A 72,089-nucleotide genomic window follows, 5' to 3' on the forward strand; every position below is an offset into this window, starting at 1 on the left:
ACTACTCGAGGCAAGATCTTATTGAGATATGATGTTTGTCAGCTAAAATCTGAAGAACAAGCAATAAACACATAAATAGTATACATTTGATTATTCATAAAGTGTTTTATGAAAATACTTGGTGGCATTGGGTCTTATGATGACCATGTTGTAGTCTATAGAGTAGCAGTCTCGCGGTAATATATTCCCCAGACGGGAAAGAAACACTGTTCATTTAAATTATGCCCGTTGCTAAATACTCAGAGAAAGAAACAAAAATCGTTTTCATTGTGACAGGAAAACGAGTTCCTGCAGTGAGTGATTCTCAAAGAAGAACCAGATATTTGACCAGTACTGAAAACGGATAGAGAAGCATCAAAATGATAAAGTATAGAAATCGTTTAGAATAATGTTTATTTTGAAGGAAATGAGGCTGTAGAAAATAGGCAATATATTCTTTTATGAAATTTATAAAAAAATGTTGGTTTTATTTTTTTTCTAATTAGTTTTTTTTTTCTATTAAATGTTCACGAATTCAGAAATAATGTTGTAAAACAAAAGACTAATTAAAAGCAGACATTTTATGGAACTATCGAACAAAATACTCTACAGAATTTTATATTCATTGTGATGTCTTATTAATAATTAATGCTTTTGTGAAGGTCAATTAAAAAATCTATTAAAAGATAAGATGTTCAAGGCGAGAAGCATTGTTCATTGAAGCTTCTGTATTTTGAGAGAGAGAAAAAGAAATTCAAGGAGTTCTCTGCGTAGTGATGAGATCAGATCTTGCCGTGAATCTATATAATACTAAAAGTCTATGGGTCTTGTATGTTTGCAATCAGATTTCCGGTTTTCAACATCCGGTTGCGCATGCGTTAATAGCAACGTCTGCAATCCGTTATTCCAATTCCGGAATTTTTATATCGTTTTTAATACAAACAATTTAATTTAATTTGTTCAAATAGTTATTTATATATACAAATAATACATAGATTCATAGATAATTATAATATATATTATAAAATCTATTTATCTATGAATCTATTGATAATATGAAATATTACCCTATACAATTTATGGAAAGAAAACACCTCTCACTTTCCCTCTAATAGATTTCAACACTCCTACTCCCTCTGTTTTCGTTACGTACGCGAGAAATAGTTACGTGTATGTGTGAGAGAGAGAAAAAGGCAGTGATGTAAAACTGGATAGAGTTATCCCCCTTAACTAATGCAGACCTTTTTACTAGAGGGCGTTATTACAGAAAAATTTCTTTTTCTTCTTCCCATGTTTTTTAAAGTCGTCTGCTTACATTTCCAAACGGAAAGCTGAATCGGTAAATGCACACATTTCTATTACATTAAATAGTGTTTTCCTTTACACAATGGGTACTGAATGTTTGCTTAAATTAAATGAAAAAGTTACATTTTATTTTCATTTTCTATTTAAAAAGCCATTATTAACATGTGGAGAGTGTTTTTTTTATTATTCTGTACTTTCAACTAACAATTTCATTTAAAAGATGATATATCAAAATTTGAATTTAACTATAATAAGGATTATGATACCTGTTCAGTGCATATTTACCTATAAGTATGACCAACCACTTATAATTCAGTAACTGTAATTTAAAAAAAATAACAATTATAATAAACAGAACGACTCATAGAAATCTATCTATATTCTTTTTTCATTTTAATATACTTTCATAGAAATGCTTCTGTTATGTAAAAAAAAACTATTTTCTTTATGCCACAAGTGTCACGCTCATACATGAATTCCATAGCTAATATAACGTACTGACCCAACGGGTCACGGGTGGTCTAGTGTCTTATAAATGGGACGCAGGGATTAGAGGTCAGTCGAGCAGATTCCGTGGAAATAGCGATAGTGTATGAACAGCTTAGCATCGTCTTTTCTGTTCGAATGATGCGGTAAAAAGATATCATCTACGCACTAAGTTTCAAAGTCGATTTTGTGCACTGACAAAAAGGACAGATTCAGCTCTCTCTGCAATATTCCATCTTCGTGCGTATGATATCTCTACAATTATATCAATGCAACTTTGTCTGGGTGCGTGTGAGTTCCTTCCTTATAGATTCCGAAACTGCTAAACAAATTTTCTTTAAAATTTACAGAACTTCAGTGTATAAGTCTGGGAATGATCTTTGTAAAATTTTGTCTCAGAATATCCCCGATAATTTCCAATAACAATAATAGAACAACGGGCGGTGAAAATTCTACTGAGGGTAAGTTGATACCGTGTTGTTTTTTTTTTGTTTTTGTTTTTTTTGCATGGCCTGGTCTGTAGGTTCAAACTCAGCACGTAAATATCTTCATTCTTTTTTTCATTAGCTGCCAAAAATTTTATAAGACTACATTTTTTTTCTTTTGCATGGCGTGGTCTGTAGGTTCAAACCCCGCACATACATTTCTTTGTGTTCTTTTTTATTAACTAGAAATGAGCTATATAAAAATAATTTTATGAAAGAGTGTAAGGTGGATTAACTTACTGCATGGATTCATGTGATACTTCCCCCGGGTGATTCCACGGATTTCACGTGCGCCGTTGTCTTAAAAAATGTACACTTAATTTTATACGTGAGACTCTTTTCTGCTTTTGCCGTGAAGAAACTTCTCAAATGCATTTGTGATGTTATTTTTTTTATGAAAGTATTTATTTTGATGAAAATCGGACTTTTTTCTTTAGTCGGATTTATTTCGCTTATCGATTTTAGATAGTTAAACGAGGCATTTCGATACAAAAAATGACATAAGAACACGCTCAAACATATCAGATACCTTCGTGTGAAATTTCCAAAAAATCGGCTTAGCCGTTCAGGAGTCCAACAAAGTCACGCATAGACAAACTCCGTTCTCTATAATAGTTGATAGATAGATTTAACAAAGGTAAAAGAGATTTTTCTCCCTTTTTAGCTTCTTCTCGCTATATTAGAATTTGAAAAGGTGACAATGGGTAGTAAAACTCAAATTACATTATATTATTTATAATATTTATAATCTTTGTTATTAGGATAATGAAAATGGTCATAGTAAAGATTCTTATGCAATCTTGAGCAACGTCATCTTATCCTGCTAGTTCTATATAAATGGCTTTATTTATATGAATCTGCCTAGCTGATCTAATCTATTGGCATAGGCCTGTTCTTCTTCTTCTTTTTCTTCTTCTTCTTCTTCTTCTTCTTCTTCTTCTTGTCACGTGGCGTTGCTTACCCAGTAGATGAAATCCTGGTTAGTGTTCTCCACAGGCTTCGGTCCATAGTTAGTCCGATTCCTTTGAAGACTTCACATGATTTGAACCTGGCAGAATCACATGGGGTGGGTTGTCATTACCTTTCCCCAGCCCAGTGGCATCTGAATCGCCTGTTTCTACCTATCCGTTGATCATCCGCACATCTGCAATCGAATAACGTAACTCTTAATACCGTAGAACCGTACCATAGACTTGTATATTATTATGTCTTACTATTTTCGGTAGGACAAGATTGCGCACTGACATGAATGTTTTTTATGACAGTTTCGGAGCTTTACAAATTTTTAGTGACATTGTCAGTAGAAGATTGACCTACAGTGTCAGCTTACTCCCTCTATCCTGTTTTTTTTTTACGATAGACCCCCCTTACTTCCCATGATGTATTCCCTCACCACGGCTTAGAAACCCCATCTACGCATTGTGTCTGAGCTTTCTTCCAACTACCACTCAGGCCATCATCACCGAATGTAATTGTGTAAGAATCTCTAGTGCCATCTCTGCTCGCAAAGAGTAGACTGTATTGAGTATAAGTGAATACAGGAACAGCGAAACGTGCAACGCGATGTGCTCGCCAGGACATCTCTGCTCCATCCGACACCTCTTTCAAATACCTGATTTGTGATCGTACCTATGAGTTCAGGATCAGATTATTTAAACAGAGGCAGACTCACAAGATGATTACCATGGATAACCTAAAAGAAGAAGAATAAAAAGAGGAAGAAGAATAAGAAGAAAAAAGGAGGAGGAATAAGAAGACCTCCTGTCTCGAAAACCTTCAGAATATCAGAGGGAAAGTAACAGGTGTCACATCTTGTCCAAGGATAACTTAGAACTGTACAAGGCAAAGCTGTTTATTTCCCTGTAATATTATACATATCCGCTCAGCTGAATTAATAGAGTGGCTCTTGTCTTTTAATAGTTACCCATCTGATAGTGGACAGACACAGCGTCGCTTAACTTTGATGTGTCAGTGATTATGCCACATGTATTGTTATTTATTTGTTTTTCTTTTTACTCATGTTTTTCGTCCATATTTCGTTCTTTTTATCATTCGTCCTACCTTCCGTCCATCGTTTTTCTTTTATTTTCACTTACGCGTTCTTTCATTTTCATTGTAATCTCATTTTATTTTCACTTTCTTTTATACGTTTATCTCCTATTTCCTTCATCTCATATTTCCTTCATCTCATATTTCCTTCATCTCATATTTTCTTTCATCTCATATTTCCTTCATTTCCTATTTCCTTCATCTCCTATTTCCTTCATCTCCTATTTCCTTCATTTCCTATTTCCTTCATCTCCTATTTCCTTCATTTCCCGTTTCCTTTTCTTTATTATGTGCTTCCACTTTCTTTTCCTCACTGATTTTTATACCCTTCGTTTGTTTTTCATTCATTTTTATTCATTATGTCGTTGTCTTTATCTTTCTTTCATTTCATGTTTTACACCTCTATTTCATTCAATGACTTATTTCCTTCCCCCCCTCGTCCTTTTTCGTTCTTTCCTGTTCTCTCATTCGTTATTACGTATACGCTCTCTTTTTCCTATTCATTATACTACGGTCTTTCTTTTTTTTTTGGGTGGGGTCGTTTATTCTTTCTTTTTGTGTTCCTCGTTCGCTTTCTATCTTTCGTGCACCTTCCCCTTCTCTTACTTTGTGTGTGCCGACCTTTTCTTTTTTCTACTCCCTGTTCTCATTCCCTCAACGTATATTCATCTGCATCTACTCTTCGCCCTATTAACCTGTATCACTCCGCCTACTCCTCTTGAGAACGTCGCCTTTTCTTTAGACTATATCCATCCGCCATCTTTTCAATACGACATTCCTCAGTCTATTGTTGGCTTAGTGGCGATATACAATCATTGACAAATTACTTATCTTGTACGATGACTTTTCCCACCATATTTTTTGCTCAGTTTTTTTTTTCAAATGTTTCTATTACTTGGGATATTCTCTCAAGATAACTGCAATAGATGCCAACGCTTGGGGCACTATTTCCCGAATTGAAGGACCTTTTTTTTTAATGGGATGCCATTCAACATGTAGCCATTGTCATTACCTGCTTCGGGACGTAGGAAGAATATAGTTTGACACTTTATTCCAAAGATATCTTCGTATCGATTTCCTACAGTTTCTGTTTTTCTGTTATATTTTATCTTCAATATCATTTTTCATTTTTTTTTATTAACATTTTCTTCATTTTTCTTTTATTTCTACATATCCTCTCTCTTTATTTACCGAAGACTTATTATTCCCTTTGTTCATAAACAATGTGTATATTTACTGTTGCAGTTTTCACTATCTATCTGTCTGTTGATCTCAGTGTGTTTATTTCTATCTGCCCGTTGAGATATCATTTTTTTTTTTTTTTTTAACTTGTATATCCTTTTCATATCGCAACAGTCTATATTTATATATATGTAAGTAAGTAGGTATTTGTGTATTACTATTATTATATACGGCATAATCAAGGTGACGCACTGGTTCTCGTCGGATCACCGAAGTTAAGCAACATTGAGCCTGGCTAGTACCAGATGGGTGACCATTCATGAATTCCGGGCGCTGTATGTGCTTTTTGCTCATCTCGCCATTGTTTCCAGTCATCCTGAACCTCCACTCGCCATTGGTATTCAATGATGTCGATTTAGAAGAGGTGTCGTTGGAGATTGCGCTACTCTTGCCACAAAAATTTCACGCACATGCACCCTTACAGTGGCTATCTTTAGTCTGTCTAGATTGAAGGAAGCCTTTTTTCATGTGTATATTTATGACTGTCTTTGAATCTATCACGTAACGGCACAATCACATTGACACACTGGTTCTCGTCAGATCACCGAAGTTAAGCAATGATGAGCCAGGCCAGAATCTTGCCGGTAATTATATTGGGAAGGCTAGGCGCTGTATGTACCGCGCCGAGTCGTAAAAATGTCCGAGTTGGTATCTGGGGTCGCATTCAATTCACTGACTAATATGCACCCTTTAATCCAGACGGAACGCAACGGGAAACTACCGTCTTACAGTTGTCTTCTCGAGATTAACATGAATCTACAATTTGGAGAGTCGTAGTCGCCGACGCTGTTACAAACAGCATGGCAGCCGATGCCGCTGGTGGTGCTGCTGCTGCTGATGATGATGATAGTATGATGATGAATTCATCCATCAATCTATCTATCTATCTATCTATCTATCTATCTACCTGCACCTATATATAGATCTTATTGAGCTCATCTCACTTTCTCTCTCTCTTTCTCCTTTTCTCTTTCTTTCTTTCTTCCCCCTCTCTCTCTCTCTCTCTCTCTCTATATATATATATATATATATATGTATATATATATATATATATATATATATATATATATATGTATATATATGAACAAATGATTAATAAAATATGTTAAAAGACATCTTGAAAAAGAGTTAAAAACATATTTAATGTTAAAAAAGGAAGCACAAGATAAGTGGATAGTCCTTAATCCGCGGAGTTTCGAAGAAATACTCTCCTTCTAATCAGAGGGCAGGAATTAGCAAAATGTAGGATCGGATTTTGCATATAAAAGTATTTAATGAAACTAATTTGATTACCTTAGTAAACTTATTGTAACTTTTATTTTATATATATATATATATATATATATATATATATATATATATATATATATTATGTAGTCGAGAATTCGATCCATTGCCAGAAAGTGTAACTACTGATGACGATTGATACGAAGAAACATGGGTCCATGGAAAACTTTTATGCACGTAAAAATATTTTTATATAATATTTTACTAAAATCAATATTTGAATGTGAAATAAATAAAATTAATATAACAAAAGTAATTAAAAAATGTGCCGCGTCAAGAACATGGCAACGGGGAGGTAAGTCTATGTACAGCTTTTTAATGAAAATTAAATACAAATAGTATTTTCAAACAATTTATATTGCTAATAATGTTAATATCTCCCTTGGTTTGTGTAACGTAAAACATTCCCCTGTAAAATTATTTTTTTTCATCAATAGGAGAGAAAAGCTATTTTCAAGACCGGATTTTTATTTTATTTTCGATACTTATCGGATGAGTTTCTATAGAAAACATACTTAAATACACTGCCAGACATATAATTTAGCTTTGTGTGAAATTTGTAAAATATAATCTCATCCGTTTCGGAAACTCTGAGGAAAGAACTCAGAGAAACACCCACAAAATGGCGTTTATATAATAGTAGATGATATATGTACTTATCTATCTATCTATCTATCTATCTATATGTCTACATATTTAAATATCAGATACGTGCAAATGTTTTTTCGGTTTGTAGAAAGCGCATTTTAAACAGATACAATTTAATCTGCGCTGACCAAAGATCTTCTAAAAAGTTTTGTTGGGAAATCTCGCAATATTCCGCCTACTTTTCTTGGCCAAGCTCATCGGATTATCAGTTTTTTCGTGGATTACAAAACCATTTAGATGACCTGAGATTACCATAATATTATGGCTAGGATAGTGGACTCCCGGCTTGCTTTGAGTTACCCCATGAGGAGGCCATTATTGTGATAAAGATGTAAATATTTTGAATGTGAAATATTCATTAGAAAAATGGTATTAAAACTTAATTTTTCAAGAGTCGGAATGAATGGAAGGTTAGCTATATATATATGTATATATATATATATATTAATATATATATATATATATATATATATATATATTTAAATAAGGGAGAAGTCACCAACAATGTGTATTTTTTAACATTATTTTATTATTCCGTGTCTTGGTTTTTCATTGAGAATTATGTTTGGATCATTGTAATAATGTTTTTAAGCCATTGAAATCGTTTTTATATATATATATATATATATATATACATGGTGTTTTTACTTAGAAAAACAAAAAATCTTTCATCAATAACAAAATAATTGATTACCTGAAAAGTACTTATGCTACGTTGATATAATTACATAGTTACGTAGCCGAGATGGGTTCTCGAGAGGAGTTGACTTTTGATATGGGTAGCGACAAGTTAGCACGGAAGAAGATTGTTTCCGCGTTCATTAAGCTTTGAATGAATGCGAATTAAGCAAGATGTACGACTCAAAAGAAGCCGTTGCAACCCCTGAACCGTAAATAAAGTTATATCAAATATATAACCTATTGTTGTTGGTTTTCTTCGTATTTTTGCCCGTGCAAACAGACTGGTGTAAAATAAACTGTTTTATAATATTAGTTGCACCCCCCCGAGGCATTGGACAAGACATATGCTCTTGTTGATGTTTTGGTAGAAATGCACATACGTTATATATGTAGTAATACAAAATATTGCGTTTTGCCGTTCGCAATATCACGACAGGAAATAGAATGTGAGTTATATTTATAGTTAACATCAAAACCTGAAGAATTTTCAAAATATGTATGAGATCGTTGACAGATGTAATCACGTAATAGAGAAAAAAGTTTTTATTGTTATAAATAAAGATTTTTTAAAAGATGTTCTTTTAAGATGATATTTTAAATTGGTTAAATGTTTTGCACGAACCTAATATCTATTCTCCTATCCATCTGCCTGTTTTATGTGCACTTGTAATTTTTTTTCGAAAAACGTTAAAGTTTAGCAAAATTGAATGTAACTGTTTTTACAACCTATACCTCATTTGATTTGCCTTTTATTCCTCTATAATTTTACCTATTCATATGTGATTTTAATTAAAGTATCTTGTGTGCACGTCAATTTTGAAAAATAACTACATATCGACATGGTTAAAAGAAACTCCGCATCAACAAACGAGCTTAACACCAGCTTAATATATCCATTTTTTAGATAACAAACCAGCTATAATTGCTGTTGTTCCATTTAGTCACATTTAGTTCATATACCTCCACTTTCTCGTAGTGATCGTCAAAAGTTCATTAATCTCCACCTTTCTGGTTTGGCTTCTGATATAACACTTCTATTCTGCTTTCGGTTAGGGAAGGAGAATAATTTTTAGGCTGATGCATTTTTTCTTATCTTTCTCTCAATATAGAATGCTTGTTTTATGAAGAGATTGATTTTTCCTACAATAAAACAACTGCACTTTTTGTACCCCTGCTCTCTTGGTGAAGCTAGTGATCAGGGATAACATTAACACCGAACACACAGAAACATACAGTTCTATATAAACATCTACCTACCAGGTCTTTGTTTGTTTGGTTGGGATTTTTTTTTTGTTTGTTTGGTTGGGGTTTCTTTTGATGTCTTATGGCATATCAAATCTATTCCAGTTATTTAAAGTTGATACTAGTCATTTTGGCAAAAGTTTTATCGTTTGACTTCAGATATTTATACATTGTGTTAGGTTTGTGTCTTGTGTTTTACGGCATATCATATTTTCTGTCTACTTATTGAAGAATCCAATAATCTTGGTAATTTTTTATTGTTAAAATTCTTTATATCTTCAAATATTTATTCATGATGTTTGGTTTTGTTGTTTTCTTTTAGCGTCTTTCAACGTTTTTCGGTCTATATAATACTGAATTAGATTATTTACATCTTCAAATATGTTGTCATGTTTGGCCTGCAGGGGCAAATTGTCCTTTTTGCTTAAACTTTATAGACAATGATTGAATTTTAGGAAGAAAAATAGAGAAGAAAACAGAAAGGCACGTGCTGAATGAATGAGTACGCAGAATTGCTGCATAATACCAGGAAAAATATGCACATAGTAACTCCACCAAGTTCACAACATTCAGCAGTAACATATGATATAACACTCCAAACAAGTAATCAACATCCCACAACAGCGTATAATATAACCTACAAAAAAGTACGTAACATTCTACATCAACACATAATATAACACGAAAACAAGTAAACAAATTTCCACATCAACATATAATATAACTTTTGAAAGAAATATACAACATTCCACATCAACATATAATATAACATTACAAAAAGCACGTAACAGTCTACATCAACACATACTATAGCACTACTAACAAGTAAACAACTGTCCCCAACAATACGTAGTATATCACTACAAACAAGTATACAATATTTCACATCAACATATAATATAACACTAAAAAAGTAAGCATTCTATATCCACGCATAATATAACACTACAAATAGACCAAAATCCCAAGTAAAGCACATTTTTGTAAATATTTACCATTTTAGCATCGTCATGTTGAAAAATGCATATGGGGATATCAAAATTGTATAATTATTGGACTCTTCCTCTTCATGCGTTAAACGTATAGTAGAAATTGAACAGGTTGAGTCAACATTCAAATCCTATTTCATTTTCCACCACCCGTTTATAATACCAGACATGTGAAGTAATAATACGCTTTACACATGACGTTCTGGTGATAAGTATATCCAGACATGCTGGTCAGAAACTATGTTTGCATTGCAGTTGCATGGTGTTTCGACGAAAAGAATGGAGCCTAATTGAATAGGAAATGTCCATTGTTTAAATTACCGCCATTCTTCTGTGTCTGTTAAGCACGACATATTTTCTTAGAAGGTCATTTACTTTTAACATAAAGATGATGAAACAAAAGTATAAATATGGTCCAGTAAAGCGTTAGCTAATAAACTGGGAAGCGGTTTCGATACTAGTTCGAGTCATATTACTAAAATTATGTTCCTACTTTCTTTCAAACGATTACCCCCAGCGCAACGGATAAAGTAGTCGTAAAAATTAAATTGCAAGTGACACGTTTATGTAAATTGAAGGCTTAATCTTCATTGCGTGCGATAAAAAGAATAGAATTACGGATTTCTTAAAAGATATCTATCCGGCCATGGCTGACGGGACGGAAGCATGCTATCTTTGTCAATTAGATAAAGGATTCCGTTGTAATCCAGTGCGTAATCTTGAGTTCAACAGAAATATTCTAGATTTCCACAGACAGATTTTTGAGTTCAAAAATATGCACGTGAGTATGATCGGCGGGTTCATCGGCCGAAACTTTATACGCATAACACTCAAAATGAGAACACAGGCAGATCAATCCAAATAATAATCATATCTGCATTTGATTCTTCATTCATAAATACAACGTATTATCAGATTAATGTACAATGATAACTGTAATAAATTAGAGTGTCGTTCTCTCGAATATCTTGGTGAATTAAGCAGTGCAATCTACGTTTGTATAGATCTTGATTGCGATCCGTTTTATTTATTTTTATGTTACTAATAATGACTGAAAAATAATGTTATATAGATTAGACTCCATTTGTTCCCTCGGAGTTTTCGGCGCGAAACGCTGTGCCTACATATTACAATGTATTACAATGACCATGGGAAAAACATAAGAAATGAATAAATTAAATTATAAAGGAGTAAACAAAATGCTGTCTAAAGAAATGAGTTAATAATTAAAAACAAATTACAAGAATACAAAGTAGAAAGGAAAAATATATCTGTTTCTGATTTAACAGATATGATGGAGGAATATAAAATGAAATAAACTAGAGAATTGAAGGGATATCTATTTCTTTATTACAATGCGTTTCCCTCTTTCTCTTTCTCTTTCTGTCTCTCTCTCTCTCTCTCTCTATATATATATATATATATATATATATATATATATATATATATATATATAGATAGATAGATAGATAGATAGATAGTTAGATATATTTCTGTCACGGTTACGTGGTGGCTAATTAAGAATTAGTTGGGCGGATGATTTTTAACAGGGGGGGGGGGAATTTTAAGAAATAATATGCTCGAGGATGATCGAAGTATTTCGATCGAAAGCGCTCACCAAACAAACATATGGATCCGATCTAAATAATTTTGAAAAAAAACCCACAAGAATATATATATATATATATATATATATATATATATATATATATATATATATACTTGACTACCCGGACCCGTTGGGTCACTATGTTATATTCGCTATGGAATTCATGTATGAGCGTGACACTTGTGACGTAAAGAAGATAGGGTTTTTTTTTAACATAACAGAAAAATTTCTATGAAAGTATATTAAAATGAAAAAGAATATAGATTTATATGAGTCGTTCTGTTTATTGATATTGATTATTTTGGAAAAAAAAAAATTAGAGTTACTGAATTATAAATGGTTGGCCATGTAAGTGTGCATTGAACAGATACAATAATACTTATAGTTAAATTCAAATTTTGATTTATCTGCTTTTTTTACATCATTCATTTCTGTATTACGTTTAAGTTATTTTAAACCTCACTATTGCCACGTTAAATAATAATTTCGAAATAATAACCTTAATATTTCAGTGCATAGGTCATGCGCGCATGCGCACCCGGATATCGTAAACCAGAAGATGGGTTACATACATTGTTACAAGGTCATCTGAGTTTAATAATTATATATATTAAAGAATATAGACATATAACGAAATTATAAAATGCTTCAACACCTAGGAAATTTAACAGTGAATAGCTCAGTTTTATCTATTTAGTTGTTTTTTTTTTGTTCGTTCATCCTGCTGATGCTAAAGTGCTTGTTCCTGTGAGATGCCGGAACATAATTATGACCAATTATTATCATGATTGTTTCTAAGAGCTAGATCTTTTGACAGATAATTATGTATCGGAAATCTAAACTTTTGAGTTTTAATACACGAAACAGTTAGGAATTTAAGCTAACAATAATAATAACAATAATAATAACAATAATAATAATAACAATAATTATAATAACAATAATAATAATAATGCGTGACAAAGATAAGGTGATTTGATTATTTAGTTCTACTCTGCAGTTACGACGTTGTTACCAAAAATAATTTTGTACCAATCGATGTGTTTCCCCAACTCTGTTTTACAGAACCAACTAGTATAATTAGGCCGTTTCCAGTCCCTAAAGTTAGGGGTCAACACTAAGTTCACGTGGTTACACTCTTATCTTCGTCTAGTGATGAACCTTGTAAAATATAACCAGGCACTTGTTACTGGAACAATGCTATGATGCCCAGAGCGCACAGAACGCTCACAAACCCAAGTCTGAGTGGCGACAGTTTTTACTCTGGCTGGTTGTACGTAAGTTTGATGTACTAAGTTCCTCTCGTAGATGTTCTGGTGCTGTTTGTATATGTCTTCTCTTCATGCAATCTGAGCAAGTTTTCGGTCCTTTTAAAGTAAAGCAATTAAATTATCAATGATAACTTATAGATCGTTTTCTTATAAACGAGAGCAACTATACATGAGATATTTTAGATACACTTGAGGTTTTTAATAGTTTAAAGATGCAGTATTTTTCTAACTTGGATTCTTTAAGATGGTTTCTCAGTCAAAGGAAGAGAAGATTTCCACTTAACTCTTTTAGGGGATCATCTTTTGGGCTAAATCTAAAAGCGATGCGTAGTCTCCGACGACCAACAAGCAAGTTCTTCTTTTGGTCAATAAAAAAAAGGTTTTACGCAATTTGAAATTTCTCCCTACTCTATGCAGTATTAACATTTCTTCCTCTATTCTCTTTCTCTTGATCAATATCTCTCGTTAATTCTCCTTTCTTATTTACTTTCTTTCCTCCAAATTCCTTTTCTCGTTCTCTTTTTTTCTCTCTACCTCTCTTTTTCGTTTGTTCTAAGGAAATCTATTTACCAAGCATTATAAGAAATCTGCCATTCGGACAAACAAGCATGTAAATCTTTCACTGCGTTTTATCAAAACTTAATTAACAAATAGAAAACAAAGACTGTGCAAAAACCCTTTTAATATAACAGATGACTACTCGGCGATAACTTGGTACTTCGTAAATAACCCTGACCTTTGAAAGCTAACAACCTGCCCCCCTCTAGCTGCCACTAAAACCATACGTCATACATACGCCTTAGCAGTGAAATCCTTAACCTCAAGTTCCTAACTTTCACAAACTAACCGCCTAACGGTCTTCACTAAACATCTATACATTTCTACCCCTGACATACATTAGAGGTCATTCCTATCCATTTAGGTACTTACCAGCCTAAGTATGCACTCGGATGCAAAGCGATCTTCATTACATAGCAAGTTCCTCTTCCTAGATGGTTCTACAAACAAACAATACTAAACCAAGCCGATACTCCCTGCCATGCAAAACTCTCTATTATTCTTAAATGAAAACTGAAACTATCTCCCCCTGAATAGTGGAAACACTGACAACTCCTATTTGCATCTACTGAAAACTCGCCCAAATATATATTACTTAATTATACATACGAAATACACCATAACCTAAAATGCACCTCCAGTTACACCCTGAGTGTACTGCACCTACACCCTAACCTTTGTAAACCTAAATATACTAAATATTCTTAGCTAAATTCCTAATACCTACTCAAACTATAACGTTATCCTGAACCCAAACTAACATAAAGTTATAAAAAAAAATGAAAAAACCTAAGGTAAAAGTCCTAATCCGCACTAACGCTTTTCTAACAAGTCTCCCCTCAAAACTTCTCCCACTGCATGCCCCTAAATAACTTTGAAGAGTGTAACTATTCATTAAATATATAACCTCTTCAAACTAACCCTGTAACATTAACAAAGAAGCCTCCCAACAAAACCGCTTCCACTGCATGCCCCTAAATCACTTTGAGGAGTGTAACTATTCATTAGATATATAACCTTTACAAGCTAACCCTGTAACATTAACTAACCACGTGGGGTAGCAGAAATACCTAAAGTAGGACCTAGGCGCGGAGCAAACCCACTCAGGGCTGATGGACCGAGTAGATCTTTCCAGATCACCGTCTAGGTGAAGGAAAACTCTGAAACTAAACCAAAGGGGAGGGAGGCCTCTCCAGTCCTGGACGACAACCTTCCGAGAGCTAGTGACTCAAACAAATTACCGATCTGCAAACCTAAATTGCTTAAGGGGTAGATAGGCTCTGTCTATCGCCGGCTTCCATACTCCTTCTTTGCCATTAGTAAGGCGCAGAGACACTATCACAGGTGAATCGACAAAACACTTAGTGGTAGATCTTGTTTCTTGTCTACGGCATTGAATGTCGTTCCCCCACTCCCGACACATCCCGCCCATCATAACTGGGCACTTGGGAGTGCTTGACTACCAGGCATGCCTGTGCAATTAGATTGGGTGATCTTCTTCTGATGGGCTGAGGGTAACGGATTGACAGTTCCTGGCTGCTGTTTCCGACTGGTAGTACAGGACCCTAACTCTTTGGTAGCGCTTAGAGCGGCTGCTTCATCAACAGTTGTATAATATCGGGTTGTTTGTAGTGCCATGTCGCGCATGGAAAGAGACCCTGCACTCATCCCCGATGCGCTTTCCCCGGGCCACAGTCCTAGTTGAAGAAAGGTCAGCCAATTAGTCTACTTGTGTTGCATGTCTGATATCCTGCATAACCTCTTGTTCAGCTCCCCCTCACCTAACTGAAACTCTTTAAAAACATGATGACACTAAAATCAAAAAATAAGCTTAAACCAGGCCTAGGGACAAACAAATTCAACTTGCCTCCTCCCTTGAGGCTTGCATTCACTAACATCCGTAGGCTTAGAACTAATTTAGCTGATGTTGAAGCATTTCTCCTAACAAATACCCCGGATATCTTAGCACTAATCGAGACTAACCTACACTCCTCCATCCCCTCTAACTACTTTAACATGCCTGGTTATCTCCCACTCTGCCGTAAGGACTCTGACAGACATATGTACAGACTTGGAGTCTACATTCGTAATACCCTCCCCCTGACTAGAGAAACAAACCTAGAAACGGACGATCAAGCCTGTATGTGCTTTAGACTAAACATACAACACAACATTAGCTACTTTTATTTTCTCTACAGCTCTCCCTCGACCCATGACTGCACTAAACAAAGTCTCTGACAGTATAGACACAGCACTCTCCCTCGACACTAGTGTCCAAGTCCATGTATTTGGTGACTTTAATGTTCACCACAAAAACTGGCTTGGATTCTCTACTCACACAGATGCCGCGGGCAGCACAACACATAATTTTGCTATATCTAACTCCCTATCACAAATGGTTACGTTTCCAACCCGTTTCCCTGACCAGCAAGAACAACGAGCATCACTTCTAGATCTGTTTCTGACTACAGTTCCCGAGGATTGTACAACACATGCTCACAGCTCACTCGGGAACGCTGACCATGCAGTGATAATGGTAGAAATCGCCCTAAATTCTAGACCCAAAACTGAAGAGCCAGTGCTCAAAACAACGAGATATTATAAAAAGGCTGACTGGGAAGCCATCAGAGATCTTATCAGAGATGCCCCATGGGGAAATATGTTTTCTCTTTCCGCCGAACTGTGCGCAAATGAGACCACTGAATGGTTTAAAACAGCAATGGAAGCACATGTTCCCATGCGGAAATTTTATAGCAAGCCCCACTCTCCCCAATGGTTTACTTCGACTTGCGCAACTTCCATTGCTCAAAGGCAGCATGCATACCGCAGATTTAACCGACATATGTCCAGTTCAAACAGACAGAAGTACATAGAAGCTAGAAATAACGGTAAGAAAGAAATAGCGACAGCTAAGAGTGAATTTACTGAAACAACTAAAAAACGCATCGAAGCACAAAACTTAGGAAATCGTGACTTCTGGAAAATCTACAACAGTGTAGTAAATAATGGGCAATCAACAATTCCCCCACTAACCACAATAACGTGGTTGTTTGCTCAGCAACCGACAAAGTTAATATGCTTGCCAGCCGGTTTGCTTCGAACTCCACACTGGACCCTTCCAACCACCCACTGCCTGACTTTTCTTTGCGGACAGATGCCACGCTATACGATCTAAAAATCACCCCTGCTCAGGTACATGCTATCATAAAAAATCTTGACACTTCAAAAGCATGTGGACCTGATCTCATCCCAGCTGTGCTATTAAAAAAGTGCTCAGCAGAAGTAGCTCCAGTTCTCTCCAAACTCTACAACAAATGCCTTAATGAATCCTGCTTTCCGCGCTGTTGGAAAACCGCTTCTGTGGTACCAATATCCAAGAATTCTGGCGAAAGAACTGACCCATCAAATTATCGCCCGATTAGCCGCCTCTCACTTTTCGCCAAAATTTTGGAGACCATAATTAACCATGCTCTAGTCCGGCACCTTACAGATGCTAAACTTCTGAATGACAAACAATATAGATTTAGACAAGCCCGTTCCACAGCTGACATCCTCACTGTAATCTCTGGACGTATATACCATTCACTGGACAAAGCGGGGAGGGCAGAGCGGTGGCTCTAGACATATCTAAGGCTTTTGACAGGGTATGGCACAAGGGTCTCCTCAGGAAAATTAAATCCTACGTTATCACTGGTAGAATACTTAGCATAATTAAATCCTTCTTAGATAAGAGAAAAATCAAGGTTGTCCTCAACGGTCGAACATCTAAACAGTGTGATATTAATGCGGGAGTGCCTCAGGGGTCTATTCTTGGACCTCTATTGTTCCTGATATTTATTAATGACCTCGCCGACAAAACTGCCTCTGAGATGGGTATATATGCTGATGACACTACACTCTATAACAGGCATGACAGGAAAACAAATGAACACATATTTAAAGAAATGGCAAAAACACTAGAGGATGACCTCCAATCTGTAGTGGAATGGGGACATAAATGGATGGGCATATTCAATGCTGCCAAGACTAAACTGGTTTCCTTCAATAACTACAAGAAACCTTCTCTGCCACCAATAGCAATGGCCAGTGACACCCTATCTGAGAGTACATCTTTCAAACTGCTTGGCCCAACGTTCACAGGAAACATGAGCTGGAACAATTATATTGAAAACATTACCAGGGCCGCTGCAAAAAAGGTAGGCTCTCTCTACCGTGCTAGAAAACTACTGACACCTGAAAGTATCCTGTATCTCTATAAGGCCACCATTCGCCCATGTATGGAGTATTGTTGTCACATCTGGGCTGGTGCGTCTACTACTAGTCTTTCGCTCCTAGACAAGGTTCAAAATAGATTCGCCAATCTGATAGGCCCTAAACTGGCATCTAAGCTTCAGCCTCTGTCCCATCGACGAAACGTTGCATCCCTCTGCTTGTTCTACAAGTATTTTAATGGTGAATGCTCTGACGAACTGCAGAGACGTGTGCCCTCACGACGCAGACACCCTCGACAAACCTGACAGGCAGCTAAATCCCACCCCCATATAGTAGATATCCCTAGATGTAAAAGATCTTTCTACTCCAGTAGTTTCTTCCCCAGAACCTCTAGACCCTGGAATTCCATTCCTGGATCCTGCTTCCCTTACTGTACTGACATGCAGAAGTTAGAGTGCAACGTGAACCGACATCTTGCTGCCCAAATCCCTATATAGTTCCCCATAGTTGCTGACCCTGATAGTAGCCCCCTACACCTGAGTGGCAATGTGCCTTGTTTGGGGTGAAAATTTAAAAAAAAAATGCATTTGCGCACCTTTTGGCAAATATATGAACTCCATTATATATAAGGATTAGACCTTGAAAAACATATGTTATATATATACACCACGTTATACATGGACATTCGATAGACACATTACCCACGTTAAAGACACGCGTAAAATATGAAGAAAATCAATAAACTCGTTACATACACTCTGCGTTGCAACATCATTTCGATGGTGGATTTTTTATACTTGAATTTTTCCGAACTTGCCAAGCCTAGATCTCTACCATCATTGCGCGATATTTCATCACGTCTAACACAATGACTGCGATGTTAAATTCAAGATTGTCTGCTCCTTTTGATTTCCTGTGTCTTTTCCGCAAACGGGGCACACGATGACAAGTTAGATGGTTTCTTCTAATTAATTATTTTCCTCTTAGATAACGTGAAAGATGGCTTACCCTATGTTAAATATTCCTTTTTTTGTTCACTTGACTATGCCTAATGATCTTGCTAAATTGATTGCAGGAACGGAAGTTAATACCAGCAGACAATCTTGCATATAACCGACTGTGAGCAATTTAATTTATTCCCAAACTTTATTGCACCAGCACGTGAGTCGGGGAAATTAATTAGAAAGCAGTACATCCCATTAAATCTGTACCCATACCCACTAAATCTACCTTGTCTTTCTTTTATTCAATTTTCACCCTGATGTCTATAGAGTTTGGAAAGCAGAATCCTGGAAGGGGGTTCCAATGTCTAGCAGTTCTAGGGAAGAAACTATCGGAGTAGAAGACCTTCTTACACCTAGAGTTCTCTACTATAAATGGGTGGGATTTAGCTGCTTTCCGTGTTTGTTGGGGATGGTCACATCGATGGGATACAAGTGCTTGTAGCTATTTCTGCGCCTGCCTGAACTCATTCAATGAACTTTCCATTTCTGCAAGTCAACTTTTTGATTGACATCGCTAAATTTGAACGCTTTCCACTTCCTATCGCGTAATAGTAAGGTTTTCTTTCAATTTCTTTTCCGCCTTTGCGTCATGGGTTCGAGTCTGCCTGACTACTTCCACTTTTTTTTTGGAGGGGGTGGCACACAGATCACACGGCCAAACACCCGGGTAACGCTGGGCACCCTTGATAGTATTACATAAGGGAGTTCTACCGGAAGCTACTGGCATTATCCAGAATCTGTTCACGGGCCAGTAATACGGTAACTTTAGTAATTTCAACCAGCTAATAGGACGGTTTCCTTGGCGATTAATCAAAGGTTCTGGTCCTTGAATATCAGGGGGATAATCTCAGCCCAGGTAAAATGTTCACTCCCAGATACTTATTAGTGACATGACCACAAGGATATAAATGTGGAGTAAAAATAAAGAATTCTCAATCGACTGCCCAGGAAAATACTGACAGCCTAGTACACAGGTTTCTCTGCTCATTTTTTTTCAGAAATATTACTCATTGGAAATAAGGACTTAGGGAAAAATAGGAGAAGTGAGAGATGCGGAATTGGCGAAAACGCGCCCACAATGTGGTTCAGGGTTCGTACGATTAATCAAAATCGGAAAGTATATAATTTGGAATTTTTTAAGTAACAGAATCGGTATCGGAATAGGAAAATTGTTTGTCCGTGTTCCTATGCAAAAAAGAATTATTTTAATTGTTTATTTTGGGTTTGATTCTATTTTAAACATAATTCCGCATTGCCTAAACTAATGATTAAATAATAAACTATATATTGTTCATTTTACTTGACTCTATTTGCTATGGAACATTTCAAACGCATTTATTAGAATAAATACTGAAAATATATAAATAAATTCTTATAACTCTTCATAACATTTTATGGGGATACATGAAATTTTATATATATATATATATATATATATATATATATTCAATTAATAGAGGTGTGGTCATTCCGTTTCTATATATTTACATCCACTATCTACACACACACACACACACATATATATATTTATATATTATATATATTATATATTATACCTACATAATACGTGCATATATATATGTGTGTGTGTGTGCGTGTGTGTATGTGAGCGTGTGTACATACAAAGATCTTTATGCATATACGATGGTGATATTTTCTCAATATTTTTTCCGTTCATTTTTCCCGACAATTTTATTAGCGACATCTATCTTTCTCCCACACCCATTCACTTTCTTTGCTGACGGCCCCCCCCCCTCATTAGTCTTATTTATGACACCGATAACAAAGGTTTCCTGAATTCCGTCATTCTCGATTTCTATCCCCCAGAATTCACATTCTTTGTCTTTCCGCAATATTTTACCTCTATTCCTCCCCCTAATCCCTGCTCTATTTTCAGTCATCGAACGCCATTACTAATGTTCCGAGAATCAGAGCAATAATAATAACTGACGACTCAGACGGGTTCATATACTTCGTATGGACGTTTTATGAACGATATTTTACAACGACTTTTTCAAGTCAAAAACAAGGGGTCGTTCATTACACATGATATTTTAAATAAACTAAGGTAAGCTATGACGTTTCGAAAACATATATTTACTCATTGCATGCGTATGTAACGGCTCGAATCGTTTTTTCTTTCCTGGAAAGCATTTAAAAATTTCTGATAGTTTATTATTAATGTTTGAGATAATGAATTGAGTTAACTTTTTGATAGAATTAGTATTAAACTATCAATCCCCACTAGTAAAAACCTGGCAGCGTCTATAATAGGATGTACCCTAAAATAAAGGTCAGAAAAGAACCAATGATAGTAATAATAAAACTAAAAACAAATGTAATTGCAGAAATAAGAATAAATGTCCATTAAATCGAAACTGCTAAAGTGTCATATAAATGCGAATTAATAACTGCAAGTTTATCAAAATAGAGAAAAATGACATTTTTTACGTTGAAATCCTTCCTAATATAAATATATGGGGAGAATTTGCTTAATAAAAACACGAAATTATACAGAAATGTATCCAAGGAATGGAATATATCCTGCCCTAATGCAAACCTACTAAAACTCTAGGCTAATAATGATGCTAAATCCTGTATAGAATGTAAAACCGATATATTTTGTATTAATGATTGATTCATTTATGTACTATATAATTGGAAATAACATAAGTATAATTAAATAATAACTATATGCCAGCTTAATGAAGATAGCAATAATGAGGGAATTACTAGGTGAATAATTAAGAAAAAAATTGCATAAGTTGAAAATGAGCCTATTTTATAGATATTTGTAAAGTGTGTGTATATTATTTATCGTTGATAATAATAAAATTAAATATTAAGTATACACTAAAATGCATTATTATATAACTGTAATGGTAATAGTTCTAAAGTTAAAGGAGCATTAAAAATCTAATGTCAATTGAACATCGTGGATTAGATTTTAGAAAATTATCATTAATAGGCACTCCTACAAGTGAATTTAAATTATTATTGATTATTGTTGTTTTATAAGTAATCGTTTATTCTCAATTACTTTTTATCACGGCTTTAAGTTTTAGAATGAAAAGAAATAGACACGAAATAAGTATACTATATATATATGTATATATATATATATATGTATATGCATATACATATATATATTAAAACGACTTTGTATATGCATATATAGGTATATGCGTGTATCACTTAGATACGTGTTTATAGATGGATTGTATTTACTTGTTTTTAGCCTATAATCTAAATTTGCTACATTGACTCTCTCTCTCTCTATATATATATATATATAAATATATATATATGTATGTATGTATATATATATATATATATATATATATATATATATATATATATGAACAAATGATTAATAAAACATGTTAAAAGACATCTTGAAAAAGAGTTAAAACATATTTAATTTTAAAAAAGGAAACACAAGATAAGTGGATAGTCCTATATATATATATATATATATTCATGTATGTATGTATGTATGGATGGATGGATGGATAACATTTCCGCACCGTTAAGAAGTAAGTTTAGTAAGAGGTGAGCACTGTCTTTTTAAATGTAAAAGTCGGTGATTTGGCCTGCGTGCTGGATCGCGGCATTTACTTGTTCGCTCACTCTAGACCGTTCTTGAAAAAAGTTCATGCCTATATAAATGTTTAATATCAATTGGACGTCCTTGTGGTTTCGGGTGGCATTGTGGTTTGTTCATTGCTAATGAAGGTAGACGTGGCTTCGTTGCAGGGTTCCAGCGCAATCATAATTTATTGCACTGATTAATTATGTATTTTATGGTTTCTAATTAGTTTTATTATTACACTTACTTTTTTCATTCATAGCTTCGACATCGTGCATTATTGCATAAAATTTCAAATAAAAACCTTCCAACACACGCGCCGTGTTTTAATATATAGTTACGTGTTAATTGGGTTCATTTAGAACTCTCTTATTTTGCTCATTGCAACTCTTTTATTTTGCGCCCAAATTTCAAACAATTTTTACAGCTATACTTTTGCGTTCATTCAAATAAACGTTATAATAAAATTCAGTGTCAAAAATTTCCAGAATCTGTAAGGAAAAGAGATACGATTTTTTTTTTTACTGTTGGTTACCATAGCAATCAAATATGTTACGCAACGTCAAATCGGCTGGGAACTGTGGAGATGATGACGTAACAGCATATAAAGAAACTGTCGCTAATAATTCACCGCTGTCCCGATCTGTCGTCCAGCTGTACTGTCTCTAATGATTTACAGGTAAAAAATGAAACAGAAAGAGAAAATTTTATTTCAAGCAAAGCCTAAAAAATCATGAGTTACATAGAAAAAATGCGAAATTGAAAAGTAATATGGTTAAGATTTAAACATGGAAATGTAAAAGGACTGGTTGTTAAAACTGGAAAAGAAAAAAAGACAAGATAGTCTAGTAAAAAATAGTAGTTATTCTTACAAGTAACAAATCAAATCGAATGTGTTCGCTTGATCCAACAACCCTCTATATCAAGTTTCAAGACTGTAGACCAAATATTAGAAGAAAAGTTCGCAGAGACATTTCGCACAGACAGACATCACTTTATATATATATATATATATATATATATATATATATATATTCGACAGATAGATATAGGCGTATAAACATGTATATTTCATCCTAAATTCTACGCAATTATGCAAGATTATTCTACGCAACTACGCATAAAAAGAATTAAGCGTGATAGTTAAAGGAAATCGATCATCTTATAAAAAACTATAAAAATGAATAATTAATAAATCATTCGTTTTCAAAAATTATATGCAAATTAGTTAATGTTCATGAAGTGGTTCGCATATCAATTAATGCGTAAATGAATTTGTTTTAATAATTTTAAAATAGAAAAAGTAGACTTTTAATGTTAATGTCAGAACGGAAAAAAACTGTACTTTATAGGTATATTAGCAGGATGAATCGACGTTTACCGGGATAGAATAAATATTAAAGAATTTTCCTTGTCATCGAAATAGGTGATATCGCCTATGTTCAATCAAATCGATTGATTGCCTGTCCTTGTTCGGGGATCAACACGGTGCACCTTGAAGAAGCTTCACATGCTTATATTTTTATACAATGGATTGAATTATAGTGTAAATGGCAAAAGTCAAGTATCATGGTACAATTGTGCTCTAAACAAAAAACATTTTTCGACCGCGCCCGTTATATCAAAAAAAAAAAAAAAAAATACTGCTGATTTTTTTATGCCTGTACTTACTACTTGTAAGGTTATAATAGCTTGAATTTAATTTTAAAATGAATACGTCAAGTATCATGGTCGAAGTGTATATTAAACATAAATATTCATTTCGAACGCGCGACTGTCATAGCAAAGGACTCATTGTTAGTTTTATATGTCAGGTGTTTCGGCTTGTGTGGTAGTAACACTTTTCAAATGCACCTGTGATATTAAGCTGTAAAGTAGTTACTTTAATTCCCCCCCACACACAGGTACACACATATACACAAATTATATAATAGTAGATAGATAGAGAAAGAGAGAGAAAGGAGAGTGAGATAGAGAAGTAATGTGTAGTTTTATTTAAAAGTACGCACGCTCATAAGTGTACTTATGTTTTGAACCCTGTGAATAGCGGGTGGTAATATTTAAAATCAAATATCCTATTTCTTTCCCGCGGGTAAACAAGTTGCGTTCACTGCGTACTAATGCCCAAGGGAAACATCCATAACTCTTCCTGTGTGCAGTATATCAAAATAGGACCTTCATTTTGCTTTGGATCGCTTGTTTTTGTACGAATATGCGTTTGTATATAACTAACAAGACCCTAAGAAAATTCCACGGTGTTTTCTACATAAATCTATATAATTTGCTGTTAATAATGACATTCTTTTTTTTTTGGGGGGGGAAGGGGTTCCGAAACCAATAAGAAATTGAACCGATAAATACTATACCATAGCTGGAGATCTTGTGAAGTAAACCTTTATGCCATACCCTATAAAAGGCCTTTGATATGTCAAGAGCAATTGCCCAAGAAATGTTGCGTCTGTCGAGAGATTCGCTAATCCTATGAGATATAACTGTAAGCGCATCTGCTGTAGATCTAGCAGAACGGAAACCATATTGTGTGTCACTAAGAAGGTTATTTTTGCTGAGATGAATGATTACTTCTCTATTTCTGTTTCCACAGTTCGACAAGATACACCTGAGAAGGTCAGAGGTTACATCGACCGAAACGTAGTGAAAATGATACTGAAGATGAGAACAATAGTTTGATTAATCTAAATGATACGAATACCTAAAACGCTTCTCAAAAAAGTTTTTAAAAAAACGGATTACGCATTTGTTTATTGTTAGAAAGACAACCTTATTTCAGTAACAAACATTTATTACCTTTGAAATTGGAATGTATAGCACAGTGGGTAATTTGTTTGTGTCTTTTGCGGAAATAGCGACTATTGTTAGTGATTCAATGCTAATTTCAATTATGTTTCTATAGGTTGTTATGCTTAAAATCCAATATATAAATGCCGATATGTCTATCTGTCGGTCTGTCTGTCTCCATATTTTCAAAATCAATCTCCTCCACAACAAGAAGTCGCAGAGCTGCGCTAGGGACCTCAAATGATTGGAGTTTATACGGACTGTTCTTTTATGGGTTTCATCCGGTTAGTGTTGTTTTAAATAAGGAAAAGATGGGTTAAAAAAATCGTTATACGTTTTGTACATTCATCTTTGTTTATTTTTGATCGGTTTATACGCCGTGTGTCGTTGGGACAATGATAACATAAACAGCTTTTACTTTTTTTACATAGGTATCACCACTTATCAAGACCAAGAAGCCACTCGAGGATAAGAGTTAAAGAGTGTACAGAAGAAATTGGACAATATAGTAATCGTTAGTAAAGGATATTTGGTAAATTCTTTTAACTTATATGGAAGAGCACATCAAAAACTTGCTTACGTTAGACTTGAAGACAACCATATTGTAATCAACTGGAAAGCAGGAAAACGGACGAAAATTCCACAGGCGTGCAGTTCTAAGAAAGAAGCTTTGATCATGGAATCTACGTTTAGGTTAAAGTACAGATAAAGAGTGAAGGAAATTATTGATAGTGATTTCTGCTAGACGGATATTCCTTGTGAAAGTCTGGCGAGGGAGGGACCATAGATTGGAGCTCAGCCGAGCACTTGCCATGAAAATAACGATAAAGCAGAGACAAGCTCGCAACATCATCTCTTCTGTGAGAAAGAAAAAAACAACAGTTTCCGATTCCGTTTTAGCTAATGGCTCCTAAATACGCTTTTTACTTTTGAAATCACGACTCTATAATAATACTAGCAACAGTACCCATCTTTTACTGGGTTCAAACCAGCCTACATAAAATGGACTCTGATTTATTAAAGTATGATAGGTTATGAAAAGGAAGGGATGTACATTTGGGATTTTGATAAAACCAAAGCAAAATATGATGAAAGTAAAAATAATATAGATAAATCCCATAATTTATTATAGCAGACCTGTTCACACTGAAAGACTTATCACAATATTATGTGGATCTATATTAACAAACCTTGTTCAACTTTGTGACATATTTCCATTCTATGGAGGGCACGTGCGAACGAACACCCCATAATTTTATTATACCATATTTATTCAAACTGAAACATAATTATCAAAGTATACTTACGCAGATAGATATGAAAAGTCTTTATTAAAGTTTGTGCACATTTCCATTCTATGGAGGCCAGGCGCGAACGCAGACCCCACAATTTTATTATGGCATCCCTATTTAAGTTAAAACATACTTATCAAATTATTCTTATGTACATCTATATCAAAAACACTTGTAAACGTTTTTTTTTTAATTTTTAATTTTTTTTTTATTTCCATACTTTGTGGACCAGGCCCGAACGCAGACCCCACAATTTTAATGAACCACCGTTCTGCCCGATCAAACATACCCATTCCTGTGTCTCGATGCATCTTGTATCATTATATGTAATCAGGTTTTTTTTTTTTAAATAGTCAACTATATAGGAGCCTATTCGTGACCAGACACACACACACACACACAAACACACACACACACACATTCAGCTTTATATTATAGATATACGAAATCTCGACAAATTAAAATATCATATTTAAGCGTATGTTACGTCCGGACAAAGCCGGGCACCCCCAGCTAGGTCTTAATGGTTCACATATGGGTGGCCAACTTTTTCATTTCATGCGCCAGTATTGTTTTTACAGTCAACTCCGATGCGCGACACAAACGGCCATCTTTTTCTGTGTTTTAAAATGTGTCCTACTATCAACATATGTTGAAGATATAATAAACTGTACTGAGTTGTAAAATATATGTTCCATAGCTTTTATTATAACAAGCATATAAACAAAAAAAATCCTGTGTAGTAAATAATATCTATATTTTTAACTATTGTAAAGCCAGATTGATAAATTTCTAAATTTTAAATCAGTAGTAAAAAAATCAGGTTTTAAATAAAACAGAACAATTCTACAATAGACGTGCAAAGAATATAAATAACTGAGAAAAAGTGGGTTAGTGTCTTTTATTCATCAAAATAATATCTAAAACATTCAATGCGCCAGTTAAGGCGCATGCGCAACAAGTTGGCCCTCTCAGCTATAAAACATATGTGAACAATGCGACGTCCACAAGAAAACGGACTTCCGAGCAAAAAAAGAAAATGTGTTTCCTTTAAATTAATCAATTTAAACTTTCAACAGTACCTAAATTTGTATCGTTTCCCACTCAAATAATTATAGGTTCGCGTCCAACTGTTTTCTTACAGCGACCGCATGCCAACCATGGCTGCTTATTCTTTGACTCTCTATACTGTTACGGTTGTCTTTTTTTCATTCACGCATATGTTCTTACGAAACACTAGTTGAAAAAAAAAAGACTATTATCGTAATGTAGTCTGGTTCCGTGATTAAAATGACATGCCGAGTCATCATTTTTAGTCGTGACGTCACGGAGCGGAATGTATATATAGACGTAGATCTCAAAAGGAAAAAGGAGGGGATTAGTTTTTGTCATAATCATAAGTATTCATAGACCACGTATTAGCACACGTAATTTTATCATACTTGAATTGTTGAATTTCTGCCTGTATTTCCCCATATATATATATATATATATATATATATATATATATATATATATATATATATATATATATATATATATATATGATAGACTCTCTTGTCGATTTCGACGTATGAGGTTCTACCACAAACAGTTGCTCGGAAATCACCGCAGATGATTTATTTATAATGGTGAAAGCTTTGTGTAGAACCAATCACTCTTTTTGGTATTACTGCTGACCTTTGTCGGTGCAGATGACTTCCATAGGACAGAGTATACAATAGACCGCAGGTTTTATATCAGAGCTTCCTTCTGCTATATACAGCTCTTAACGAAGACTGGGGGTGCATCTCTTCCCAGTAAATTAATGCGCCTTCAGATACCAATCCGGAAATTTCTACGATACAATCAGGTTGGCACACCGGTTCTCGCCAAATGACCGAAGTTAAGCAACGTTGAGCCTGGCCAGTACCAGATAGCTGACCATTTGAGAAGATTATGGGTTGTATGTACCGAGCCGAGTCGTAGAAATATATACAAATACCAGGTTGGCACGGTCTATTTTTCTCTCGAGGATGGATGGGACTTTCTTAAGCCGTGGTAGACACTCCATCTCGTGATTGGGTCATGATAAAAAATACACTTCATAACCCTGGCGAAGCAACAAGTATTCAGCTACCGACAAAATGTGAATTACACTACAAACTCGTGTAGTGATTTCAATCTCGGCTGCGGCCGCGCTGGATAGATGGATACCTTTATTATTTATTATTACTCTATAATTCTGATATTTTTTATATTTATTTATCCCATACCACTTTGGCATAGGCTGTATCCGTATATATTAATTTTGTAATATTAGCTATCTTCCTCCTCTATCGCAAAGATCACTGTAGTTCTCCTATTCCTCTCCCACCGTTCCAATGTATTACCATCTTCCTCTCACGCCCCATTATTTCGCTCCTAATGTAGTCATCGCTTGACGGCGCATCTCCAATATGTTACCTAGCATCTTCTCTCCTCTTCTGATGAGAAGCATTAGACTTCGAAATACCTAGGTATAAAGAGTTTACTTATCCTACACCCATAATTGATGTAACACTCATATTGAATAAACGAATAAATCTATATGCATTGATATGTATTTTTATATTGTTTTTTTTATTCTTCTTTTCTATATAAGCTACAAAGCAATTTGTTGAGCTTTACATTATCCCGATAAGTCTCCTCTTAAAGAACTCATCTTATCTTTTAACTTTATATATATATATATACATATATATATATATATATATATATATATATATATATATATATATATATATATATATGTATTAAAGCACTTTAATAATTATTTTAACACGTGTCAGCCTTCTTAAGAACACGTTTACGCGTATTCATCGAAGACTATCGATATTTCTAACCAGTACACATTAAATCATCTGGCTGGCATTATTTCCGCTAAGTTCTATCGCCTCCTATTCGCACGCTGCGAACGTACTTCCTGCCTGTTCACCTCGTAATCTCGTTGTAGCCTTTCATAATTAAGATCATATCGTGTTTCTGCGTGAATATAGATCACCCAAGCTAATTCCTGTTAACTAATATTCAAACTAGCTTGAATACCGGTAAACATTTATCACATATAATTTTTCAAAAACTTTATTGCATAGATTACTTCTACTTATACCTATAATACATGCGACTGGGGATCGCTTGTTAATTGCCTACTCCCATGAAACTTACTCCTTTGGAGGAAACCAGTTATATCCGAATAGGGTTAGTGCCGACCGACCGGCCGACTTATATGTTCTGATCAGTTTGCCTTGTTGAGCACAGTCGATTCATTTCGTATGAATTAAAGGATTATTGTTGGCATTCCTATCCTAGTATCTTTCTAGTTCGATTTATTTCTAGAAAGAATTTGGAACTTATGCTGAAGGTTGCCAACACCACTAAATGAAAATGTATTTGGGAACGAGCTGGATTCGAACGTTGCACACCCAGGTTGTCTGGCTGTGTCGTTGACTACATAGTCACGGTCACCACGCTGACTAGGTTATTTTCTGTCCCCCGCTCCAACTAGCAATGTTTAACTTGTTACTAAAAAATGACTACATGTTTTGAATTAAATTTAGTGCACGTCTTTAAATATTACAGTAACGTTATATACTGATTACTTTGCGTCCCTGTAAACTAGTTGGAATATTTTAAATTAAAAGAAATATTCATCTCCATTTATATATAAAGGCTCCTTGTCTGTGTGTTTGTGTCTCTGGGTGTGTAATTTCGTTCCCTATCGTCTCCGAAACCGCTGAGCCGATTTTTTTTTTTAATTTCACACAAATGTGTCTGGAAGTAGTAATAAATAGATTTGGTGTCGGATTGCCTCCGATTTTTAACAAAGTAAACGCCCTTATACAGCCTAACATCACAAATGCACTTGAGAAGTTTTATCACCGAACAAGCAGAAGGGCCGCGCGTATAAAATCACCTGTAGGTTCTTTGATCAGACAGGAGCGTGTTAGTAATGTATGTCTCCCTTTTGGGCACAACTGAACCATGATACTTGACTTTTGCATTTATAACTTTAATTCAGGCTATTATATAAAAATAATATTATAAAATCAATAGTAAGTTTTCTATAGTGTAATGTAAACTAAAATGTCTTGTAGAGTAAGCAAATGCGGAGAGACATGTAAAGTTTCCCTCCAGTTCACCGTGGGGCGTCCCCGACCAAAACAAACAATCCCTGTATTTCATTGAATATAGGTCGATTTCACCGATATCGCAGACAATGAACGTATTGGAAGTGTGGAACATTCATTTATGCTTGTTATGTATAAAAAATATTCACCCACACTCATGTATTTTAACTAATATTTATCTAAGCTAAATTACCCGAAAAAATTACGACATAACAATCCTTTCTGGGCATTTAAATTTTTCAAAAACTATACTGAAAAGATTAGTTATACTCATGTTCTAATCAGGTTTGTTCGTGGCACATGATACGAGTTCCTTAAATAAATTTCCAGACTTTTTTGCGTATGGGCATTTTTATTCACAGGACACGTAGAAAACTCTAGTCCCCTTGGAATAATAACCTCTGTGGATGTAATGCTCTTGTTGTACCGTTCTGACAACTTTTACAAGTCCCCATGGAAATGCTTTTGTGTGGGAGTTTCAATAACCTTCGTCATAGCCTCTTTCATTTCCTCAGTTATCGCAAAGTTTTCCTTGACCTTAGGAAATGAAGAAAAGTCACAGAAAGCAAGATCTAGACTTAAGGGTGGGTGATGCTCATCCTGGTCAAAGAGTCTGTGACATGGACGGCGTTGTGAACTGGTGCATACGCGCAAATTTTCCACATCTTTACTTCCTCGCGAATGATAGAGTGTACAGTTGCCACACTTACATCAAACTGTGCACTCATTGTTTCTATAGACACACGACGGTCCTTATCCATAGAATTCTTTATTTGGCTAATAAGATCTGATATTTTCGACTTTCTTACTCCTCCCACAACTCTCAATATAATGAGGAAAATTTTAATTTGCTTTGGTTATGGTTGCTTTATTTTATGGCATATAAACCTTTTCCTGTTTATTTAGTAAGTTTGGAAAAAATTGTTATGCTTTAAGTTTTTTTAGAGCATCAAATATTTAATCAGAGAGTTTGGTTTGGTTGTTTTGTTTTACGACATAAGAATCCTTTCTGGGTATTTAAATATCGAATCCAGTAATTTGGGAAAAGGTGAATATGCCCCAAGTTTTCTGCATTTTCAAATAAGTATTTATGTTTCTTACTTAGTTGTTTTGTAGAAAAAATGTTGCATTTGTTTTGATTTTGCAAAACATGATTTTTTACAAGGGAACTACCCCTTATGAAGGCCCAGAGGCCACTCAAGGATAAAGGTTAAAGAGTGTAAAGTGGGCAAAATGACATTTGATTACTTAAGGGGACCGGCTCATCAAGAACATGTTTACATTGGACTTGAAGACGGCATATTGTAGTCAGCTGGAAAGCAGGTAAACGGAAGAGAGTTTAAAACGTGTGCAGTTCTAAGAAAGATGTTTTGTTCATGGAATCTACGTTTAGGTTTAGCCACAGATAAAGAGTGGAGGAAATTATTGATAGTGTTTTCAGCCAAACGAATTTTTCTCGTGAATGTTTGGCGATCATGGATTGGAGCTCAGACGAACTATTGCCATGAAAATAACGATAAAACAGAGACAGGCTCACTATGTCTCTTCTGTGACAAAGAGGGGGCAGGGAAGAAAAAAGGGCATCTCCCATTGGGCTAGGAAGTCTATTCTGAAATCTGTCAAGGCAGGATAAGTTCTTCCTAGAAGGTCCTGCTCAGATGTGACAGCAACACTCTATCTTTGGACGTACCTGGCTCTTATATAGGTAGAGAATTGCATAAGCAGGTAGATATATATTGGCACGATAGAAGGATCACATCATTTTTCCGCAACCTTGACAACAGATTGTTTTGATTAATTTATCTTCATCGTTATGCTTTACATGATGAGGATAACAGTTTACAAATAAATAAATATACAAATTACAATATACTAAATTACTATATACTATATATTGTTGTATAAATATACAAATTACTTATCTACAAAATATTCCAATAAAAAAATGATTTGGTTTGACAAATGAAAACAAAATCAATGATATTTTAATGCTTGTTGTATTTTCCGACAGAGAGACCAGTATTCTCAGATAGTCTCATCTGGTAACACTATATTTTAGTCTTTTATAAAAGAAATAACTATGTTAGTTACAGTTAGGATCTGACCATAACTATTGACCTAACGCAATATACCGAATAAGGTGTGTTTCTCCAAGCTAGCTGACTTTTTTTTATTTTAATGAAACGAAGTATTTATTGCAAATTCCTAGGAACGTTTAATTAAATTCTGCTCCGTGATGACAGCAAAGCTATCAAAGATTAATTGTGCTGATCCGTGCTTCGACGATTTAATGTTTTTTGACTATTTATAAATGAAACGAGTCGCTTATCACATATTGATTTTATTCACTTTTTTTTTACTTAAACAAATTGTCTTTTTTATTTTGTACTGAAGAATTTATGACATTAAAACTAAAAGGTTGAAGCTTTTTTTGTTGTTCTACACTCTTGCTATTTTGGTTAGGTGCAGTTTCACGACGGCGGTATTCCGTGACATCAAGTAATGCTGTAAACATCGGCGATTTAATTAAGTTTCCGGACGATCCGTTGTAACGGCGACATTTATAGCTACTAAAAATTTTAACAAATAAAATAAACACGGAACTGGGAATGAAATAATAAAAATTTAAAGACCTTGAAATGGAAAACAAAAAGAAAACAGCTTTTAAATATTTCTTCTGAATTAATTAATCAATTTCTGTCAACATGCATTAATATATCAATATATATATATATATATATATATATATATATATACATACATATATATATACATATATATATACATATATATATATATATATATATATCTTATTTTGCGCATCCAGATAAAATGTTATATTGAGATATATTCTATGTATAGATTTGAAGTATTTACTTCAACAGTGTTAAATACGTGTGTAGAGCTATGTAGTAATTTTTTAAAATACATATGACAAGTCAGCTACACAAGTGGTTACCGTGTTTCTCAATAGGGCTATAATAACCGCATATTATTTTTATTGTTTTGACTCTCGTGTGTGTATACCTTGATATATTATATGATTTTATAGAGAGTGATGTGGTTCTCGGTTGATTAGCAAAGTCGGATACATATTCGAGAGCCAAAACAATGAAACGAATACGCGGTTCTCATAGCATTAGTTATCAGGTTTAGCTAAACTCGACTGAATATCTGTTTCCGTGTGTTTATAAATATATCTGCGTGTGTGCGTGGAATAAGTCAAGAAGATAATTAATAATATTACATAAAGAACTTTATCATATTATCATGTCAATAAGGGTTACAAAAGAGGAATAAGGTAGAAACCTCTTCATGTGATGGTATTTTGAAGCTAAATGCCAATGAGAAAAAGCCTACATTATACGAATATGAAGTTAGAAAGATACACCTGACTTTAAAAGTATTCAGTTTAGAAATTGAATTTTTTAGATTGGAATTGGAAACAATTTTGTTGATAGGTGTTGATATTATATGTACAAAAGAGAGAAGCTACAGAGAAAACAATATATAATTCTAAATATGTGTATATATATATATATATATATATATATATATATATATATATACACATATAAAATATATTTGTAGTCATCGACATACAGCCCTGTTTCGTTGTATCACAACTCATCAGTGCCGCTAGACTATCACCTCTCCTAAGCCGAGGATCGAAGCTAGAACACTCATGTTGACAGTCGGCAGTTCTACAAAAAAAATTCTTATTTCACTTTCTTATATATATATATATATATATATATATATATATATATATATATTTCAGTCTCTTATATATATATATTCTTGTTATTTCAGTTTCTTATATATATATATATATTCCAGTTTCTTATATATATATATATACATATATATACATATATATATATATATATATATATATATATATATATATATATATATAAGAAACTGAAATGACAAGAATTTTTTTATTTATAAAAAATATTTTTAAAATTAAAAAACTTAATTTGGTTACATTCAAACTTAGAAAAATTCGAAAGTAAAAAAAAAATTAGCAATAAGGCTCTGATAACTTTTTTATTATAAACTATAAATAAAGCAAGAAAAATAACAATATTTTTTTTTTTAATTTATAAAATATTTAAAAAGTTAAATTAACTTAATTTGTTTAATTCTACATTAAAAAAAAATCACAAATTAAAAAAAATCACAAATTAAAAAAAAATCAATCTGAAAACTTTATTTTATTGAAAAATATAAACAAAGCATGAAAATTAACACATAATAGAAGCGTAAGAAAAATAAGAAACTTTAAATGTAACTTCACTCAAATTCCTGAAATATAATCGACAAGAAAATATAAAACGGAAGATAATACACAGTACACTCGCCTGAAGAAATATTTCAATGTCGGTAATGATTCTGAAAAGGCACTGACAGAGTAACCCTAAGACGTAATCCAAATCCGGGTTCCAGAATCAACGCTCCCTGTGTGTAAAGTGTATATTCATGCACATCAAAAGGTTTTTTAAATGATTTAAAAGCGGTGTAGTATTAGTCCAAGGTTTACGCCCAAAGACAGAAAGTCGGGTGTCAAGTTCAATATTTCATTAGCCTTTTATTCTTCTATAATTTTACTTGTTCATATTTGACTTATAATTGAAATATACTAGTGTTCACGTCAATTCAAAAAAATAACTTCAAATTCAGGAGGTAAAATAAAGTCTCCAGCAACAAATTCGCTTAAAAGCAGCTTCAATTATCGCCCCTAGATCAGTTTAAAATATCCACCAACAGACAACAAAGCATCTCTAAACGTAATTGCTGTTGCTCCAGGTTATACAACGTAACATTTAGTCCATATGCCACCACTTTCATTTAATGATCGTCAGGAGCTCATTAATCTCAGCCATTCTGGTTTATCCAATCAAGAAATCGACCACAGACTGAAATTGATAAGAAAACGGTACGGAAGACTGTTTAAATGGACCATAACACCGGCATATATGTGTGTTCGTGGTGCCCCTAAATCTGGTCGTACTAGAGTTACTTCTGACATTGAAGACGATGCTATCAAGATCCGACACTTAAGAACCAGATTTCAAACGGCTTCCAAAATCCAACAACAGTGTAACCTTGTTGAAAAGTGCCCTCTTTCTATTGTCATGAACAGATTAAAGGAATTTAATTTGCGAGGATATGTTGCAAGCCGCAAGCCAATTATTTCTTTAAAGAACAGAAAGCGCTGTCTGGAATTAATAAGATGCAATGAAGATCATAATTTTTCATATCGGTAAAAATGGCTTTTTAGCGACGAAAGCAAGTTCAATAGGCTATGCAGTGATGGTAGGCAGTGCGTCCGTCGGGGGAAAGGCGGAGAATTTAATCCTAGGTGCTCAGTTTATAAGCTGCAAAGTGGGGAAGATTAAGTTTTGGTGTGGGGCATTATTAGTAACAATGGTCCATGACCTATAGTTCACTTACAAGGTCAAATTAATTCGACCAAGTTCATTTATATGTTGACTGGGAATTTTCTACCCTACTTTCGTCTGAATTTGGATGATAATCCCATCTTCATGCAGGATAATGTTCCCATTCACACAGCTGTAAATGCCAAGATGTTCCCGGAAGAGCATGATATTCCGTGTTTGGATTGGCCTTTACAATCGTCAGATCGAAAACGTATGGCATTACATCAAGCAAGAATTACACAATGATAAAATTACACATTTGGAAGAACTCCTCCTCAATTTGAAGTTGACGTGGACACTAAAATATTCCAAAAGTCAAATATAAACAGGTAAAATTATAGTAGAATAAAAGGCGAATCAGATGAGGCATAATTTGTTTAAACAGTTCCATTAAATTTAGCTTAAATTTTCAGTTATTTTTTTTTCAATTACAAGTGCGGACTTTCTTTTTGCCGCCTGTGCATATATATAGAGAGAGATGGAGCGAGAGAAAGAGAAGGGATTTTAGACCGAATATTGCGAGTTTTCATCTGGTTATTGTTAATATTTATACTCGCTTCAAGTTTACAAATTTACTCATTTTGTTCATTCGAAAATATTTATGACTTATACACGCTTTGCAAAAATAAGGGAGCACCAATGAAAAATCGAAATTATGGTGCAAACTAATAAATTTCAAGGTTTAGAATAGTTGAGTAAAAATTAATATATCTATTTTAACCGCAATCAATATTTGGCATGGTCTAATTTTAACTTCATAACATCTTTTATTCGTTTTTGCATATTATTGACTAAGTTTATGCAAGCGGTAGGATGTATTTTCTGCCACTCTTTATGTGGTTTCGCCATAAATTCTTTTTTTGATGGACATTTGTACATGTTCACTCTTTTCCTTTGATAGGATCACAAAGTTTCAATAGCGATTTTATTCTGGGGATTGAGGGGGCAACTTCATCACTATAATCTTTTTCCTCAAACCAGCCCAACTCTTGACGTATGGCATGGTCTACTGTCTTGTTGGAAGATTACATCACTGTGACTGTTATTAATAAATATTTTAATCGAAGAGGTTTGATAAACATGGTGCAGTATATAAGTATAAATTGTGGCGGTCATTCTACCGTACAAAATTCCTGTGTCTGAAGAAGCAATGCAGCCTCAAACCATTCAGCTTCCTCCGCAAAATATGACAGTTGGATCCACGCAATCAGGATGAAATGTCTTTCCTTTTTAATTCGAACATAAACTGTTCCAGGGATGCCAACATCCTGATGAAAAAAGTGAGAATTAGCTACAATTTTTCACTAGATATTATGGATAAGTACTTATATAAAAATTTCAATTCCTATGAAAGTTAAGGAAATAGAAGCTGTTAATTTACCTTAAATTTACTTTCGTGCTAGGCCAAAAATTTTGGCCCAATCATCAGATGTCTAATTTTATGTTTGTTTTTTGTTTGTTTTTTTTTGTTTTTTTTTAATTTTATTTTTTTTGTTTTTTTTTTGCAAGTTCCAGTCGTTTTCTCTTCTTGGCATGAGACAAGTTTAGCTTCTTCCCTGCTTTGAATCTTTTTAATCCTACTTCTATTAACCGTCTCATCGTCCGAACTGGTACGGTTTTTTTGCATCCTCCGTAGTTGTGCAGCAAGCTCTGAAGAACTTTCTTCCCATCTGCAAAGGATGCTCTTCTAAAAAATCTGTCTGCCCTGGCGGTTATAGACTTTTTACGGGTTTGCTTTTTCAGCTTTGAAAGATTTTTTTTTCCTTGCAACTTTAAACCATTAATTGAACTTCCTTCTTATGTACATTTAATTCATCCCGATAATTTGTAACCCTAGAATATGTTTCAACAAATAAAGTAACAATTTGTACACTTTTAATCTCTTAACGCTGATTCTTTCGAGGCATTTTCAATTAATAATACTATTATAGCACTGCTATGAATAGAATATAACATGAAAAGTCAGAAATAAATCATTTTGAATATTCGAAGGATTTTAGTATGAAACTCGGTTAAATCTCTTGAAAGGGGATTTAAACAAAATACATATTACAATCTATTGTTAAATATGTTACAACTTCTCTCAATTGTCCACTATGCAATGTTAACCTTTTAATTTTTAGATTTAAACTATTATCTAAGTTTTTTATTTATAGGTTCTATATGTATATATGTATATATATATATATATATATACATATATATATATAACTACTCCATATATATATATATATATATATATATATATATATATATAACTACTCCATATATATATATATATATATGTATATATATATATATATGTATATATATAACTACTTCATTTACTCACAAAAAATTAATATACGAAAGTATAAATTTATGCGTAAACTTTAAGTATTTACTTCAAAAGTGCTCAATACGTACGTAGAGCTAGTTAGTAAGTTATAAAATATACATGGCGATTAAGCTACACTGAATATTCCGCGTTTCGTCCACTTTAGGACTCTCAGGCTTATGCGCATAAGCCTGAAGAATCCTGAAGAGTGGATGAAAGCGGAATATTCAGTGTAGCTTAATCGCCATATATTTTTTATAACTTACTATATATATATATATATATATATATATATATATATATATATATATATATATTGATGCATATCGCCATATATATTTTATAACTTACTATATATATATATATATATATATATACATATATATATATATATATATATATATATATTGATGCAAATATGAAAACTTTCATATTATTTGTTTCCTGTGAAGCATTAACCTGCAATTTATTTTGCATATTTTACTAACCTATTCCCTTTGATGAGGAGAATTGTTCTCTTCGAAACTCCATGGAATAAGTCGTTGCTTGTTTTATTTGTACTCCTTGTCGAATAATAAAAATGTTGTATACCTTCTTTATAGGTCTATAAAGCTTTTTGAAAATTTGAATATATTTTCAATATCAAGATGTTATACTATATATATGTGTGTTTGTGTGTGTGTGTGTGTGTGTGTGCATGCTTGTATGTATGTATAGTGTTTTTCTCTCAATGTATGTGTTGTTCATATATATATACATATATATATATATATATATATATATATATATATTAAATAAAGTACCCGTCGTTGACTGGGTTCAAAAACAGCCTACAGAAAATGGACTCCGATTTATGAAAGTATGATAGGTTATAAAAAGGAAGGGTTGTAAATTTGGGTTGAATTTGGGGGTATCAAAACCAAAGCAAAATATGGTGAAAGTAAAAATAAAATAGATAAAATAGATAAACCCCATAATTTATTATACCATACCTGTTCACACTGAAACACTTATCACAATATTCTGTGGTTCTATATTTAAAAAAACCTTGTTAAACTTTGTGATATATTTCAATTCTATGGATGTCCGGCTCGAACGAACACACCATAATTTTATTATCCCATATTTCTTCAAACTGAAACATAATTATCAATGTATACTTACGCAGATAGCTATGAAAAGTCTTTATTAAAGTGTGTGCCTATTTCCATTCTATGGAGACCAGGTGCGAACGCAGACGCAACAATTTTATTATACCATCACTATTTAAGTTAAAACATACTATTTTTTAATTTAAACCTTTTTATTTTAATTTTGATTATTTTATTTCCATACTTTGTGGACCAGGCGCGAACACAGATCCCACAATTTTAATGAACCACCGGTCTGCCAGATCAAACATACCCATGCCTGTGTCTCGATACATCTATCATTATATGTAATCAGTTTATTAAAATAGTCAACCATATAGGAGCCTATTCGTGACCAGAGACACACACACACACATTCAGCTTTATATATATATATATATATATATATATATATATATATATATATATATATATATATATATATATATATATAGTGTGTGTGCCAAACATAACGCCTCCTATTTTTTATTTATTTTTGGCCAAATGTATATCAGAGGGAGATAACATATTGCATTGTTGTGATGATTGAACCTATGCATTAGTGACCTGAAAGTTTCTTCTATTTGATACAGATAATGATGGTGTGAGATTTTAAAAAACAATATCTTTCATGGACGTCCGTCAGATGCAGAAATACGCAATTCAAATCTTATAAAAAGTGCATAGATAATGGTGGTGACTATGTAGAATAATAAATTTCAGAGCACAGCTCTCCTTCATTTTAATATTACTACTCCTGCCTACATATCTTCTTTTTTTTTACCGAACCTCGTATTTCAAGTCAGTGTACTGTGATGTATCACAGCTGTTCAGTGCGCTTAGCCTAGCATCTCTCCTTAGTAAGGGATCGAACTTTAAACCATCAAGTCAGTAGTCGTCGGCTCTAACCAGAAATCTCGGGAGGAGTGCGCTTTAACATTTCAAAACTCTACTGCTATAAACTCTTGGACGTCGCTGTAATTTCTTCATCACGTGAAGCTAAAAAGCCACAGATAACATCGCCCAACAATAGAGATTTACTTGCAAAGGTTGCAGGGCTTATAGACTTATCCACAGACATTGTTTAGCTGTATCACAGCTCTCGGTTCGATTACCACTAGTAAAATGAAAATGACTGTGTCGGATATACGTATAAATACGCATTTTTTAAAAATTTACATTATTCTCTTTGTCTTACATGATGTAATGCCTTTTCAGAAAATGTAGTTATTATTATTATTATTATTATTATTATTATTATTATTATTATTATTATTAACTCACAATGAGTTTTCACCGAGGTCATCAAAGATCTTTCCTTGAACACAATCTGTTCCCTGGAAGCTGAGTGACAACAAGTATCCTCAGATTTCTAGTACTCTTCACCTCTTTCGATAACTTTTGCAAATAAATTTGCATTATCGCAACAGTCTCTCACCATTGATTTCTCTCTGGCAGTGGCCATTGGACTCCACTGGAACATGAGCGGCAATAAGACTTCCCAATATCCTATTTCTCTTCGCACTTGTCCAGCGGAGATCTGGTCAGCGCTTCCTCCTCGGTTTTTCAATCCTCCTTGACCCTTCTCAGCTTGTTGGTATCATTCTTTGGTGGGGCAGTGATGGGGGTAATGGGAGTGGATGGGTGAGGGGGTGTAGAACTTGTAGATATCCAGCTTCAATGTTCTTGGTGCCCGGTAACGCTTCGTCATGTTTTTCCTCTACAGCAGTTTTTCTGGCTCGCGCATTGGTTCATGTGTATTAATCTCCGCATTCAAGGGGGAGTTTCATACAAAGGAAACACATTATTATTATTATTGATATTGTTATTATTATTATTATTATTATTATTATTATTTCACTCACTTGGAGTTCTCACAAATGCCATCATCACAGATTGCTCACTCACACCAACGGATGGTATTCCATGGAGTATGCGTGACAATAAGATTATTGGTACTCTTTCGATAACCTTTGCAAATAAATTTGCGTTATGAACAAATGTCTAAATAATGGAATGTTAGAAATTATTTGATCCCGGGTAACACCTGGTTTACTTGCTTATTTACACAATAAAACATTCTCGAATGTTACCTTTTTTTTTCGTTTTGTCTTTATAACAGAAAAGGAAATTAATTGTATCTGATTTTAACCTCTCTTTTTTCATGGTGTGACTAATCAGATAAACAGTCGAAGAATTCTACAACATGGTTCAAGTTAAACAGCTTACCCAGCACAGAAGGCCAAAGATCTCTGCTCACTGACCTACGCATCACTCAATAAGGAGACAGAGGAGTTAAGCGGGTTTTCTGTGTGCTTCTCTTCTGGGGAAAGCTCCTCTGACAAAAACTAATGGCGTGATGACGATGACAGAAGCGCCATCACGACCAACAGGAACCAATGTAATCGCACGACTGGCTAACGGTTCGTCTCTTCCCGGTTCCACTGTGGACGTCAAATGACCCAGCCTACTGTGGCATGCATCCAACATGGAATGCAGCCGCGGAGAATGGGACGCACAAAGTATTGCTAATTATAGCCATTAACTTGTCTCGTTTTAATTACGATTAAATTAATGACGAACGTGTGCGCGTCTGGGATCAGATAGATAGACAAATAGAAGCAGAGTATAGGAAATAGAAAGAAAGAGAGAGAAAAAGTAGTGGCATAGAAAGAGAGACATCGGATAAAGTCTCAGATTAAAAGGTAGTCGTTTCTACGTGTTTAATCTCTACCTCTACTATTTTGTAAAAGTCATTTATGTGTGTGCGTGAGTTTCTCCTCCATAGGTTCCGAAACGGTTGAACCTATTTTCTGCTTATTTTACACAAAAGGCACTTGCTCATGTGCGTGTGAATGTGTGTTCCCTATGGATTTCAAAACGGCTGGTCAGATTTTTATGACATTTCACACACATATAGTTTATATGTTTGGAAGTGTTCTTATGTAGATTTTGTATAGGAATGCATCAATATTGAAAATCGATAATGGAAGAATCCGATTCAAGAGGAAACAGTTCGCCTTTACTAATGTTAACACTTTTATACATCTTAAAATCACAAGTGCATTTCAGAAGTTTTTTGCCACACAATCCGAAATGTCCGACATATAAAATTAGCAATATGATCTTTGATAAGACAGGGCGCGTTTGAAATGAATGTACCTGTTTAGAGCGCAATTGAACCATGATACTCGATTTTTGCTTTTTATTTTAAATTACAAGGCATTAAATAAAAATGATGTCATAAAATGAACAGATAGTTCCCTAAAGTGAAATGTGGGCAACTATGTATTGTGCAGTAATTAACCGCGGGTTAGCATCAAAGTGGGGTTAGGGTTAGGGTTAGCATCAGGGTTGGGTTAGGGTTAGGGTTAGGGTTAGCATCAAGGTGGGGTTAGAGTTAGGGTTAGCATCAAGGTGGGGTTAGGGTTAGGGTTAGCATCAGGGTGGGGTTAGGGTTAGGGTTAGCATCAAGGTGGGGTAAGGGTTAGGGGTAGCATCAAGGTGGGGTTAGGTTTAGGGTTAGCATCAAGATGGGGTTAGGGTTAGGGTAAGCATCAGGGTGGGGTCCTAACTAGAGCAGGAAAGCAATCGATTTGGTTGATGAATGAGCGATTTGACAGATTTTGATGAGAATAAACGTATCAGAGGTGAAAAACATAAGTTGATCTTCATTTAAACCTGAGCAACGTCGGGTCCTCTTTCAAGTTCTAAATAATTAAAGAATGCTTATTTATTTTATGAACACGTAACAGACAATAATAAGTTTTATTTCCTTAATAGCATTCATCATCATCATCATCATCATCATCATCATCATCATCATCATCATGTAAATCCGTAAATTCTATTATTGGCAGAATTATTTCAAGAAAGACAGATGTTTACGGGTCGGGGGCATGTGAACGATGCCAACATTCTAACGTTGTATAAAATTTGGTGAAAAGTGAACTGCCTTCTTTAATCGTTTTTATTTATTTATTTATTTATTTTTATGATCAATTTTCTGCATTCATCAGACGCATTTCTATACAAAAGCTACGGAAGAACACTCCCAGACTAATCAAGTACCTTCGTCTGAAATTTGAAATAAAAATCTGCCCAATTGATTCCGAGTACATAGGGAAAGGACTCCCTCACACACACAGAGACAAAGTTCCTTTTATATAGACAGATATATATATATATATAGATAGATAGATAGATATTCAAAGTTCCTTTTATATAGATAGATATTCAAAGTTCCTTTTATATAGAAAGATAGATAGATAGATAGATATTCAAATACGACACATACTAAGATTTTCATTATTGATGTAGAAGGCATCGTGCAAGTTGTTAAAGAATAAAGGTAAATTACCCGCAATTACATGCGCAATGCAAACAGAGATGTATACGATTGAAATAAATTCCGGGGTAATTAGATCTTGCTATATATGTGAATTGATACTCGAAATAGTCAGACACTTGACTGTGAGTCCCCGGCTGACCATTTACCGAAGCTTTCCTCGTTTTAATGATCAACTGTGGAAATAATCAGTTCTGTTGTGGAGCAATGAAAAGGAATTAAGTTCAAGCAATAAAAAGTTTTCAAAATCTCCTTATCGTTCTTAATGATTTCTCCCCAGCAGACATTACGGTCGGTACTCGATCGATGAGATAAGTAAAATAAGATCGAATTAATAGAAGGCGTCATGAACGATCGTAAATATATTGTCTGGGAAACATTAGCTAAGATTTTAATCGCAAGCTGCAGAGTCAATTCAGTCAATATTCGAACGATTCAGCAAAACAAGTGTTGGTACCAAAATACTGACAGCAAACTATACATAACCTGCATTTTTCCAAAGATTCCAGTACTTAGTTAGAATAAGGAGAGTGCTATCGTCGGAACCATCCCGGCAGTTTACTGAATACGCCGGAAGGAACTGAAATGCTGATCGCCTTAACCCTAAAACAAGAAAACAATAAAGAGAATTATTTTTATCATTTAAATTATTTTCATTTTTCAATTCATATTTCGTTTAATAAGCTTCAGGTTAAATATATTTTTTCATTGAAAAACAAAATCACCATCATTCGCGCGATAAAATAAAAACACCTTCGTTCAGCACATTTCGGTATTTTTCGTAAACGAATCCGACGATAAAAAAGTTCCTTATACTGTACAAGCACCAAGTTTCCTGGACTAGCACCACTAGAACAGTGTGGTCGTTAGAAAATCGAGAAATCTGAGGTTCTAAATTTTCTATCTATATAACTATAAAGCGATATGGACCTTGCTTTCTCGTGTCTCGTCTTCAACGATCGGGTGATTCTGTCTTTTAAAGAAGGGATGACAGGTGTAGTTTTCTTTTTACGAACTCGCCTTTTAATGACAAGTACTCTAAGTTGAAATTAAAGTCAGTCAATAAAGCTCGCATGTTGCAGAGCATGATACTATAATCATAAGATCACTCTAGCCGTCTAGACATTAATATAAATGTGAATTTGAACTGTGTTTCTCTCGGTTAATATTGGCCGTGTTATTCGTTCCTTGTTAATGAAATCCGAGATGGTCTCGTGGTCGATTCGAATCTGGCGACCGGCTGCAATCGTAACATACTACACTGATAACTGCCGAACGGATGAAACACTAGTGTCTGTAAGCATTAAAAATAATGATAGTAATAATTATGTCAGCCCCTTTAAGAACTCGTTTCTTATTACTAGGCACTCTAAATTAAATTCGGTCAATTAAGCTCGCATGTGAAGATTATGATGTCATAAATAAAAAATTACTCTTGCTGTCTATACATTTTTGTATAAATGTTAATTTTATCTATATTTTACACGGTTAACGTTTGCCGTGGTGTTTGTTCCTTGCTAATGGAGTTAGAAATGGGTTTGTGTCCGTGTTCGAATCTCTCGAGTAGCTGTAATCATCATTCGTTGCACTGATGATTCCCGAAAGGATAAAATGTCTGTAGGTAGTAAAAACAAATATGTATATGGGGGAGGCGTGGCTCAGAGATAAAGTAATCAGAGTTGAGAATTTTATGTTTTATTTCAATTCAATCTGATGAAACCCTAGTCATATGTGTGTGCGTGTGCGTGTGTGTGTAGTTTTGATCTTACCACGATACATTAAGTTTAATATAATAAGAGAAAATGTATCTCTAATAATAATTACGTAATATGCACGAATTAAAATATATTTAAGCTTATCTTACGACTGTGCAATGCCAGGCAACGCCGGGTTGCCTGCTAGTATAAGTATAAAACTGTCTGTTGTCCAACCCCCTTTGCTTGCATCATGTGCGTCAAAAAATATTGTTGTCGTGAAATCAACTTGCATTTAATAAAATACACACTTCTTTCCACAGTCCAACCATATTGGTTATAAATAAACTAAGTTTTTGCTTAACTTGTAGACATAGTTTCAATTTTAAAACTATGTTTTTAATGATCTGGTTTCGATTCTAGCTGATGGTTGTCACGTTTTACTTTAGAAATCATGACTATATATTGGTTATAATATAATATGAAAAAATTGAGGCTAATACGAAATATGCGTAAACTAAAATGTAATAATTAAGCGTATTTGACGATCGAACAAGACCAGGCGCCACTGCTAGAATTGTTTAAGTTTTATTTTGTATAATTTTTTTGTTGTGCCTGATATATTCGCGTTTTCGATTTTGATACACAGATTATTGTGCAGAAGAAACACCTGTTTCCCCCAATTTCGTAAAAGTAAATTACTGCTTGAAAAATTTTGTAAAAATAAATAACAATTTGAAAAAAAACGTCTAGTTTCTTTCTAGTAACCAGTACATTATATCGATGTTTTAAAAGAAAAATGATAGACACATGTAACTCGCCAGTGTGATGTGGGGATTATGGTTAAGTAGTGATTGCATAATACAAAATTTGTACGTTTTATTTGGGGGGGGGTATTTTTCTTCTTCTTCTGTTCGCTGGAGGTTGCTTTCCTGGCGCTGATGTTGGTCATGTTCTGCCTCTTGATTGAACTGCACATTCCCGCATTTTGTGATAAAATTCAAGTTGAAATTGGCAGTTTGGATTTACACTGGACATGTGGCGACGTACTATCCTCTCTCCGTCTAAACAAGACGTAATGGGAAAGTTTATAATGTTGTAGTGATAGCGTATAAGTTACCTGGCAAATTCGGATCTCGCTGAGAGAAATGTACGTCAAGTAAATACAATAAATCAATTTAGGACTTTGCAGTTAAATATATCGTAGAAATACAAGTCTGCAGGAGAGAAAACACATGTGGAAAATATTCTAGGAAAGATTGAATTGGAAGTATCTATGATATTTTGTCGTAAGGCTTGAAGAAAATGGATGCATCTCAAACTGCCATTTTTCTAAGTCAAATAAAATTAATTTACTATCCTGACCGGACTCAAAGAAGGCTGAGAATTTTTATCAGGCCTCTGACCATTTCAGAGAACGTTACTACAGGAGGGAAAAACTAGGAGAATTTTTTACAGATTATTCTCTCAGGAAATGAGGAAATATGTTTTTCGCTACAAGAGAACACTCTCGGAATATTATTTCATATAATTAGTTATCTTTATCTGCATATATTGAAACGGATCTACTAGAGAGGACTTATGTGTTTAAAATATACAACATTAAAAATGTAAGCTTATATTGCAAATAAAGGAAGCTAACTCTTCCCGACTTTGTTAAAGTATTTCGACCCGTCTAAAAATATTACGTTGGTTGAAATCTATTACCACAGCAGTAAATAGAAAAAAGGCTTTCTAAACGTGTTATGATAGTTTAATATATTTTCTTCTAATCTCTTTTTCAAAACATGTTATATTTAAGCAAAGATATTCTTAGATCAAAATTTATCCTATACTGCTTACTTATTTCAATTAATTAAAATAGTTATACATTGAATTATAGAATTTACTATATATTATCATGACAGTATTATTTTTTTCAATACAACACATCAAAAATTCATATCTGTTCCATTTATTTAATTTATTATTAAAATTATTATTTTATTTAATTTAGATTTATTTTTTACCTAAACATTGTTATTACTTTATTTTTAATAATTTTTATTTTCATTTTTATTTATTTATGCATAAATCAAAATTAAATTATCATGCTTTGTACGTTAAGTTAATTTAAATGAATGTATCTAATCAGATTTCAGTCGACACAATATCTGCTTAGATTTATGTAAACAGTTTTGAATTACTTCCTGGAATTTGTTAAGAAGGTTTACTTTGGATATTACTATATGATTCTAGCGGTGGTACCCGGCGTTGCCCGGGTGTTTGTAGGTGTGTGTGGTGTTAAATAAAAAGAAACCGGTGGTGTAGGATCGAACCCGAAGCCCTGCGGCGAAGTTTGAAAATGAAATCGGCCAGCCAGAATGAGTTAGTGAAAGATGTTTGACTTTATTTAAGTAAGAACCAAATTGGCAGGTGCGCGCCTAGAAGTCGTCGAGCGTTAGGACGACGACGTCAATGACCAGGTTTGTTTGTTATAAGCGAAGTAACAAAGAAAACCACGTTAAAACATAAGCGGGAAAAAAACAAAATAAACTAACGTAAGGCAAACGAACGATGAAAACAGAAAAACGAACACGTGAAAAATGGCTTAAATAAGCCTGTTTTGATATTAAAGTTTAAAATATCGGTGGGTACCCGGGTGTTTTTGGGTGTGTGGTCGGGGGTGGATAAGCGAAGTAAAAAAAAAAAACAGAAAAACGAACGTTACGTAAAAAATGGCTAAAATAATCTGGTTCAATATTTAAATTTAAAAAATCGAAAAAAAAAAGACATCTCACACCACGATTCGAACAAAAAACGTTCAGATAATGAACCAACGCACTAGTCAACTGACCTAACGCGACGTACATGAAACGTGTTCAGTTTTTCAACTATTTAAAGTAAATCATGTCACAACGTCATCTGGCGCATGCGTAAACTCGTTCCTCGTCACGAAAAGACCGTTTTTGTTGACCCCCCCTGTCGAAAATTGTCGATGTTGGGGTGAAAAAAATGAACGTTTTTGGCCAATTTTTCGATATTTTTGGAACAAAGGATGGGGCTTCGATATGATACCGAGTTTGTGAATTTTCGTCGTGTCTGTCGAAAGTTTTTAGCAGACACACAAACATACACACGTACATATATACATTTTCGCTTTTATATATATATATATATATATATATAGATGATTCAAGATTACAAAGATTACATCGGTCGAGCTTGTTTGGTGAATATTTATTAGCACTCCCTAATCGCGATTATTTCAGTTTGTATTCAATTTATTTGTTCTTAATTCTCTAATTCGGTTTACTAATGTTGTTTTCTTCTTATTTTTAGCATGTGGCATTTTAAAGGATGCTGTATGATAATTAAATCTAAATCTACAGCAGGAGGCCCCAGTATATGTTCTAGTTTTAGTAGTATCTATTACTACACATTTATATACTATATTGGAAATGAGACATTTACTTTCTAACGGACACTCATCAACATGCCTGCAGTTGCAAAGTGGATTCCCTTCAATATTTTGATCGTTTAATAATCCACCTTCATTCATCTCTTTGTCTATTTTTGCACTGTTAGTTATTATTATATTTTCATTAAGTTAGTTTTAGTCGGAAAAGATTATTTAACATTACTTCAGTTTATAATTTTATATAAATTATTTCCATAAGGAACACATTTATAAATAATTTGAAAAAAGTTCTTTCGGCAGAGGATCTTGTATACGTGCACTCTAAGGCGGATTAAAGCAAATGTAATTTCTACGTCTTTTTTTCTATTTACTTATATTACCGTTATTATTAAATTCGTTAGACAATTTATAGTTTTTATACTATTTTTACAATTGGATTTACCCATTGCCATATTGTATAAAGAAACGTGTGGTGGTTTCGGTTCTGATACATTCCCTTCCAGTAATATCTACATTTAAATATATTTTATTTCACCTTTATATATATACACTAGGATGAGTTCCCGGTGTTCGTCGCGTGTTTTGAGGTGTCTTCTGAGCAATAAAATGTTATAGTAGGCAGGCAGGCTCGAACTCGTGAGACGAAAGCGGAAAGGAATGTGGAGATGTGTATTGAGCGACAACAAAAAAAGAAGGAAAATTGTGAGCGCAAAAAAATATAGGGGTAATCAGCAGACACAAACCAGTAACGCGACAGAGAGAAAAAAAACGATATGTCTATCTGTTTGTGATGTCACAGGAGGTCGAAATAACGCATAGGCGCAAGGATTAAATGACTTGCAAATAATGTCAGCGAAAAAAAACGACCCTGTAGATAACTGCGCAATTGAGAGTGAGGAGATTAATATTTTGGGGCAATTCTTCTATATTCGTCGTCCGAAGGGTCGAGCTTCAAAATCTTACCGAGCTCGTAAAAATACGTTGCCTCTGCCGAAAGTTATTGCAAGACACACATGATGATGATTGCAAGGTCTTGTCAGACGAGTGCCACTTCCTCAGATACGAGCCCCAAAATGGCTTTCATCGTCACAGGATCATTTAAATAGACAAATTAGCTTTGTACGACAGCTAAGTCTCTCTCTCGGTTCAACATGTTGAGATCCAGCAACAAGAAAGAGCAAGATAGCCAGCAACAAGTTAAACTTCAGGCCAGCTTAATACGGGTACTGGTCTCCCGCTTTATGTTTTTTTTAAATTAGAGAGTTGCTTCTCCTGGAAAGGTTGCCTTCACCACGGCTTACGGGAGACATACATACATACATACATACATACATACATACATACATACATACACTCAAACAAATAGGTGAGATTTATAATATAGATGTGTGTGTAACCTTTAATAAAAATTAATCTGATAGAAATTGATTCGGTAAGGTGGTAGTAATTCGCTCAAGAAATTTTCGTTTAGTTTTAGGCACAGGTAAAGAGCAACGGAAATTGCTTACAGTGGTTTAACTTGACGAGAGTTTGCTATAAATATTTTACCGGAAGTGGGTTGAGATATAGATTTAAGCTCCGCCTAAAACTCAAGTGTTAGTGCTTGATCTAAATAGATCGAATTAAATTTGAACTCGGTTCAAACGATTCAATAGTCAGCGACGGCTACTATCAATCAAATTATGAAACCCCTTTCCCAGTTAACCAAAACCTTGCAAAGTTCAATTCCATTAAGGAAAACATTTTTTTGTTTAAATTGCGTGTTTAATTTTGATTGCTAGCTTAATAAAAGAAAAATTCATTCTTAAGTGTATTTTATTGTTTGTGTGTTTTTTTGTTATATTAGGGTTTTATTTTTAATTATTTATTTATTTTATTTTTTCGAAAATCAAATTCATCATTTAATTTTATTCACATGTTTTTATATTGTCTTAAACACACAAAAAATATGTCTGCATTTAAATTTTTGTTTTTAAATATATTTTTTTATTATTATTTCTTCCTTTCGTAGTTTAGCATTTTTGCCTTATCCGTTCGCGCACGGAGAACATTCTCCGGGGATTACGCGCCGTGTCAAACGCGATCCCTGAAAAATTATAAGCAAGTTCAATGTCACTTCCGAATCGGTGTCTCTCTTCCGCCCACTACCAGTCGATGGCGGGCACTTTTCTTCACCGACTCCAATGTTAACAGGGTGAGACCCGGAATCGTAAAAAAATCGTAAAAGTAAGAAAGGCTGACAGAATTGGTAAGTGTAGGGACAGCGTTATATCAGCAACAACATGAAAATATATTCTGAATAATAAGTCTAGAAGAAGAAAAATTGAAAAGAAACGGATGAAAAGTGAAAACAAAAAAGGGGAAAACAAATAGAAAAATAAGAAAATAAGAATGAATAATAATAATAATGATAGTAATAATAACAACATTAATAATAATAATTATAATAATAATAATTATAATAATAATAATGATTATAATAATAATAATTATAATAATAATAATTATAATAATAACAACATTAATAATAATAACAGTATTAATAATAATAATTTTAATAATAATAATTATAATAATAATTATAACAATAATATTAATAATAAATATAATAATATGATATTTATAAAAATAATAATGTTAATAATACTAAAAATAATAATAATTATAATAATAACATTAATAATAATAATTATAATAATAACAATTATAATAATAGTAATAATTATAATAATAACGTTAATAATAATAATAATTATAATAATTATAATAATAATAATAATAAAACAATAATTACATTAATAATAGAAATAATTATAATAATAATTATGATAATAATAACAATAATAATGATAATAATTAAATTGATAATAATAATAAATATAATAGTAATAATTATAACATTAATAATATTAATAATAATAATATTAATATATATAATAATAATAATAAAAATAGTAATAATAATAATTATAATAGTTGTAATAATAAAAGTAAGAAGGAAAGGAAAAGAAGATAGAGGAGGAGGAGGAAAAAGAAGGAAAAGTATAAGAAAAAGCCCTTAAAGATGAAGAAGAAAATACCGGTGTCTTTATCCATACTGCTACAAGTATTACTACCATTTCTACAATAATAATAATAATTGGTCAACTTTCTAGTCTCAGAAACTTAAATGACATGGACGCTGAACAGGTAAGTATAACCGCTAATCTCAGAGAACGAAGTGATACCGGACAAACACAACAGAGCCATGATAACCATCAAAAGAAAAACAACCGATGAAAGAAATGGACAACAAAAGAGAACAGACTCGTAATGGAATGCTACTATAGAAGCCATCCTAAATATAGATATGGAAACGAATGATCGAACTATGGGACCTATCTAGTGACTATCACCCGACAGAACAAAGAATTGCGGACCAAGCAAAACTGATACTCAAGAAAGGCTGGCTCTCTAAACTAGAACTGACAGAAATCCAGCGAAAAATAAATGATGAAACTAAACAAGGAGCATCCCCCAAACGGAACCCCACGTAGAGCAACCCCACAAGTTGAAGTCTCACAAGTAAAAACATAAAGGTTGAGCACCAACAAAGAACGAAGTCTACAAACGGTGAAACCGAGAACAATGAAACAGAACTAACAAAGAATGAGCAAATGAAATAAACCAAATAATACAGCTGATGAACGATAAAAAAACAAAGCTCCCATCGTTAAAGAACCAAGAGCAGAAGAAATTAAAAACTGAAACAGAGAAAGTTTAAAAAAACTCCTCCCAAATATCCCAACAAATACAATCACAGACTCAAACAACCTGATTTACGCAGGCGCCAAAATGGTAAGTATGAAACTCAAATCAGAAAAAGAACCGGGGACAAGCGGACCGACACACCCTGGATTGGAAATAAGACTAGAAACACAAATACACAAAGATAAAAAATAAATCAAAATGATCAACAGGAAGAAAGCAATGTGGAGAAAACGGAATATTGGAAATGTAACTGACAGGGAGAGACTAAACGAGAAAGATGAAGAACTTGACCAAAATATAAAAGCAAAAGAAGCGAGATTGAGACTATGTAGATATAATTCTGAACAATGAAAACACAACAGAACACTTTAAACTAATGAAAGCCATTTTAACAAAATGTGAACGGAGGATAAACCAAAACAGAACAACCAAATCCGACAAAAACAAAACTCTACTGGAGTAACATATGGGAAGAGCGACGAGATCACAATAGCAATGCCGAGTGGCTGAAAGACAGGAAAGAAGAGTTTCAACAAATAGAAGAAGGAACAGTGAATTAAATCAGCAAGGAACCCCTAAAGAAAACCATAGGAAAAATGGCTAACTGGAGAGCACCAGGGCACGACGGGATACATGCATACTAGTTCAAAAACCTTACACGAAAGTCTAGCCCCAAATCTGAGAAGATGTATACAGGAAGCAAGCGTACAAGACTGGATGACAAAAGGTACAACCACACTGCTACAGAAGGCAACGGAGAAGGGAACCGTCCCTAGCAACTCTAGGCCAATCACGTGCTTACCAACTATGTGGAAGATACTGATAGTACAACTGAGGGAACAAATCTACCACTCTCTGAATAACCGCGGACTCATCTCCGAGGAGCAGAAAGGGTGCCAAAAAAGAAAAAGTGGAACACATGACCTGTTATATATATCGATCAAAAGTTCCTAAAGGAGGTAAAAAGGAGGAGAAAGACTTAAGCCATGGGATAGATCGACTACAAAAAAGCGTACGACAGGATACCCCAAGCATGGATAAAAGAATGCCTAAAAATGTATAAAAATACCAAGCAGGATCGTAATAGAAAATGTAATGAAAATATGGAGACTAGAATTGATAGCTGATGGACAACATATATATAATAGAGATTAACATACAAAGAAACATCTTCCAAGGAGACCCGCTATCACCACTACTGTTCATCATAGCCATGATGCCCTTGAACTGTATTCTGAGAAAGTGCCAAGCCGGATACAAGTTCTCCAATACAGAGGAAAAAATGAACCACCTGATGTACATGGACGATCTGAAACTTTTTGCAAGGACCGAAAAGGGGCTAGAGACACTAATTAACACTACCAAGATCTTCAGCTAAGATATCCAAATGGAATTTGGAATGGACAAGTGCGCACAAATAGTTATAAGAAAGGGAAAACTGGAAACGACAGAAGGCATGCAGCTACCCAACCAAACAGAACTGAGGGCACTAGGGGAACAAGACGACTATAAATACTTGGAAATTCTGGAAGCGGACACCATCAGAGCAATAGAAATGAAAGAGAAACTTGGAAAGGAATACCTCAGGAGAACAAGAAAACTCATAGAAACTAAATTATATAGCAGAAACCTAATAAAAGGTATTAATACATGGACAGTATCACTAGTAAGATAAGTTGGACCGTTTATAGGGTGGACAAAAGAAGAACTAAGGCAGCTCGACCAGAAAACCAGGAAACTCATGACCATGTAAATGCACTACACCCAAAGGACGATATTGACAGACTCTACGTGAAAAGGAAAGACAGAGGGAGAGGACTGATCTGTATAGAAGACTGTGAAGGACACTAAAAAAGAACTAGAAAAATACATAATGCAAAACACTGAATGATAATTATGGCAGCGAGAGACACTGAAAAAAAAACAAAGCAGAAAACAGAGAGACAAACGACAAAACCAGAAAAGAGAAATGGAAAGAGAAACAACTCCATGGAAGATTCCTAAGAATGACAAAAGATGAGAATAAGGAAAACACCTGGACATGGATGCAAAAAGGACATATAAACCGAGAAACCGAATCTCTAATAACTGCAGCACGAGATAACTCGATAAGAACCAAACATATCAAAGCAAGGATCGATAAAACACAAGAAAACAGCAAATGCAGACTCTGTGGGCAAAGAGATGAAACGATAAACCATATAGTAAGTGAATGCAGCAAATTTGTCCAAAAGTAATACAAAAACAGGCATGACCAAGTGGGGAGGGGGTACCCTGGGAATTGTGTAAACGACTGTATCTTGAGCATACACACAAATGGCACAAGAATAAACCCGCAACAGCACTTGAAAACGAGAACCACAAAATCCTATGGGACATGGACATACAAACGGACAAACCCATCCAAGCAAGAAGACCAGATGTCGTAATAATTAACAATAAAGAAAAATCCTGTCAAATCGTAGACTTTGGAGTCCCAGCTGATTACAGGGTGAGTATGAAAGATAAAGAGAAACGAAGCAAATACACAGAGCTAGCCAGAGAGTTTAAAGGGATTTGGATGATGGAGAAAATCAAAATAGTACCGATAATCGTAGGAGCACTAGGAACAATTCCGACAAAACTTCGAACAAAGAATGTCAGAAATTGGAATCAGAGGAATAACTGCAAAAGTACGACTAACGATAATGAAAACGACTGACATATTAAGGAAAACTCTTGAATGCAGAGAATAATACAAGACAACATAACGAATAAGAGTTACAGGGAATGAAGAACACCGAAACTGCATATTTACAAGGTCTACACCCCGCCCCATTATGCATCCCGCCATTGTTTCATCACGCCCCCCCCAAAAAAAATGATACCAAAGGGCCGAGAAGGGTCAATAAGGACTGAAAGACCGAGGAGCGAGCGCCAACCAAGTGCAAAGAGAACTGGGACCTTGGGGAGGCTGAGTGCCACTCAAATTCCAGTATAAACCAATGGCCACTACCAGCGAGAAATCAATGGTAAGCGGCTGTTGGAGTGATGCAAATTCATTTGCAAATGCTATCGAAGGAGGTGGAGAGAGCTGGACGTCTGGGCAGACTTATTGTCACTCAGCTTCCAGAGAACACCACATGTTTCCAATCAGATCGTTTGTTGACTTGTGTGAAAGCTCCATGTGAATCAATAATAATAATAATAATAATAATAATAATAATTATAATAATTATTATTATTATTATTATTATTATTATTATTATTTTGTCATAATATTGAACAAGATGAAAAAGTCCTGCCAAAGTGTAGGCTTTGCTTTTCCAGCTGACCACGGGATTAATATCAAAGAAAAGGAGAACCGGAAAAATACACAGAGCAGAAGGAGAAATGGATGATAAAAAAAAACATGGGGGTAGCACTAAGAACAATGCGGAAACACTTTGAAAAAAGAATGGGAGAAATTGGAATCCGAGGAATGACTTGAATGATAAACGAATAGCAATAAGGAAAACCCGAGGAAATATTAAGGAAAGCCATGGAATGCGGAAACTAATACATGCGCAAGAGACAAAAAACGAAATTTTACATGGAACCAAGAACATAGAAACTGCATATCTATAAGTGTTCAATCCTCATTCTAATTACCCAATCACCCCCCCCAAAAAAAAGAATGACATCAAATAGTCGAGAAGGCTCAAGGAGAGAGCGCTGAGCAGACCTTCGCTGGACAACAAATTATTATTATTATTATTATTATTATTATTATTATTATTATTATTATTATTATTATTATTATTATTATTATTATTATAGATAGTAAAACAAGAAGCGGGTCAAGCGAAAGAAGGAGAAATAGGAGAAAAACAAGGAAAGAGAAAATTTCAAAGATAAAACTAGGAAAACAAAATAAAAGAAAAAGCAGTAAAACAGTAGCGCACTAATATAAAGAGGATTAATAAGATTAAGATTAGTAATGATACTACTAATAAAATAATAATAATGATAATAATAGTAATAATAATAAGTAATAATATTAGTAATAATAATAAAATAATAAGAAAAATAATAATAAAATAACAATATTAGTTATAATAAAAATAATAATAACAATAAATATATAATAATAAAAATGATATAAACAATAATGATGAAAATAAAAAATTAGATTAAAATTAATAATAATAATAATTATTATTATTATTATTATTATCATTATTATTATTATTATTATTATTATTATCATTATTATTATTATTATTCTAATTATTATTATTTTTATTTCTAGTATTATTACTAATCTTTAATATATGTCAAACCCTCAGTCTGATTCGTAATATAGTCAAACCACAGTAAATCCCCTATAGGCAGACCTTTTCCTTTTTTATATATATATAAATATACATATGTGTGCATACATATATGTATATATATATATATATATATATATATATATATATATATATATATACGTGCATACATATATGTGTGATCGTTTATGTATTTTCATTTTTATTTAATTTATAAATAAATCAAATAAAGATGAATATACATAAACGATCACACATATGTATGCATATATATATGTATATATATGTGCATATATGTATGTACACATATGTATATTTATATATATATATATATATATATATATATATATATATATATATATATAAAGGAAAAGGTCTCCCTTAAACCACTAACCTAGTTCTAAAACAAATCCTTTGTTCGATAAAATACATGCCCATTGGCTGATAGGAAGGGGTGCGGTGGATACTAGAAAGCTGATTGGTTAACTAAAATCCTCAACAGAAGACGGCCATATAAAAACGAGAAACAACCACAGAATTCGCGCATAAGACTGACGAATCCTAGAGTGGATCAAACGCCGAATAGTCAGTGTAGCTTAATCGACATATATATTTCATGAATTACTAACTAGCTCTACCTACGCATTGAGCACTTTTGAAGTAAACACTTAAAGGTTATGCATAAATCTATACGTTCGTACATTTATTTTATGTGAGTAAATGAAGTAGTTATATATATATATATATATATATATATATATATATATATATATATATATATATAGACAAATATTATTGAATAGTACGGAATTATTCTGTTTTACAATGTTCCTTTTTATCTTCTCCAATCTCCGAATAGTCCTTTTATTGTTTTTCTCGAAATTGTATATGTTGGATCAATAATCGCGAGCGCTTTTGACAGAAGTGGTTCTATCATCCTCAGGGACATTGTAGAAATAAATGTAGATTGTTTTTCTAATTTACTTCTCGCTCGCGATTATGGATCCAACATATACAATTTCGAGAAAAACACAAAAAGTACTATTCGGAGATTGGAGAAGATAAAAAAGGAAAATTGTAAAACAGAAGTATCCCGTGCTATTCAATAATATTTGTCTAAATGAGAAAATGCTGCCTAAATAAACACTATAAAGATATATATATATATATATATCTTTTTTTAATTTTGTGCTGTTGTTTGTTGCTTTTTTACAAATTTTTGCCGTTAACTTTCCTACAATTAATTTGGCAAATAAATACTTATAAATTAAGATGGGGTGCTTAGAGCGTATTTTAAACTAAAGTGGCTGTACCCCCCCCAATTGAATGTACTTTTACTATGCGATAAAATACTTGTAAATTAAGGTGTAAGTGTTCAGAGCGTATTTTAAAATTCAGTGGTTGTTACCCCCCTCCCAAATTTAATGTACTTGGACTATGCGATTTTGTGGAGAATAGCCGTCGAAGATGTGTTAATGTCGACCAGTTAGTTAATAGTAATAATAAAGAATAATAAAGAATGAGATCGAATAGCCAAGTAATCAAGGAGGAAGGAATGACAGCGGAGTGAGCACCGACAAAACTTTTACTGTATAAGTGCGACGAGAACTGGGACTTTAGGGATGCTTTATGCCACTCAAATTCCAGTAATACCAATGGCCGATGCCAACGAGAAATCAATGGCAAGAAGCTGTTGCGATAATGTGAAAGAGGTGGAAAGTACTGGAAAAACTGGGGAGACTTGTTGTCACTCGGCTTCCAAGGAACACCACAGGCTGTATTCAATAAGATGTTTGATGGCCTGTGTGATAGCTCCTTGTTAGCCAATAATAACAATAATAATAATATAATAATAATAATAAGAAGAAGAATAATGATTTTTATAATAATAATAATAATAATAATAGAAATAATAATGATAATAATGATTTTTATAATAATAATAATAATAAAATTGCTTTTATTATTATTAATAATAATAATAATAATAATAATAATAATAATGATAATAATAATGGTAGTAATAATAATGATAATAATAATAATAATGGTAGTAATAATAATGATAATAATAATAAAAATAATGATGGGTTAACAATAATAATAATGGTTTTAATAATAATAATAATAATAATGATTTTAATAATAATAATAATAGTAATAATAATAATAATAATAATAATAATAATTTTAAAAATAATAATAATGATTTTAATAATAATTATGGTTTTAATAATAATAATAATGATTATGATTTAATAAAAATAATAATCATGATATTAATAATAATAATAATAATAATAATGAGTGAATAATAATAAAAATGCTTTTAATAACAATAATAATAATGATTTTAATAATAATAATGATTTTAATAATAATAGTGATTTTAACAATAATAATAATGATTTTAATAATAATAATAATGATTTTTATAATAATGATGATTTTAATAACAATAATAATGATAATGTTTTTTATAATAATAATAATACTGATTTTAATAATAATAATAATAATAATAATAATAATAATAATTGAATAATAATAATAATAATGGTTTTAATAACAATAATAATGATGATTTAATAATAATAGTAATAATAATAATGGTTTTAATAATAATAATAATGATTTTAATAATAATAATAATAATAATAACGATTTGAATAACAATAATGATAATAATAATAATTTTTATAATGATAATAATCATTTTAATAATAATGATGATTTTAATAACAATAATAATGATAATGATTTTAATAATAATAATAATGATTTTAATAATAATAATGATAATAATTATTTTATTATTAATAATAATAATAATAATAACAATGATTTGCATAGCAATAATAATAATAATAATGATTTAATCATAATAATAATAATAATAATAATAATAATAATAATAATAATAATAATAATAATACGTAGTGATGAGTGCAGGTCGATTGTAGTGGGACACGATCTCAATCCATCAGTAAAGTTGCTCCCTTAATCGCGTGGTGGTTCATAGGGTCAGCTGTTAAACAATACACGAGTAGGGGGACATTTTTACTGATTGTCTTCGGAAAGACCAATACTCATTTTTCAAATTACAAACGATGGGGGATAACTGGGTAGAGGAGCGGGGGCAATTACATGACTGTTTTGGTAAATAACGAATGAGTAGAGAAAGGCGGGAATGAGCGATGGATGAATCTGATCATTGCAGCGCTCGAAGAAGATGCAACGGTAAATATATATATATATATATATATATATATATATATATATATATATATTACTTGTTTATTGTTATATAAACATGCTCACATCCCGCTGCTACAAATAGCCACTTGTTTCAATCAAACAACAGATTCATTGAACTTTTGAATAGTCAAGTCGCTGCCTGATGATATCTGCTGTTTGATTGAAACAAGTGGCTATTTGTAGCAGCGGGATGTGAGCATGTTAATATAACAATAAACAAGTATTATCAGCTCTTTTTATTGAGCACTATCTAACAACCTCGTTGAATTCATTAGTCCATTACTTTTGAATATAAAAAAATCCGAGTATATATATATATATATATATATATATATATATATATATATATATAGGGTGTTCAAAAAGTCAGTAAAGGGTTTGGAACAAAAATAGATTCTTTAACAAAATCTTACTAAGACAATGGGAGATTTATGGAAAAATTTAAAAATCTCATTATGAAGAATAATGTTTTATAAATTTTACCCATTTTGCCCATTTTCAGCTTCGCATATTTGTGCTCTTTCCAAAACATTATTCATGACAGATTGCAGAATCTCTGGATTGCGATTTAACTCCCTTATTTTTTTCTCTGATTTTTTCTCTCAATTCTTGCAGGGTTTGGGATTTATTAAGATAGACCCTTTTCAATATAGACTATTTCTTTATGATATCGCTACCACAAGAAAAAGCCATGGCTAGTCAAGTTTGGGGAACGATGTTCTTTGAATCAAAACAACTGACCGCTGATTTTTGTAAAATAATTTTACAATTTGTGTACATTGATGAATGCTATACTTATTCAAAATTAATTTTCAAAATATTATCTGTGAAATATCTGAAATAGAGCAAAAAAAATCATCACAAATGGTAAAACGACAAAGATTTTCAACTCGTCAGTAACTTTTTAGACATCCTGTATATGTCTGATTGTCTTGCAGCGTTGTGACGTATGTGTGTTCAAGGATGCAAGTGTGTATAAGTTTCAACTAAAGTACATTGACTGGGCAATAACATACATGATAATAGATTAAAAATGATGAATACAGTTTATGTAGGTGTTATACCAGCTCAAAAAGAGGGGAGAATCATACCTTTTTTTTCGGCGGTGCGTCTTAATTTACGGTTTGTAAGATGCAAAAAGATTTTCTTAGAAACAATGACATCTGGGTTATTTCTATGCAACGTTATTTCCTGACGTTCTTCTCTCCTTTGTTAGAGTTGCCCGGTTCTACAGTTTGCTATGCGTTTGCTCTCCAATGCTATCAATTCTGACTTCAACGCTCTCCAGACTTAAATGTTGTCTTCTCTCTACTAACTCTACGTGTATATATATAACTATACTGGTATCTAAAAACGTCATCACTCCTACGTAGCACTAAGTAATAAATCAACAGCAGTTTGTTATTTCTTTTGGTTATTGTTTTAATTTATTATCGTAACATTTTGTTTATGTTACAAATTCCAAAGTCATATACATTTTTTACATAAATATTTTATCTCCATGGCTTTTGAACCAAGATCACAGAGTAGTATCTTTCTGATTCTAAACTTCACCTTTACTTTTCCCGGTCAGTGGAAGAGAGGTTCCTCATGACTGAGACATGTTTTATTTTTGTTCCTACACAAGGTGTACCTTTTTGTGGGGTCCTAGATATGACCTAAAACTATATCCGATGGTGACGCCCCAGCTTGCGGGCCTTAGGGAGTGTGGAGCCACCCTTTAATTGCCATTGCTCCCAGGTCCACTCTGACCCGGAGTGGTAGTACCTGTTAGGGTCCCAACTATGGGTTAAATAAAATCTGACTTAAAAAAACAAATATACCCCATTGAAAGTCGTACCTCAAAATAAGTAGATTCGGCATTAAATAACCTGAAAAAGGTTGATATGCCGTAAAACAAAAACAACCAACCAACCAACCACTTTTGTGGAGCTGGATTTTTACCACATTAAAACCGACCTTGTGTATAATTCTGCCCTCGCCGGCAGAAAAATAAATAGGAACATTCATTTTGCCAGCCAAATATATTTCTATTAACAATCGCCCAGGATTAGGTTCCCGGTGTTATCCGGTAGACTAATAACATAGCAAAATCTCGATTCTTCCACCTACAAGTAAACCATGAAGAAATAATTAAAACACTCATGCGATTCAAGTAAGAAAAAGAGATGGATATTCCACAAGACCAGATGAATTCTTATCTTAGAATCCAACAGAATAAGGCAGAAACCTTCAAAAAATTAACACGCAATCAATTGGTGCATTGGGGAGACGATTTTTCCAGTGCATTTTATCGAAGTTTGAGAAGCAGAGAAACATATCAAATAAAGACTGAGACATTTACTTTGTTTTTTAATAGGACACCAAATGTAAAAATAAGGAAAAATTTTCTTCCTCCTTGTAAACGTACAACCATACACAAAAGAAGTTTTCACATTTTCATATACACACACATATAATAACGCACAAAATTATCCGATTAACGGACTAGTATCTTTTCGAGTAAACTAACATCATTTTAACGTGGTTCGCGAAATTAAGTCTCCAAACTATTACATTATTAACATGTTTTGTCCCCCGACAAAAGCAGGGCGAACTTGTAAATTCATCCTTGTCCCTTCGTCCGTTCCTCCGTTCCATTCGTCTGTCCACATGTTTTTCAATGACTACGCTTTGGAAGTTTTTGAACATTTGCACACACATTAAACATGATATGAGTAAAAAACTAAAAAGACGGATTTTCTGGGGAAACTCCTGTTGCCTCCCTAGGGGTCCTTTTCGGGTTCAAATGGTTAAAATTGACACTTTTGTGCTTATTAAAAAAAAATTGATGCCTTCGATTTTTATAAAATTTTCTGAAAAGTTGTAACTTTCTATAGAATTTTGTTTGTCTATACTTCGCAATAACTCTTGGGTGTGCCCCAGAAGCTATTTTAGGACTAATAAAAACACTCGATTGTTGGGATTATTTTACCATGTTTGTCCAAAATTTGCTGTGTATGCCTATTTAGCAATTTTGCATAGTGCTGGACTTAAATTTAGATCTTTTAATATATTGGGGACTTTTAGGGCTAAATAGTGGGGACGAATTATGGACTTAGTCTTTTTTTTTGCATTATGCAGAACTACAATTTATATATGTACAGGCCTAAAACTGCATTGTTTGTTCATATTCACCAGGATTTGACGTCTCCTGGAGATATTTGGGAAAAATGAGAGGGAGGCAATTTTTTAATGCCTCGTCCACTGTGCACTCAGAAGGACCATGCATGCTTCACTTTCATTTTTTTTGTAAATTGTCAAGTAACACTATCTAGTAAGAAATATATATATATATATATATATATATATATATATATATATATATATATATATATATATATATATATAAGAGAAAGAAAATTAAAACTGTAACTTGAACTTTACAATCAAATTGTATTGTTTGACTGAATACTCCAAAAAAAATTTATTCCGCGGAGTTTCGAAGAATGCTATTCTAATTATTATTCCTCAGAAGACATAAAGAAATAAGCAAATTATATTTGTAGCATTGCTAGAATTTGCTAATTAAGGCATTGAGTGAAATTGCAAACTAAAAAAGATGAAGACATATTGGATGTGTAAAAAACTAATATAAAACAAACCGCGCATAATATTTCAGCTTGAATGAAACTCCTCTCGAGTTGATACAAAATGCAAAATAGTTCTTTAGATAGAATGTATTCCAAAATAAGTCCAGCGTGACAGTGCATATAATCCGATTGGAAAGTTTTCAAAACAGCTGAAATAATGAATACTGTTTTATTTTCATAGCAGTGCAGTCGTCCAAAGTAGTCCAATATATATATATATATATATATATATATATATATATATATATATATATATATATATATATATATATATATATAGCTTTGTCTTAATGTGTGTGTGGCTGTGTGTGTTAGAGAAAGAAAGTTTCCTATGGATTCGAAAACTTGACATTACAGTCAAGTTTTATTAAATTTTTTGATGGTTTATTCTTCACACGGCCGTGTTCCATCACCAAGAATTCCAAGTATCACATTTTTTCTTGAAGTGACGTCTCGCTTCTAGACGTCTGACTCCCCCTGAGTTTTCTCACTGACTCTGACTAAAGTTTTTCTCTATTCCTAGAACTTTCTATTTTTCCGTGACGTCATACACATGTTAAAACATGTGCCTTCTTTCACGTGTCCTGGACATACGTGTCTAAAAATTTTCCTATTTCTCAGTAACCTATTTATCCAATATGTTAAAAACATTATCTTATAAGCTGCATTCTTTCAATTTAAAATTTCATAATAAACTTGACAGCTCACATTCTTTTCTTGAATATTTTATCTATATTCTTAACAAGTTTGTTTTACATTTTTAAATTCTCACACGTAATCTATTTCTAAACTAGATTACGAGGTCCGAATTTCGCCTATGTCATTTCATTTCATTTTAAACTAAATTCTCCATTTTTATACTTACATGAAAAGGGGACAGCCCTTATCATGTAACATATAGACACATCTCTATTATTATCATTATTATTATTATTATTATTGATAGAAGTATTTCGGGATTTTTCCTCTATTTCTTAGGGCCAATACAGGAAACAAGAACGATAGCCATTAGTCGCGTTCTCTCGTGTAATGAATGAATGCGTGAATGTTGAATTGACATGAAATTCTTAAAGATAAACTAAAATGACCGAAAAATGGGTAAAAATGACTTAAAAAAATAAAAAGTAAACGAATTTGAATGACTTCAATGAACTTAAGGATGAATTGAATGACCGTAAGAATGACTTTAAAGCTTAAAAATACTTGGAATTCTTCAAAAACAACTTAAGTGATCTGGAAAATGACTAGAATGGCTTTGAAACTGACTGGTTTCACAGTGGGTGATCATTTTACATTAAATTGATACAGAAAAGCGATACCTCATTTTATATCACAAAGTTACAAACATAAGTACAGCATGTAGTAAGAAAAGATACTATACGTTGATCCTGGCCAAAAAGCCCACAAAAGGTATTTATTTGCTCCCCAACCCAGCAAATTAGTCACAAGGCCGATTTTAAATGTGAGGAGTGAATAAGAAATGATGACCAACTCCTTGAGGAGTAGAAGAGCTGGATAGTGACAATTGGTATGAAGGGTTGCCCCTACATTGACCAAGGTCTTATATGTGAGGTTAGCATTTATTTGCTCCCCACCGAGCAAATTAGGCACAAGGCCGATTTCTAAAGTGAGGAGTGAAGGGGAAATATGGACCAACTCCCCGGGGAGTAGGGGAGCTGGATAGTGAGAATTGGTATGAAGGGTTGCCCCTACATTGACCAAGGTCTTATATGTGAGGTTAGTATTTATTTGCTCCCCCACTGATCAAATTAGGCACAAGGCCGATTTCTAAAGTGAGGAGTGAAGGGGAAATAGGGACCAACTCCCCGGGGAGTAGGGGAGCTGGATAGTGAGAATTGGTATGAAGGGTTGCCCCTACATTGACCAAGGTCTTATATGTGAGGTTAGTATTTATTTGCTCCCCCACTGAGCAAATTAGGCACAAGGCCGATTTCTAAAGTGAGGAGTGAAGGGGAAATAGGGACCAACTCCCCGGGGAGTAGGGGAGCTGGATAGTGACAATTGGTATGAAGGGTTGCCCCTACATTGACTAAGGTCTTATATGTGGGGTTGTGCCCACATATGGTCTTTGCTTGCAGCATCCGCCGGAACAGATACTACACTTTGAAAAAAGCCAAGAACAGCATCTACAGACCTTTGAACTTAACCAAAAAGTGCAAACACAAAAGTTTAACGGACAGACCGACAAACCGATCGACCGACAAACCGACAAACCGACCGACGGACCGACGGACCAACGGAGTGACTTATAGAGTCGCTTGCACGCGACTAAAAATCTATTTAAGTTTAGAACCTTTCAGTGAGTTTTTGATCTGACTGTTTATATATATATATATATATATATATATATATATATATGTATATATATATATATATATCTGTGTGTGTATGGGTGTGTATTTATATGTATGTATATATATATATATATATATATATATATATATATATATATATATATAAATAGTTATGTACTGATATATGTGTATATATAGAGAGAGGTATATGTGTATATATATATATATATATGTATATATATATGTGTGTATATATATATATGTGTGTATATATGTATCTCTCCTTCTCTCTCTCTCTTTATATATATATATATATATATATATATATATATATATATATATATATATATATAGCGAAACAGCTGTAATGAAAAAAAAATCCAGGAGAAAATAAGCAAAAGTTATAAAAAAGAAAAAGTAAGTCTTTGAATTGCACTATATATGCTCTACACCTATTAAATAGATATATTGAGCTTAACTCGAAATTAACGGTGATGAGTTTTTAACCTAACAATCTCGACCCGGTAAACGAAAACGGTATCCATTGGAATGAACGATCTTTAAAAAAATGAACATATACTATATATATATATATATATATATATATATATATATATAGATATATATATATATATATATATATATATAGATAGATAGATAGATAGATAGATATAGATATATAGATATATAGGTATATAGTTATATATATATTTATATTTTATATATTTATTAATGATGGAAAGATTCCTATATTTTTCTCGAACTTGATAAAATTAGCGATTCCGTATAAAATAATGAAGAACTCTTCTATTCGATGAATTTATTCTAAAAGTTTTATGCCCTGAATAAGTATGGGCATTTGATGTAAGACGACTATGTTGCAATACTTAGGGAAGCGGTTCCACAGTAATGTGTTCATCGAAGAGGAGGTGTTGCAAAGAAATTCCGTCCATGGAAATTTCACCTAACGCTAGAAATCTGAGAAAAAATTACATTATTTTCGTTTCGCTCTGACACTCCTGCAGTTTACATGGATATAAAATGAAGAAAAATGGTGGAAGAAGAGTGAAAGAAATGAATAAATCGATGAGCGGCATTTCCTCTGAAGCAGTTGTGGTTGGTATAACGTACGATGGGAGTTCGAGTTCGGTGTATAATTTTTCCTATTTTTAATCCGCCCGAATGGATCAGAGAGAATTGCAAAGTGTACCTCTAAACTAACCGGACATATGTATTCATGACCTGAGAGTTGCAGATTTTGACAACGCGAGGCGTCAAAACAGCAATCTGTCATGGACATGCGTCAGAAGCAAAAATGCGGCATTACTTTCTGGGCAAAAGCGCATTGAGAATGGGGTGACTAAAAAAAATAGGAGGTTTTTCTTCTGAAACAACCTTCGTATGACAATGTGCCCTTCAGATACCCATGCATAGCTAGCATGCATTGCTGGCAAAAGTGCATTAAAAATTATGTTGATTATGTAGAAATGTATTTTTTTGGATACGTCCTTGCCACAAGGGAAGTCATTACCTATGTAGACACATATCCCATGTCTGTGGTGATGTTGAGGGTCTGGTTTGGGGGTTAAGTTAAAATAATCTTTATACGCGAAATGGTTTTAGATAACAGTTGAGCCAATGCCAGTTTCGCACAGGAATAAGAGGCCAGGTTTGGTTTGCTGTAATTGAATTTTAACCGTTTGAACGTTGGAATGGAGTCCCCTGCTGCTGGAAAAGGAGACCTGGTAGTGGGGGTGTCAGTTAGGAATTTGTGTTCTGAGTTTAATCTTTTGAATATATATATATATATATATATATATATATATATATATATATATATATATATATATATATATATATATATATATTGTGGTATTGGGAAACTTGTCAACTAATTCTCGTGCTTCTTCAAATGAAGTGGCTACGAGTGTAGCATCGTCTACAAAAAGATATATATATATATATATATATATATATATATATGAGGTTTGTATATAGATAGTTAGATATATAGATAGATAGATACCATGTTAAAAGAAACACTGTAATAATTTTCTTTTATTGGTAACAACATGTGAACACTTGTTTCCGCCCCAATATTGGTATATATCTATATCATAATTCATTTATTATAATTTTGCACAACTTCACAATCTTATCAGCGCATCGAAAAAACAATTTGTAAGAATTTTCACATTCTACAAACAAGGTTCACTTATTAACATAGCACGTATACATTTTTATGCTATATAAGCCTTTCATCTGATCCTTCCGATAAGTGAAAATATACAGTTTGTCTTAATTCTTGCAAAATGGCAGGCCTGTAGATGTGCTAATATTTTTAATTTGTAAGGTATCTCCTCCTTTGGAAATATTCTTTTATAAGTGGGTGCTTACTTTATGTCCAAGCTCTCCAATATAGGAATCTAGCGCAAGGGTACGAATAGATATGTATCCTTACAAAGATTAAAATGGCCAGCGACCACCTGAAGTTTTCCAATTATTAAAATGGCACTATGAAACCGACAGGATACGATCTTGAAACACCGAATCGTCAATCTTTCATCTTCAACTACAACCCTTGCATTGTGATGTGTCGAAGTAGCATATGTGAGAAGGAAGATGAAATTTAATTGATAGATAGATAGATAGATGGATAGAAGGTAAGCAAAGACAAAGCGAAAATTATAAAGACTGAGAGAGAGAGAACGCGTGAAAGTAGGCGAAAAAGTGGAAGAGCGAAAGAAATTGAGTTAAAGGAAAAATAAGAAGAAGCGAGAGAGAGAGAAAGAAAGTATACAGAGAAAACGAGAAAAAGAGAAAGGGACAAGCAGTGAAATAAAGAAAGAAAAACGAAGGAGAGAGAAAGAAGTATATGAGCATATAAAAAGAAAGAGACTGAGAGAAATAAAGAGGAAAAGAGACCGAGGAAAGGATAGCAGAAGAAAACGGAAGTAGAGAGAGACAGAAAGAAAGAGAGAGAGAGAGAGAAAGACAGAGAGAGAGAGAAAGGGAGATAGAAACACAGAGAGAAAGAAAGACGCGTGTACGTCTTTATCCCAAAGAAGATAAGCGATTGGCTGGCGTGGAGGTGTTGGGTTAGCGAGTGTTTTACGGCCTAACTAACAGACAAGCGGTATCCATTAGAAGAGCAGTTGGAAACGACATTAAAAATTGGGATTTGGCGTAGAAATGGAGACACGGGGATTGACAAGCTTTTAAAAAACGTCTCAAACTCGAAATAAAAACTCACAGACAGCAAGAAAGGGTACAAATTGACAAAAATCAAAGAAATATAAAGAAAGGAAAACTCTTTTATTTTTATTCATTGAGAAAAAGATTTAAGAACACTCCCCTCCCACAAAAAAAAGAAGTGTTGAAAATGGCGGAGATAGGAAGGGATAGGTGGATAACAGTCTTCCGTTACAATTTAAAGATAGCGAGGGTGACATTTTTTGCTATTTTAAAATTAACTCACCAAGGCCAAAAGCTAGTCAAGCATAAAGGTTAGTGAGATTTTCAATAGAATAATAGGACAGTGCTATGAATAGGATCTGGAACTATGATTAACTCACATTAAAGCATGTTATACATTAATTAGCACTGGACATTAAAACGACATGTTGTATTCTGTAGAGAATTGTCCTATGGTAACGTGTTTCACATGTACAAAAATTATTAGAACAGAGTATGCTCATGAAAGTCCCGTTTGATTTTAGGCGCGCAGAGGAATAAAATGAATGTGTTGGTAGAAGGTGATGTCTTGCTGAGAAGATGGAAGAGATACCAGAGATGAAGTTCGGTCAAGCACAAAAAGGAAATAGAGCAGGGACAGTCTAGCAATGTCTTTTCTGTGAATAAAATAGCTGCAGAGAAGCGTCGCAACAATCTCTCACTAGATTCTAAAGTCGATTAAGTACACTATCCATGCATGCAAGAGGATTGAGAAACACCTCCGATATGTGGCAGCAATTTCCATCTTTCGTCTAATTTGATTCTTAGACAGGTAGAGTATGCATCAGATGTTAGATACTTTCTAAACCGGTGGAATGCTCTAGATATTTTTCAAGTGACCTTAGCAACAGATTTGATGCAAGTCTTTTATTTCAGGTATGGAATGAAAACCAGCCCTAGTACCAGACTAGTTCTAAAAGTAAAAGCCTTCTAGATGTTTGTTTACCTCAAAAAAGTGCAAGGGATACGAAGACGAGAGTAGTACTATCAAAACAAACGACGATTTATGCTTCAGAATTTAATTTTTCTACATAGTTCCCACCATTCTCAATGCACTTTTTTCCAGCGATGTACGGGGGTTAGACATGAGTGTTCGGGTCGCGATTTTTCATGAATAATTCACTTCAAAAGTAAAATCTTCTAATTTAGAACTAAAATAGTTGAAGAACTGGGACGATAGAAATGAAACCATCATAACGAGATACTTTTTGTGCTTCAGAATTGATATTTCTACACAGTCCCCACCATTCTCAATGCAATTTTGCCAGGAATTCAATGAAGCAACTCTACTTCTGACAAGGGTTGCTTTTTTAGAGCCTGTCAACGTTAATAACTTCAACAGGCAGTCTAAACTTTCAGGTCATGAATGCTTATGAATGTCATTACTCAGGTGCACTCAGCTAAAATCGAAACCAAAACATATAGCTCCGCAGTATTTCGGAATCATCTGAGTTTATACTCGTACAAACATATAAAAATAACGATGTTAAAGGTATAAATGTATATTTGCACGTGGATAAAAGTAGCACGTTCCATTTTTTTTTCAATTTTGGTTACTTGGCAGTTATTTCCCCCCGTTAAAAACCAAATCAGTTTTGTTCTACGAGGCCAAATCCCCTATAACTCAACCCAAAATGTATGGATTCGTCTGGTAAAAACAGGTCTGCACACAGACAGACAATGTCGATATATATATATATATATATATATATATATATATACATATATATATATATATATATATATATATATATATATATATATATATGGTGGATCCTTCAGTCTTTGACAGACTATGGATACCCAGGAAGAGGTGCCTGTGCGTGAAATCTTTGTAGCAGGAGGTGCGCAATCTCCAACCTCACTTCTCCTGAGTCGACATTGTTAAATACCAGTGGCAAGTGGAGTGCATGTACAGGACGACTGGAAACAAATGCCGAGATAAGCGTAGAGCACATACAGCGCCTAGAAGTCCCAAATGGTCAACCATCTGGTACTAATCAGGCTCAACGTTGCTGAACTTTGGTGACTTGACGAGAACCGGTGTGGCAATACGATTATGCTGTATATATATATATATATATATATATATATATATATATATATATATATATATAGAGAGAGAGAGAGAGAGAGAGAGAAGGGGGGATAGATGAATTTGCAGGCCCCCAACATTGCCCGATCGTAAAATACGCTTAAATATGCTATTTTAGTTTATGCAGATTTTGTCTTTATTTATAACGTCAATTCATTATTGATTATTATACTGTATTCAATATACAGTAGTGGTTGCTTGTAGTCCGGTCATAAATGCGCTTAAATATGATATTTGTTTTATACAGCTTTTATATTCATTTTCATAAATCCAATAAATTATTTAATCCAATATTTAATAGTTTA

Source organism: Euprymna scolopes, chromosome 27, assembly GCF_053919585.1.
Source record: "Euprymna scolopes isolate OS-2025 chromosome 27, ASM5391958v1, whole genome shotgun sequence".
NCBI classification, from domain to species: domain Eukaryota; kingdom Metazoa; phylum Mollusca; class Cephalopoda; order Sepiida; family Sepiolidae; genus Euprymna; species Euprymna scolopes.